Source organism: Sabethes cyaneus, chromosome 2, assembly GCF_943734655.1.
Source record: "Sabethes cyaneus chromosome 2, idSabCyanKW18_F2, whole genome shotgun sequence".
NCBI classification, from domain to species: Eukaryota; Metazoa; Arthropoda; class Insecta; order Diptera; family Culicidae; genus Sabethes; species Sabethes cyaneus.
Window position 1 is genome coordinate 231,416,325 of NC_071354.1, and position 72,089 is coordinate 231,488,413.

At 39.2% G+C, this 72,089-nt stretch overlaps 1 protein-coding gene across 1 annotated transcript; it reads right to left on the bottom strand.

The window, feature by feature from the left end:
* Positions 1 to 4,267: 4,267 nt before the first annotated feature.
* LOC128738311 (protein henna) lies at positions 4,268 to 43,190 on the bottom strand. The gene is made up of 4 exons (XM_053833348.1): positions 42,898 to 43,190; positions 5,611 to 5,917; positions 4,931 to 5,553; positions 4,268 to 4,862 (listed from the first exon to the last, which is right to left on the bottom strand). The coding sequence occupies exons 1-4, from the start codon at positions 42,940 to 42,942 to the stop codon at positions 4,476 to 4,478; spliced, it is 1,362 nt and encodes a 453-aa protein (XP_053689323.1). The 5' UTR covers positions 42,943 to 43,190; the 3' UTR covers positions 4,268 to 4,475.
* Between the last annotated feature and the right edge of the window lie 28,899 nt (positions 43,191 to 72,089).

A 72,089-nucleotide genomic window follows, 5' to 3' on the forward strand; every position in this document is an offset into this window, starting at 1 on the left:
TTTCTAATTACATTTTTCCGTTTCGAAGAAGCTATAAGCTTTATTCGGAGAAATAAGAAGGCGAATAAGTCTATCACGATTTGTATTTTCACACTTATTTTTGCATGTAAAATATTGTCTTACAAATATTGGCAATAACCTTATTTTCGTGAGGGTCAATACTGGTGCAGTGGCTAGCATTCACGCCTCTCACACCGACGACCGTGGTTCAATTCCCAAACCCGAAGTCACGAATGACCCGAGTTGTTAAAATGACTATAATTAAACAAAAAAACTTATTTTTGTGCTTCTTCTGTCATTCGTCCTATCAGCAATATAGTTGTCTAGATTCATTTATGACCGCGAATTCAAATTCTTTGCATTGCAGTGGACGTATTATATGAGGACTATACCCTGACTTAAAGGTTTTTGGTATACAAACAATAAGTTTCGAATTTTTCTGAAATAATGTGTTCAAGAACTTGCTATAAGTAAATTTCTCAACCTTTTAATTAATTTCATATCAATACCCGTGATTTCAGAACTAATACCAGGATTGGCATAAGATCTTCGAGCTGAATTTCCGTCATTACTATCGCTGTATCCTCGAGATTTCCTCCAGCCTCTAAAATCTGGTCAATATGCAATATTGACCATACATTCGAAGCAGCCTATCCAACAATGTAAAGGAGATATCCCATAATTAAGATATCCACCGTTTACTTTGAGTGTTTGCATTTTGTCTATATTGTTGAATTCTGATGTAGTAGCCTTACGAGCGTAACATTTGTGCTCTGCGCTACTCTGCGCTAAATGAGACTATATCCATTTGAAAGCTCATATTTTACGCTAACTTTTACCGGTAGTGTCAATAGTGGCGAACCTTGGCTTCAAAACTTTTAAGCGTGTTTTACGCGAAAATATGGCACTTTTTTAATGAAAATTAAAATTGTGGCATACTATGATAAAATTACTGCATACTCAATTAATGGGCTTTATTCAGCACTATTTTTTGAAGAACTTTTTCTTAGACGCCATTGAAATCCGAGCTACCATTAGACCTCTAGCATGTTTTGAAATATTGGGTTATTTTTCAAAAAAACGCTAAAACATGCTGAGATAGCATACTTTCAAGATTCATAGAAAATTCAAATTTTATCATATTGATCTAAAATTTTGGATTTGAACACTTCAATAGTATAGAATCACAGGAAAAATACAACGGAGAGTCGAAATGAACTTTCATTTTTTGGCTGCTGGCCAGCGATTCCCCACTGTGCGTTGAGCTCTTCCAGCACACCTCCTGCAGCGCTACGACGTCGAACTTGCGGCTCTTCAATACGTCGGAGAGCACTCGAGTGCTCCCTTGGAAGTTGAGAGACCGGCAGTTCCACGTCCCGAGTTTCCAATCCATAGTCCTTTTTCGTCGCGTGGGTCTATTCCGATTGTTCCAGTAAGAATATATTTGTTCTTCGTTCCATGCTTTAATATTTTTCGTGGTGACGGCTTGCAAAGCCTGCTACACCAACCCCCTGTTTCGCCGGAGGGCCAACGAAGCTCGAAAGAGCCCTCCTTTCCTGTCAGCATACGACCTTGGCTTCCACCGGGGTTGGTTACCCGATCTCCACCAAAGTTGCTCGTATCCCGGCTGGTACCACGAGGCGGTAGGAATAGGAGTTGCTGAATAAGAGGCTATGAACCACTGTAGGGTCTATTTTATGCCTACACGTGCACAAGGCACCGACGGTACGCATTATTCAGCCGTTTACCAGCCGAAGGGACGGTAAGGGAAAGTAATGAAGAAGGATTTTTTCAGGAATGAAGGGGAAATAATTTAGTGTAAAAATTTTTTAGTGTGTTCAATTTCAGGTACCAAGTTTCCATTCCATGTTATTATTTCGGTCCCTCTGTCCACTTCGAATGTTCCGAGTCGAATTTTCCTGATTGTTCGTACTACTTTTGTTTAGGTGGGTTGCCTTACTAGAGCCACGCTACCGAGTCTCGTGATGGGGCTGTCATCTTAGCTTTAGTTCTGCGACAACACATTTCTTAATTCAGTGGCCCACTCCAGATCAAGCGCTGTCATGAGCCGCTCTCGATCTGGAGTACAATCGCTTACTTTGTTGAGAAATCGTCAAGTTTTCAAGTGCTGCCTCTGACATGGAAACAGACACTCAAGACTGACAAAGCTCAGTTACTATCTCTTAGCATTCGCATTAAGCACGGAGGGTTTTAGTTACAATATTTTTGGTTTTTGGATCAATATAATTTTTTTTTATCTCTCGAGATACCAAAACCAATGTATTCTGCACATTGCAATAAATGTTTACTAAATTTAGCAACCTACACAATCGTGTGGGTTCGGCCTTATCTTATACCATTGCACTATGGGCAAAAAACGAGCCGAAAAAACGGACGCAATTAAGATATGGCCTGCAGGCTGATAAAATGTAGGTGATCTACTGTAAAATTTTCCGGATAATCGCATGGTGCCCACCGCTTTTCTGTTTGTCATCGGTAAGAGCCCCATTTTGCTCATTTTCCCCTATTTTTAACATTTGGACCCTTTTTGGACTATACCAAGCCAGGCTTTGAAAAAACAAAACATGAAAACCTAACTACTTCAAATCAGGTCTGTGTTTAATTCGCTGGATCGTTCCGTTACTCGTCTTAAATTCCTTAACCGAGAATGGAGCTCTTTTTTAAGTAAAATTCACGACTCAAGAGAAACGAGAAACGATTTGATTGGAAGTTGTTCCGATGCCACCAAACGTGCAGGATACTTTTTGTTGCTGTCCGATTTATATTGTTTTATTTTATTTTTATACGTAATCAAAAAATTCGGGTTGTTAAATCAAGAGAAATGCCAACTTAAACGGAATTACAAAGGGTCCTATTAGGTATAATCATTTTAACTATAACTTTAATTATGTTTTGTGTCAAACAATAGCCGATGTAACATCAGTGCTTCCGACCATCTTGGGGGAACAGAAACTAACCAATTAATCATCCCAATATTCCACCTGTGGAAAAATATTAGCTGCGTGACTTGAACAGGGATTGTATTCGCTTCGAAAAGGAAGGAATTAGTTGCGAGTTAAACCCATACCTATAGATGACAAAATTAACGTAAAAATCTTTTTTGTAAAGGACGAGCTTTCATCGAAATTTTAAACTTTTAGAATCATATACTTTAGTGTTAACCGGTGAATTACTGAATTATGCGTATGATAATAATGATAGGTCAATTAACAGTCAGTCAGAGCCTGAAATTGGCAGATTTCATTGCTACCTAATACCTAATACATGTATGATGCATAGATGTGTATTTATTCCAACTTCCCAACTTGTTGTTGATGTGTGATACATAAATAGGAATCAAACTTGGAGCCAAACAACCAAAACTCATCGACCACGGAACTGTACAGGGATTTTTTTGAATAAAATAAATAGTAAATTTTGTAACTAGTTCTAAGGTAATATTAATAACGATAATAATAATAATAATCAGTGCATATTCAGATACAGATGGAGGATATTTGTAACAGATAAACCGCGGCCAAATCTAAGTGTTTTGTCGGTCATATTCGCTGTCAAATGCACTGTATATTTTGTAAACGAAGAAGGATGTATTTATATGTGAAGCAGATAAAGATAGAGTAATAAATAATAGTCGGAAGATGTTGACTAAATGGTCACTGTGTAGACTGCGGTTGTTGTTTAGTAGAGAAGTTTCCGTTTTAACGACTTTTATAGGACAATTTTTGTTGAAATTTTATGCAAAACGAATCATTAACGTAGATGTTGTTTTTATAGCGTCAAGACAACCTCTTCCGAAGCAACCTACAATGGAGAGATGGAACTTGAAGATCGCTTCAAGAGAAAGAAGATCGTGCTGAGGTAAATACTCTTCTGTTGTTTTATAAACCGATAAAAATAGGAATGGAATTAAGACGATTTTAAAAATCGCGCCAAACGTACCAAACACAGATAGGAACATCCCGCCCGATAGACCCTGTGGCGCTCTTCTTTCGCGCATCAATTGGCTGCAAATTTTTGCACCAAACAACCAAAAACGAAAATATGTTTTACGATTCTGACCTCCCAATCTTAATTATTATCGCACTCTGACTCTGATGACGGTTGTGAATTGCGCCGTACTTAAGCCAGCCGACGAAAGGCTTATCGTCTATTTCGTGGTTCAGAGAGGCTCGCTCGCATGACACGCCTCGTTAGGAGTGTTATCATCACTGGCCATTTGGCTGGCTATTTTGACGTCCGTCCGTTAAAATAATCGTACTTTATTCATTAAAAAAAAGACAATCTTCCTTGAGTACATTGCTTAACAATACAGTCTTGTGCGTTGTTTTTCGCTGTCTTACTGACGAGATAACATTTCTCATGCGTTTGAGTATTCAATCTTCCTCCTTTGTAACATTCTTACTAGAAACAATTCGTCGACTTATGAAACTAGCTTAAAACTATCGATTTTCTCTCTACAACTTCTTGAAGGCATTCTGCAAAATCTCGAACTCGCCGTGAATGTTTCGCAGCATGTCGGCAATCTGTGGCTTTGAGTCGAGGATTTCCACACTCTGTGTGTAGGCGTTGTAGCGAACGCCGAACGGACGCGGGATGGTGTTGGCGAATTGGACCATCTTCTGGATGGCCTCCTCGAAGCTGTTCGACACGAAGTACACCGGCTGGTACTGGGTGATCGGATACTTCTGCTCACCGGTTTTGATCGGTTCGAACTCACGCAGTTCCGGCTTGTCGGTAAGGCAGTACTGCAGCTCACCGAAGGACGACAGTAAACCAGCACCGTACGCCTTCAGTTCGCCATTTTGACGGCACAATCCGTACTCGACCGTGAACCAGAAGCACTGAAAGTGAGAGGAGAACAATTTCGTTTAAACTCTGTTAGACCCTGGATGTACTAAGAGAACATTACCGTAGCTAATTTTTCAACGAACTCATCCGGAGCACCAAGCGAAGCTAATCCAATTTCCTGGGAAAACTGCGCGAAGGAAGGATCGGCAAACAGTGGAGCGTGGCCGAGCAGTTCGTGGCACACGTCCGGTTCCGGAGTGTAGAGCGGTTTGCTCGGGTGACGGATGTACTGTGTTGAGTGGAAAACGCGGAACGCCAGTCCGGCCAGGAAGTCACGGGATGAGAGGAGCCCAGCAACCGGGCGCAGTGTGAATCCGGTGCAATCCCGCAGGAAATTCGATACGTCCTCCAGCTGGGGAATGTTGTCCTCTCTGTAGCCGCAGTTTTCGATCAGCAACGGAAAAACGTGATTGTGTTCGCGGCATGCGTGCGTTGGATAGAGCTTAGTTAAATTGTTAAACACCACCTTCCAGGTGTTGATTTCCTCCTCCGTGTAGTCGACATGCGGAAGTGGTTGACCGTGCTTGTAGTTGAAGGCAATATCGGCAAAATACTTCCTACGTTCACGGTAGGTTGGGTCAGTGAACCCGGGATGGTCGGAATCGAGCTCCGCTCCATACGACAGAATCTGGTTAGCGAACCGATCCAGGTCACGAATTCGGCGAGGAAACCAAGGGACGGCAGCTGAAACAAAATGTGTTTAATTAAAACGAGTGACCGTTAAGAGACAGTCAAACCTACCAGCATTATCCTTATAATCGCGCGAGATAATGTTAAAGTAGTCACTCTTCTTGCGGATCGCCTCGATGGCCGTGCTTAGGTTTGCACTCTTGCTATCGCATTCGACCATAAACTCGTATCCCGGTCCACGGGTGGACGAGCGCGACTCGATGTGCAACAGGTTGACCCGATGTTCGTCGAAGATCTTCAACATCTTGGCCAGCGCTCCGGCTTCCTCCTGCAGCGGGGAAAAAATGATGCTAACATTCTTGGCATCCGCCGATTCGTGTCCTTCCATGATGTAGGATCCTCCTTGCTTCAGGGTTGGCTGTTTTCAAAAACGCACAAAAGAATGCAAACGGATGTTAACTTTCACAATTCCGACTTTGAATGAGAGTTAGTCTAGACTAGTTAAATTTGCCGCTCTTGTTGATCAATCAAGTTGAACTGAATCGGTGCAGCAACTGAAGCAGTTGTTTTATACTGACTCATGTGAGCTGAAAAAAAAACTGATTTCCTGGGAAAAAACGTCGCAATTAAATCGAGCGATCTGACGTGATCTTGTCCGGTCTACATTCACTGCTACCGCTCCTAGTCGTGTGGCCGTAGATGTAACTACAGCTATAAATATGTTTTGCTTTTATTCACCTAATCCGGGGAAGACCTAGCTGACGGTAGGTTCAAACGAACGGACATCTTCCATTCCATCCCATTATCTGAGATAATGATGAAATCCGTCACGAGATTACCGAAGAAGGCTGGTAATTTCGGGTTGTAACGGAACGTTGCTGTGACGACGCTGTATGCAAGAATTTTGTTTATTGGCATCAGTTTTTTGTGCTTCTTTCAATAGAGGAAGTGAATTTCCAAAATTTGTGTTATTTTTTGTGGTATTTTACTCTTTGCTAGGTGAGAAAATATGCTTATTTGCATTTGAACCACTAGAACAATTAGAACGATCTGTCAACAAAGAATCCAAGCTGCTAAAAACTACATATTTTGAATGTCACATGATCGTGTTCTTCAAGAATAACTGAAGGTAGGTATCTATCCAATATATATTAGTGATTTTTTGTCTATAAAATAAAACTAAACATCTGGCGCCTGATTGGAGCGCCGCAGGTTCTTGGAAATTTGATAAGCTGTAATTGCTAGAAAACTACTGACCTATTTACGGTAAGGTATACACACCGGGGGACATGCCGTTCTTGTTTAAATTTTGTTATCAAGGTTAGGTATATAATTCTGATTCATATCAGCATCGTTCTAAATTTAAAATAATCGATGGCCCGGGTTAAATGTTAAGAACACACCAAGCAAAACTCTTGAAAATATTTTTATTTTTTGGAACAAATGTTAGATTTAGCTCAGCGGAATCTAGAAATGATGTCTTTTTGTTAGCAAAGTTAGAGTAGAAAGTCTTTTTTCGGACAAAACATCAAGAATCAGAAAACTTTTCACTTTTCAAGGTTGAATTCCACTATTAAATTAGTAAAAGTCCAATGTTGCAAATCGAGCGAGAAGCCAGTGAAGTCTACTCTCGCGCGAGCGAGTTTGAAAAGCATAGGATTCAACGCTTACGCCACTCACGCAAGCGTGAGACAAACAGCCGCCGTTGGTGTGTGCAGACATTTTGCTACCTAGACACTCGCGAATGCGCATCCTCCTAGCATTTTTCTGCATAGCCCACCTGCGAGTCAAACAACTCGTGAGCAACCAGCTGCCCATGAGAGTTAGTGGCGATTCAGATTATGCATTACTTTTTCTTTTCTTTTCTATCTTCACCCTCGATTCTACTCACAGGAGGGTGTGCGAGACCTCGCGAGCAGTAATGGTTCGATCACTTTGACTTAATTTTGATTCATTTGGCAGTACCGTTTTAACGGGGCCAAATATGACAAAGTATTGTATGGAACATTTGTAGAACAGGTTATTATCTATAATTTTGCTGAAGTAAGTTTTGCCGTATATTTTGTAGTTACGTCGCTACAATGCTAGTATCTTATTAGTGACTAACTGAACGTTCATTTTGTCACTGATGAGTTGCTAGCGCTGTGGCGCCGTAACTACAAAAGATATAGCAAGTCTTTGTTCAGAAAAATGGTAGATTAGAACTAGTTCTACAAATGTTCCATACATTGTCATATTTGGCTCGGCTGAGACGGTACTGTCAAATGAATCAAAACTGACTGAAAGTGATCGAACCATCCCTGCTCGCGAGTGATCGGTATCAGCAGCTCGGGTTGCAACGACGAGCAAGAGCGATGACCGTGGCTGTGGGTTTAATACACACTCGCAAAAGCTCGTCGCAGTGCATGAATAAATAAGAGCGGGAGTCCGAAATGGATACTTGTGCCGGCGTGTTCGTAAGAACCAATACGCGCGTGTGAGAAAATTATACCACACGAGCGTAGGCTTTGCAACACTGAAAAAGACTAGACAGAAAAACAAGGACAACGGAAGAGAAAGGAAGAAAAATGAGAGAAAAGAAGGAAAAACGACAAAGAAACCGAGGAAAATGAGAAAGAAATGAAGTCAAACTAGACAGAAAAGGAGAGTAGACCGAAGAAAAAATGAGAAAAAGAAGAGGAAGAAATACGGGAGCAGGAAAACTGCGAAAAGAGAACAGAAAAAAAGAAAATGAAAATATGTAAAAAATAATAACGAGACAAACGGGATATAACAAATAAAAAACTGAACGTGACAGCAAAGACGAAGGGCAGGAAATAATATGAGGGAGAATGGAACAATCGAAAACGCTAAAATAGAAAAAGAGTCACCGGGGCAGAAAACGAATAAACAAGTCTGGAAAAGTGGAAAAACGGGACTGAAAATGAGGAAAACCGAAAGGAAAAGGGCGAAAAATGGAACAGAAAGGAATTGAAAAAGGCGGAAATAGGGCCAGGAAGTAGGGAAAGACGAAACAGCGGGTAGGAAAGAGGAAACACGAGAAAGAGAACGTAAGGGAAACGAGCCAAATACAGTGGACCCCCGTTCGTTTGAACGATTCCTCATGCAAACCAACGGGGTACTTTTTACTTTTTAATTTGAACAATTGGTAACCCGAAATATGCTGAAACCTGTGTGAACTGGCCGCCCTGCTCTTTGTTACTGTTTTGGTGGTTTGTTTTAGTTGGCAGTTGCAAGTGCGAATATTGCATTTTCCGATCGGATTTCTCTCTTAATCGTTAGGAAAACGAAATGTGAAACTGATTAAACACGCTAGGTCAGTACAAACGAATCGTGTTTATGTGCATTGTCTGCATAAACAAATGATGTGATGTTGAGAATGATATTTGAACCATTTTTAATTTGCACGTCGTGCAAACCAACGGGGTCCAAATTAAAAAGTGTTCAGATTAAAAATGGTCAAACGAACGGGGGTCCACGGTAGAGGGAAGAAAGGACATAACAAGAAAAAGCGGGACAAAAGAGGACAAAATGAGAAAGAAAAAGAATGAAGAGAGACAAGAAAGGGAAACGGAACTGGAAATAGGAGAAACCCAAAGGAAAATAAAACAATAGAGGAAACGAGGAAAACAAGAAAAAGGGATCAAACGGAATATATAGGGAGAAAGATGGAACAAAATGGATATGGGATAGGAAAAAGGGCCAGAAAAATCGGACAGGAAGATGGGAAAATACAAGAAAAACGAACCAAAAAACAGATGAAACTGACTAGAAAATGATTAAAAACTAAAGCGTAAAAAGGTAAACCGAAAGGCAAAGGGAAAAGGAGACCAAAAACATAATAAAAGTGACAGAAAATAGGCATAAATGGTAAATGACCCTAGTTGAGTACAACGGGACAGACGAAGACGAAAAATGAGAAGGAAGGAAGATAAAGAGGTAGAGCAAGACGAAAACTGAAAATAAAAATAAAGAAAAATGGCACAAGAAAGATGGAAAACGGAAAAAAATTCAACAAACTAAGTTACAGCCAAGTGGAAAAACAAGACTGACAATAAGCAAAAAACTAACAGGCAACAAAGAAAAACTGAACAACACAAAAAACACGAAACAGCAAAAAGAAAAACAAAAGAAAGAGGAAAAATGGATGCAAAAAGTGGGAGTCTGTCTGGCTGTCTGTTGATGTTGACAAATTTGATAAAAACTGATAACATCATTCGATTGCGCGGCCAAAAATCCATAGAAAAAGTATATTGCCATGTCTTCATATTAAACTATTTCAGAGATATTTGAACCTGAAAAATGACTTTTTTTGAAAATCTGTAAAAAAGGAAGTAGCGCCACTGCTAGGGGGATTGATCAATCGGCATAATATCTTGGGAAATTGGGTGTGGGGTCGGAATGAACAATTAAGCCAACTTTTGTTGAAATCGCTGATGGTCGAATCCAAACCTTGTGTACGTTTGAGATGGAATGACCCATATACGAGTTATTGGTAAAAACCTAGTGATTATATACAGTTTAAAAAGTAAAACCTAGATGATAAGTAAGTAGCCTTTGCGAGAAGTGAATTCAGTGAATTACAGTCTAAACCACATTCTGATTGAATCAGATAATCTAACCCAAATTACGAAGCCTACACTAAATTGTCCACATTGTTATATTACATACATGCAAATAATGTCTGTCTGTCTGTCTGTCTGTCTGTCTGTCTGTCTGTCTGTCTGTCTGTCTGTCTGTCTGTCTGTCTGTCTGTCTGTCTGTCTGTCTGTCTGTCTGTCTGTCTGTCTGTCTGTCTGTCTGTCTGTCTGTCTGTCTGTCTGTCTGTCTGTCTGTCTGTCTGTCTGTCTGTCTGTCTGTCTGTCTGTCTGTCTGTCTGTCTGTCTGTCTGTCTGTCTGTCTGTCTGTCTGTCTGTCTGTCTGTCTGTCTGTCTGTCTGTCTGTCTGTCTGTCTGTCTGTCTGTCTGTCTGTCTGTCTGTCTGTCTGTCTGTCTGTCTGTCTGTCTGTCTGTCTGTCTGTCTGTCTGTCTGTCTGTCTGTCTGTCTGTCTGTCTGTCTGTCTGTCTGTCTGTCTGTCTGTCTGTCTGTCTGTCTGTCTGTCTGTCTGTCTGTCTGTCTGTCTGTCTGTCTGTCTGTCTGTCTGTCTGTCTGTCTGTCTGTCTGTCTGTCTGTCTGTCTGTCTGTCTGTCTGTCTGTCTGTCTGTCTGTCTGTCTGTCTGTCTGTCTGTCTGTCTGTCTGTCTGTCTGTCTGTCTGTCTGTCTGTCTGTCTGTCTGTCTGTCTGTCTGTCTGTCTGTCTGTCTGTCTGTCTGTCTGTCTGTCTGTCTGTCTGTCTGTCTGTCTGTCTGTCTGTCTGTCTGTCTGTCTGTCTGTCTGTCTGTCTGTCTGTCTGTCTGTCTGTCTGTCTGTCTGTCTGTCTGTCTGTCTGTCTGTCTGTCTGTCTGTCTGTCTGTCTGTCTGTCTGTCTGTCTGTCTGTCTGTCTGTCTGTCTGTCTGTCTGTCTGTCTGTCTGTCTGTCTGTCTGTCTGTCTGTCTGTCTGTCTGTCTGTCTGTCTGTCTGTCTGTCTGTCTGTCTGTCTGTCTGTCTGTCTGTCTGTCTGTCTGTCTGTCTGTCTGTCTGTCTGTCTGTCTGTCTGTCTGTCTGTCTGTCTGTCTGTCTGTCTGTCTGTCTGTCTGTCTGTCTGTCTGTCTGTCTGTCTGTCTGTCTGTCTGTCTGTCTGTCTGTCTGTCTGTCTGTCTGTCTGTCTGTCTGTCTGTCTGTCTGTCTGTCTGTCTGTCTGTCTGTCTGTCTGTCTGTCTGTCTGTCTGTCTGTCTGTCTGTCTGTCTGTCTGTCTGTCTGTCTGTCTGTCTGTCTGTCTGTCTGTCTGTCTGTCTGTCTGTCTGTCTGTCTGTCTGTCTGTCTGTCTGTCTGTCTGTCTGTCTGTCTGTCTGTCTGTCTGTCTGTCTGTCTGTCTGTCTGTCTGTCTGTCTGTCTGTCTGTCTGTCTGTCTGTCTGTCTGTCTGTCTGTCTGTCTGTCTGTCTGTCTGTCTGTCTGTCTGTCTGTCTGTCTGTCTGTCTGTCTGTCTGTCTGTCTGTCTGTCTGTCTGTCTGTCTGTCTGTCTGTCTGTCTGTCTGTCTGTCTGTCTGTCTGTCTGTCTGTCTGTCTGTCTGTCTGTCTGTCTGTCTGTCTGTCTGTCTGTCTGTCTGTCTGTCTGTCTGTCTGTCTGTCTGTCTGTCTGTCTGTCTGTCTGTCTGTCTGTCTGTCTGTCTGTCTGTCTGTCTGTCTGTCTGTCTGTCTGTCTGTCTGTCTGTCTGTCTGTCTGTCTGTCTGTCTGTCTGTCTGTCTGTCTGTCTGTCTGTCTGTCTGTCTGTCTGTCTGTCTGTCTGTCTGTCTGTCTGTCTGTCTGTCTGTCTGTCTGTCTGTCTGTCTGTCTGTCTGTCTGTCTGTCTGTCTGTCTGTCTGTCTGTCTGTCTGTCTGTCTGTCTGTCTGTCTGTCTGTCTGTCTGTCTGTCTGTCTGTCTGTCTGTCTGTCTGTCTGTCTGTCTGTCTGTCTGTCTGTCTGTCTGTCTGTCTGTCTGTCTGTCTGTCTGTCTGTCTGTCTGTCTGTCTGTCTGTCTGTCTGTCTGTCTGTCTGTCTGTCTGTCTGTCTGTCTGTCTGTCTGTCTGTCTGTCTGTCTGTCTGTCTGTCTGTCTGTCTGTCTGTCTGTCTGTCTGTCTGTCTGTCTGTCTGTCTGTCTGTCTGTCTGTCTGTCTGTCTGTCTGTCTGTCTGTCTGTCTGTCTGTCTGTCTGTCTGTCTGTCTGTCTGTCTGTCTGTCTGTCTGTCTGTCTGTCTGTCTGTCTGTCTGTCTGTCTGTCTGTCTGTCTGTCTGTCTGTCTGTCTGTCTGTCTGTCTGTCTGTCTGTCTGTCTGTCTGTCTGTCTGTCTGTCTGTCTGTCTGTCTGTCTGTCTGTCTGTCTGTCTGTCTGTCTGTCTGTCTGTCTGTCTGTCTGTCTGTCTGTCTGTCTGTCTGTCTGTCTGTAACTGCATGTCAAAATTGACAGAAAAGTTTTCAAATATTCAATCAAGTACACTAACAGTTACAAACCAGATTTTGAAACAGAAAAAAATCGTCCTTTATAATGTCGAATATAGCGACCGTTTGCCTCTCACTATAATGTAACCCAGCACAAAGCACTTGATTGCTTGAAAGTAACAGTAATTAACAACCTAACTTGGACCTACTAGACGAGGTGCAATATGCATACTTCATCGGCAGCGCTGAACTCGTCAGACCACTACAGCCCTTTTATCGGCTATTGGCCGATATTATGAGTGATTGCGAAATCGCCCTGCATACCGGCCCCTCCGCCGGCCGACAAACATGTGAGCCCGCTCGCTGCCGGAAACGTTTGATGATAACAGGTGTAGCGATTAGCTTAATTGATTCGTACGCTTACACACACGTATATAACCATAATTATCGTGTTCTGACGGCTCCGGTATTTTACACCGTTTCATTCATAACGCCTGCCATGTCAATATTTACATACTCGTGGTGCGTGATGGCGCGTTAGGTGAATGGACTTACATGACCTGCCGCCGCAGGAGTTCGCAATCGTGACGCATAGATGATCAGGACAAACAAAGCACTGGAATTCAAGCTTGTTGTTTTATAGTGTACGTCTTACTGTAGTAAGTGCGTTTTAAATAGTCGATTAGGAGAGAATAGTACAAATATTGTTATTTTTAGCTGTATTTTGCGGCAGCTTATCTCCAATCCGTCTCATTTTCCAATAGTGTTGATCTACATGGAAACGCAAATAAATGAAACGCTTTTCAAATTGAAGTGCATTAGAGTAGGACAAAGTTCTGCGTTGTTCAATTGAAACCTGGCCCAAAATTTCAATTATGAACTTCCATCGATTCTTCATCTAACGCAGCAAAACTATTTGATTTGAAAAGGAAAAACAGCCATGTAGAAAAACAGCCATGTAGACTGTGATAATTATGAATCTATTAATTTTGAATAAAACAACTGCTTTTGAAATTTGCAAAACTAACAATTTTTCATTTTTCAATTCAACAATTAAAAATTACGCAAACAGCAAAGTACCGGCTTTGATTTTTCATCCGGGATGGCTCAGTGGCTAACTTCGTACACGATCGTGTGGTGCGTAAATGGAATTTGCTGGTTTGCTAGTAACTCTACATTTTGCTAGCAACATACACTGATAAGCTGTTGTTCCACAATCGGTATCGGTATACTTGAACCAGTGGAAATGGCAGAACGAATCACATTGAACTGCCTGACCTGACCCATCAGCAACAAACTAATTCGTAAGAGATTTTCATCGATGCTGTGTCTAGAATCAGCAATTCCATGAAACAAAATTGGGCTTTAAGTAACGTGAATATGGATGTATATACCCCTGGACGGTTCTTCATCGAATTTGGCAATGTTCTTTGATATAAACGAATCAGCGCAGGGGGCCCATGAGGGAACATGGGCGATCTCTTTCAAGCGGGGAGGAAGGTTTAAATGGGTAAACGGGTGCACTTCTCTTGCACTAGGTCCGATAGCAGTTGTACAAGTGGCTTTACGACAAGAGCGGGTATCTGTAAGGAGGAAATAGGGTGGCCATCGACAAGGGGGAGGTTAGAAAACGTGAAAAGGGCTTTTGTAGCAACCCTGTCCGCTATTCAACCTAATTTTGAAATCTCGTCTGGACTCGAAAGATTAAACCTCAGTCAATTCATGCAAAAAAAAACAAGTTGAACAGAAAGTAGAACAAGTTGGTATAAAAACATCAAACCTTTCCAAGTTTCGCGCATTGCAGACTCACACAACGTGATCAGCCGACGCGCCACCACCAGCCGCTTTGGCATTTAAGGGTTGCCTCTCGGTTCGGCGAGAGTGCGCAAGTTAATTGAAAAGAGGCAAGAGACGTTCTCCGGTTAACCAACTTTGTTTAGCAATTTATTTACCACCATGTGTGTAGAAAGAAGAAATAAAGAGAGAGAAAAAATAGAGCCGAAAAAACAAATGAGAGAGATATGTCGAGAAGAAGAGAAAATGGAGATATAAAGAAAGACACAGATAGGCGAGGCGAATAGAGTTTCTCTAGAGACGAAGTGAGAGATAGAAAACAGGACGAAAAAGAGAGGTAAAGAGGAAAAATAAATGAGAAACATAGAGAAATTGAAAAAGAGTCAGGTATTTTGAGGCTAAAGAGAAAGAAAATGGGAAAGAGAGTTAGGGGGGTATAGAGTGGGGTAGAAAGAGGATGGGAGAGAGAGATAGGTGCTGAAAATTGAATGAATGCGCGAATGCGGAAAGAAGATGACAAAAAGTGTTAACAAAAGAATAGAAAAAGAAGATAACATAATTAAAAAACACGAAGGAAAAATAACGGAAAGACACCCCAACAGCGGCTAAAGATTAAATAAAAAGACGAAAAGTGACAAAAAGTCATTTGTAAGATGTTAAAATGGTGACAAAACATGCAACAAGACGATGAAAAGAAAACGAATATACGACAGAAAGACGACGAAAGAATGATGCAAAGATAGCCAAAGAACAATATGTTTGTAGTCCTGATAATAAAAAGAACGATGACAAAGTAGCAAAAAAGTAACAAAGAGACAACAAGAAAAACGATGAAATGACGATTAAAGGTGATGAAAAGATGCCGATAAAAGATGGAGAAAAGATACGAAAAAGACGCCAAAATAGCAACGAAAAAGGCATAAAAAAACATTGCCGGAAAATAGCGACAAAAATCGCCGAAAACAGAGGTAAAAAAACGTCAAACAGACAACGAAAATACGATAAATAGATGGAAAGAAGGTCATTGAAAGATGACAAAAATTTGACGATGTTGTCTTTTCTTTATATTCGTTGACGAAAAGACGCCCAAAAATGACACAAATATCTAAAAAGAATTGAAGAATACGAAAAGGTTACAAATAAATACAAAAGAAAGTGATCTCTTGATGATAACAAGACTGCAAAACAGCAACAAGAAATGTCAAAATAGAATAAAAATGACACCATCATGAGCACCCGAAAAACACCATAATAAAAGACAATAAAAAACAAAAGCAACAAACTGAAAATAGTCAAAAAGACCGTATAAAGATGCCAGAAAGGCAGATGTTAACAAAGGCCAAAAACTACAACACCTAAATGTAACACAGTACACATAATAAGATATTCGACAAGAAATTAAAGACAATAAACGAGAAAAATAGACGACGAAAAATGAATGACGGAATAGTAAAGATGAAAGATCAAGAACTGTCAATCTTCGATCAAGAACTGATATGACTCAAAAGAGTATTAAAAAGCAAAGCCTTGGGTAAAATACGTCTTTCTAAGACTTGACTTGACCGCAAGATTTCTCTACCGCAAGATTTCACAACCAGAGTAATAGGACAGTTACGGGGCTAGAGCAACAATCTTTCTAACTCTATCTAGCAGCACCGCCTAGCCGAGATTCGAACATACGACGACTGGCTTGTTAGACCAGTATCGTCCTTTGAAGCTAACTGGTCGGTTCAAAAAAGTAATTTTTTTTTAAGAACCTTCAAATGAAGCAAACTTTTATTTAATCTAATTTAATTAGCAATTGGGTAAAAAATGCGTATTTTTTCAAACGAGGTATTTTCGGAGAAGTTTTATAATAAAACTAGCTGACCCTACAAACTTCGTATTGCCACAAATTAAACTGTGTTGTACATATATCGTGAATCTCGGATGACCTTTGTCACAATCTTGAGTTTTGCAAGTTTCTGGGGAGTTCATGGGTGTTTTAATATACAAATTTTCCTCACAGTAGAGTAGAAAACAACTCCTCCCATTGCTTAGCCTGCCTGATAAAATAAAGCGGATAGCATTTAAATATTCGCCATCACTACAAATCATTTCACGGAATACCATTTTGCGGAACACCAATTCTCGGTTGACCATAACGCGGAATATAGAGTTTCGCAGAATACCATTTCGCGAAAAACCTTACGCGGGATGCACCGTTTCTCGGAAAATCTTCGTAGAAAGTACCATTTCGCAGGGGTGACCCAACTGAAGGAAAGTAATAGAGATCAGTAGATCTAGGAAAATAAATAAACCTAAATAGAGGTGATCTCTACGGGGGGCTGCCCCCCGCAGCAGCCGGCGCTTCCGACGGCAGGTCGCCGGCAACACTCGCGGCCTATGGTCGACTCGCGCTGAATTATCTAATGTTACTATTGATAGTTTTTGGTGGTCTTGTTATTGATTAATGTTTTATGAGTCTAAAATTTCTCGAGTTTGATTAGTTTTTGAGTTACGCAAAAGTTTTTGTTTTATTTGTAAGAGAGTCCTTATCTCCCTACCACAGGGGTGAGGGGTCTCAAACGATCATTAAAAAAATTCCTGCCTCCAAAACCCCTCACATGCCAAATTTTGTTCCATTTGCTTGATTATATCTAGAGTTATGAGAAAATTTGTATTTCATTTGTATGGGAGCCCCCCCTCCTAAAGCAGGGAGAGGTTTCAATTCACCATAGAAAACATTCTTGTCTCCAATAACACCCGCATATCAAATTTTGTTCCATTTGCTTGATTAGTTCTCGAGTTATAAGGAATTTTGTATTTCTTTTGTATGGGAGCCCCCCTCGTAAAAAGGTAAGGGGTCTCAATTCATCGTAGAAAAAATTCATGCCTCCAAAAACACCCGCATGCCACATATGATTCCATTTGATTAATTAGTTTTCGAGTTATGCGGAAATTTGTATTTCATTTGTATAGGAGCCCCCCTCCTAAAGTGGGGAGGGGTCTCAATTCATCATAGAAAAAATTCTTGTCTCCAAAAACACCCACATGTAAAATTTTGTTCCATTTGCTTGATTAATTCTCGAGTTATGCAGAAATTTGTGTTTCATTGGTATGGGAGCCCCCCCCCTCTTAGTGGGAGGAGGGGTCTCTAACCATCATAAGAACCTTCCTTGGCCCCAGAAACCCCTATATGAAAATTTTCACGCCGATTGGTTCAGTAGTTTTCGATTCTATAAGGAACATTCGGGCAGACAGACAGAAATCCATTTTTATAGGTTTAGATTTGTATGGGAGCCCCCCCCCCCCTTCCTCTTGGTGGGAGGAGGGATCTCTAACCATCATAAGAACCTTCCCTGGCACCAAAAACCCCTACATGCAAATTTTCACGCCGATCGGTTCAGTAGTTTTCGATTCTAAAAGGAAGATAGGTAGAATTCCTTTTTTATAGGTATAGACTAGCTGACCCGACAAACTTCGTATTGCCACAAATTAACCTGTGTTATACATAAATCATTAATCTCGGATGATCTTTGTCACAATCTCGAGTTTTGCAAGCCCCCCAGTGGGCGGCGCTTCCGACGGCGGGTTACCGGCAACACTCGCGACCGTCTCGTCCTGAATGATCTAGTGTTACTATAGATAGTTTATGTGGTCTTGTATTGACTAATGTTTTATGGAAGAGTCTCGAATTTCTCGAGTTGGATTAGTTTTTGAGTTTCGCAAAAATTTCTGTTTTATTTGTATGAGAGTCCATATCCCTCTACCACAGGGGTGAGAGGTCTCTAACTATCGTAAAATAAATTCAAGACTCCAAAATCTCCCACATGCCAATTTTGGTTCCATTTGCTTGATTAGTTCTCAAGTTATAAGGAAATTTGAATTTCATTTGTATGGGAGCTCCCCTCTTAAAAGGGGAAGGGGTCGTAATTCACCATAGAAAAAATTTCTGCCATCTAAAACTCCCACATGCTAAACTTGGTTCCATTTGATTGATTAGTTCTAAAGATAAGAGGAAATTGGCATTTCATTTGTATGGAAGCCCACCCTCTTAAAGGGGAGATGGGCCATAACTCGCTTTCTAAAGAAGAGAGGGGTCTCAATTCACCATAGAAAAAAATCTTGCGTCCAAAACCACTTACATGTCAAATTTGGTTCCATTTGCTTGATTAGTTCTCGAGTTATGAGGAAATTTGTTTTTCATTTGTATAGGAGCCCCCCCCCCCTCTTAAAGTGGGGAAATCCATAGAAAATATACCATAGAAAATATTCTTGCCTACAAAAACACCCACATGATAAATTTGGTTCCATTTGCTTGATTAGTTCTAGAGTTATGAGGAAATTTGTATTTCGTTTGTATGAGAGCCCCCTCTCTTAAAAAGGTAAGGGGTCCTAATTCATCATAGAAAAAATAGTTGCCTCCAAAAACACCCACATGCCTAATATGGTTCCATTTGCTTGATTAGTTCTCGAATTATGAGGAAATTTGTATTTCATTTGTGTAGAAGCACCCCCTCTTAAAGTTGGGAGGGGTCCTAATTCACCATAGAAAATGTTTTTGCCTCCAGAAACCTCCACATGCCAAATTGGTTCTATTTGCTTGATTAGTTCTCGAGTTATGAGGAAATTTGAATTTCATTTGTATAGGAGCCCCCCCTCCTAAAGTGGGTAGGGGTCCCAATTCATCATAGAAAAAATTTTTGTCTCCAAAAACACCCACGTGTCAAATTTTGTTCCATTTGCTTGATTAGTTCTCGAGTTATGAGGAAATTTGTATTTCGTTTGTATAGGAGCCCCCCCTCTTAAAGTGAGGAGGGGTTCTAATTCACCATAGAAAATATTCATGCCCTAGAAAACTTTCACTTGCCAAATTTAGTTCTATTTGCTTGATTAATTCTCGAGTTATGAGGAAATTTGCATTTCATTTGTATAGGAGCCCCCCTTCCTAAAGTGGGGAGAGGTCCCAATTTATCATAGAAAAAAAATTTGTCTCCAAAAACACCCACGTGCCAAATTTTGTTCCATTTGCTTGATTAGTTCTCGAGTTATGAGGAAATTTGTATTTCATGTGTATAGGATCCCCCCCTCCTAAAACAGGGAGGGGTCCCAAATTATCATAGAAAAAATTTTTGTCTCCAAAAACACCCACATGCCAAATTTGGTTCCATTTGCTTAATTACTTCTCGAGTTATGAGGAAAATTGTGTTTCTTTGGTACAGGAGCCCCCCCCCTTAAAGTGGGTAGGGGTCCTAATTTACTACAGAAAATATTCTTGCCCTCGAAAACCTGCACATGCCAAATTTGGTTCCATTTGCTTGATTAGTTCTCGTGTTATGAGGAAATTTGTATGGAAGCCCCCCCCTTTTAAAGAGGAGAGGAGTTATAATTCCCCTTATAAAGAGGGGAGGGGTCTCAACTTACCATAGAATAAATTCTTGTCACCGAAAACACCCACATGCCAAATTTTGTTCTATTTGCTTGATTAGTTGTCGAGTTATGCAGAAATTTGTGTTTCATTTGTATGGGAGCCCCCCCTCTTAGTGGGGGGAGGGGTTTCTAACCATCACTAAAACCTTTCCTGGCCCCAAAAAACCTCTACATACATATTTTCATGCCGATTGGTTCAGTAGTTTTCGATTCTATAAGGAACATACTGACAGACAGACAGACAGACAGACAGACAGAAATCCTTCTTTATAGGTATAGATTAAATATGCGTTCTAATGACAAACAGTCTTCAGAGAAAATGTGTATTTTAGCATACTGAATAAGTTTGTAAAAATCGCGTGTAAAGTTATTGAGCAAAATTGATTTTTAAGTGGTCTTTTTATCATTATACACTGAAGTCGCCTTTTACGCGGTTTGTTTTTTACGCGACTATTTTTACGCGAATTTCGGAATTTACGAGGTTTTTTTACGCGAATTTCGGAATTTACGCGGTTTTTTACGCGAATTTCGAAATTTACCTATTTACCTTCGGTATCCTTCGCGTAAAAAGCTACTTGAGTGTATTTCGCAATCGGTAAGAGACAGATAGTTACATTTTTCAGCAAAGTTGTTTATTTTAGTAGGCTCTACGGCTTTTTGGAGAAAAAATTTTTTTTTTAGATTTATTAAAAAAACAAAAGTTTGTATCACCCTAATAGGTGAATTCACGGTCACCCTAATTGTGCAGAAAGATGGGCTATATCCCTGTAAGAATGGTTGGTCCGATATTGATTCCACATCGATTCCACAACTCTGCTTGTCAATTCAACATCGATCCGACATGTCGGTCCGTTTTGAATCCGTTGTCGGACGATTTTGCAACAAAAATGTCGGAAATGCCGGATTGAAAATTCATCCGCCGAATCCGACCCGAGCACAACGAGTTGGATCGTTGCCGGTCCCACGAGTGGGTCGGTTGTTGGCCCCGAATACGGGACCAGGAAAACGGGAGTGCGTGTTGGTTGTATTTGTTTTGAAGCAAAGCCGCTGCTGCTGGCTGGCGTTCGAAGCGGACTTGATCAAAACAAATACAACTGAAACCCTTTTTCACCTAGCAGCGATGGCGGACCGGTGCCGGTCGCTGGAGATGTTTGTTTATGACGCGCATTACTAGGGCGCATCACTTTCATTAGTGCGGTTCAAAATTAAAAGTATATTTAAATATATTTTAATTTTATATTGATATTTTTTGTTTTACTTTTTATTATTAATAACAAAAAGCGAAATTCAATATAGAAAAGCTTAGTTTTATGCTATTTTCTGTAAAGCTTTATCGTTGTAATTTCAAATGTTTTCTTGTTGTTATGGGCCTAAAGGTAAAATATAATGGTTTAAATTAATACCGGAATGTTCTTCCAATATAATGGGAGCAAATGTTTAGTATGGAATACAATAGTTTTTTTTTATTAAACCCAAAAATATCATTCCGATACAATTATGAGTATACTTATTTTTAAGATAAGAATTGATATAGGTGGGTCGCGTTTAAAAGTTAATTAGTCAATAATTTATTGCGTCAATAGATCAGTGAATCAATAAATCAATAAATCAAAAAATTAATCAATCAATAAATCGATAAATCAATAAATCGATAAATCAATAAATCAATAAATCAAAAATTCAAAAACTCAATAAATCATTGATTCAAAAAATTAATAAATCAATAAATAAATAAATCAGTAAATCAATAAATCTAAAAATCAATAAATCTGTAAATCAATAAATCATCAAATCAGTAAATTAATCGATTAATAAATCAACAAAGCTAAGCTAATAACCATGTTCAGTAAATTAAAATTCGAAGTCAAATCAATTTATTGATTTCATGTCTAAATTAGTCAGTCGATGTACAGGGGTTAGACAAAACGATCGGGGCAGGCAAGATTTTGAAAAAATTCAAACGGCCATCACTTTTACAAAATTGAACATTTTTAGATGAAACCAATTGCATTCCGCGAGGAAATTTTCCTAGTTCCTAACTCCTAAGTTCCTTCCTAACATATTTCAAAATTCGCAATAGTCAGCGGACACCGGAGATATTCCGGGTTGTCCGGAGGTATGTCAAAAACTGATTTTTCAATCGCCTGTATCTTTTTCTGTCATGGAAATTTATTATTATTCATATTTTATCCCAAAACTAGATTTCATTTTCAGTCGATTGGTCGAAAAAGAACGGAAATCCGACGAAAAACAACCGAGAAACGAACGTTTTCGTAAAATCAGTTCTGGAAATGTTGCCAGTAATGTCTTACCTTTAAGACAATTTTAAAACATTACCAAAACCATTCCAACATCGATGTCAAACTTTGTCAAACTTCAAAAATTTACGAAGGTTGAAAATCCTGGTTTGGCACCCATATTGACATGATTTCGAATATTCCCTGAAACGACCACTTCCGCCGGGGTACCTAGAACCTGCTGCAGATTTGCCATGGCACGCTGCGGACCTGGAAATGCTTCCAGTGTCAATAGCTCATAAAACCTCAACGTTTGATGCTCATATTGACATGGTTTGCGTCATGTCCTAAACTGGCCAGAGCAACAGATGTTACTAGGTTGTTTCTCGTCGGATTTCCGTTCTTTTTTCACGATTCGACTGGAAATGAAATCTAGTTTTGAGATAAAATATAAATATGAATAAATTTTCATAACAGAAAAAGATACAAGTGATGAAAAAATTAGTTTATGACATACCCCCAGGTAATCCGGAATATCTCCGGTGTCCGCTGACTATTGCGAATCTTAAAATATTTTAGAAAAACTAAAAAGATTTCTCGGTCGAATGCAATTGATTTCATCTAAAAATGTCCAATTTTGTGGAAGTTATGGCCGTTTGAATTTCATCCAAATTTTGCCTGTTCCGATCATTTTGTCTAACCCCTGTATGTTATTTAATAAGCCACTGAAGTGAATCTAAAAAAATCAGTAAATTAATTTATCAATAGAGTAATAACCGGGTTTTGTACCCCCCCCCCCTTCCCCCCCAATGATGATGAAGTTATGGGTGATAAAAATGGGATAGTGACAAAATCGGGATTTTTTTTTAAATAATATTGATGAACTGCTTAATATTCTACGTTGCCCATGTTTATGGCATTTACAACTCGAATTTTTTCTTTTCGTGTCTATATCTTTAGCTCTTAAAATTAATTTAACTCTTGAATTTTAGGCCATGACTCAAGAACAAAAGCTAAGCAAAGCCTTTATCGACAAACTTCGCAGTCGGATATTAGAGTACAGGATAATTACGGGGCTAGTGCAACAATCCTACTGATTGTGAGCAGCACCGCCTAGCTGAGATTCGAGCCTACGACGACTTTCTTGTTAGATCAGCGTTGTATCTCGAAGCTAATTGATATGGACGGATTCAAGATCAAAAAACTTTGATAGTTTTCCGTAATTTGGAACATTGTTTTTCCGACTTTTCTCCGCCACTATGACAAGCTTTTTCCAGATAATCTGTTTAAACTGCTAAGAAAATTTGCTTACCTTTTCATCCAAAAATTTTAATTGTACGGTACTAGGGTCAAGAGTTATAAAGATTTAAATAAGCGATGTCCGAGAAAAAAACCGGAATATTTCCTTTAGTTTTTTTTCGGAAAACAGAAGACATCGAATATTTTTATAATGTTCTTGTTTAAGGTCCATTGACTGCACGTGATACAAAATATAGAATAAGAAATATGTAGAGACAGTCTGTACGAATTAATCGAAGACTTGAAAACAAAATTAAATTAAATTAAAAGATAAACCCCCTCCCCTCCCCCTCCCTACGATTCCAGTTAACGTTGCGCCACTGCACAAAACACAAATCCGAGCAGAAAAGCAGTTCGAATCGACAAATCTAAATTGGGTGAAAAACATGACATAATCGGGAAAAAACGTGACAAAATCGAGAGAAGACAAAATCTGGAAGTGACAAAATCGGGTTACCACTGTAATTAAGAATTATTGTCTAATAGTCTTAGTAGAATTCCGTATTTAATTTTACTAAAGTAACAGAATTGAATTGCACGGCGTCTTCCTTACACAAAATAAATATTCGAACAAATGCATTTATACTTGATTTCAATATAGACGGCTGGTTTTTCCACACTTTTTCATCCGAAAAATTACGCGCTAATAAATTCAAAACCTATTGAAAGGGCACTACAACTGTTTAAATGGCAGGTACGAAAATTGACTGACAAGATAGTGGAACAGGGAATTTCGAGGAACGAGAAAAACAACGTATCACATAATTCTTGAAAATTTTATTTTTATGACAAATTTTAATTAAAATTTTTTATAATGGGACCCAAATACAACAAAAACTACATATATAACGATATACATATGATATTCAAGGTTGTTTACATATTGCCCCTATTAATTTGAATTCAACTTCGGTATAAAAATATAAAATTATTGATTCTTACATAATATGTTTTTATTGGTACGCAGAGATTTATACTTGAATCAGTAATCATAATTTATAGGTTCTATCATTGTTTTTAATATCAGTTAAATCCACTCTAATTCTACTCTGAAACTATCGACCTGAATGACCAAAAGGTTAAAGGATCGTAAATAAAAATGCACAAACAAACAAACTCTGAAGCTGATTAGAAGAGCGGCTGTATTTAATTTTCAGCAGTTTATTACAATTTTTCTATATTGTCATCTATTTGTTTTATAACGCTGTATTGTGTTGTCTATTTAATACATTTGTCATTTCTTCATTCCGATAGTTTTAATTATCGTGCAAATTTTGACATGATGCTTGGAGATATTTAATGTTTATTTTACCTCAACTTTCTAATTATTTGTATTATATTAACATAACTTTGCAAATCTTATTTCTATGCTTACTTAAGCTTCGTTAGTTTTATTTAAATTAGTTTCTGTTTCAAACTAAACCTGTAAAATTAATATTTCAGTGTTCCGCCTATTTTTTTAAATTATTTGGTCTAATCTTGCCTTATTAATAATATTGTATTTTATTTATTGAAATTTTAAACTATTTTATACCAAACTTTTGTTGTTATCAACAGTTTTTACAGCCTTCCATTATTGGTCGTGAATTAGAAAATAATAAAAAATATATGAGAACAATTTATAAACATAAACAATCTTGCGCCGAAATGTAAAACTTCATACCGAAACTAAAGTGGATAGCCAAAACAAAACAAAATAAACTAGATAAAGATAAAATACAATAAATGTACTGCGAATATTGACATGAAAACCGACATAGTTTAAATTGCATGAAAGGAAATTTTCGACCTTTCTTTCATTCTGTTTCTGTATTTTACTAAGAAACCTAAAAACTTTAGTATAGTTTAGATACAATTTTGTTGTAGTGACACGAACCGTAAACAATAAAATTTTGCACAAAACCGCCTCAGCCTCAGACCCTAATAAAAATAATATAAAATTAACACAGGTATTTTTATTCAAGAAAAACAGTCCAAATTTGTGCATGAAATTGATATGAAATCGAAAATAAAATACTCAATTAAAATTAAGGATCACAATAGGGTTAATCCATTTAGTTTAATCCTTGATTAAGACAAAATATAAATAAAAAATAATAACACCCAATGGACAATACAGTCTTCCTGTGCAAACAAAAACCATCAATGCGGGTGCATAAAATGGTGACGTTTTGATCAATTTTTTTGCAATGTATTTTTCGCCAAGAGTTAAAACGCTCAGGTACAATCACACGTATTTGGTAACGCATGGTAAATGTTTTATTTTTCTAATAGAAAATGCAATATTTTAAAAAAATGGTTATTGTTATGAATAATTTAAGGGGGCATAGTTTTTTTTGTTTATAGGAGACTAGACCACTGCGACCAGCATTTAGATCTATTGTGGTAAAGGGGGCATAGTACCTTTTCAATTTTTGAAAACCGAAATTTTTTTATTGTTTATTTTGATTAGCATTTTCAATATCAAGATATTTTGAGGAATTCCAAATCATCCGTGTCTACAGCTATTTCTACCGCGCATGTCTGGATTCTGGAACGAGTACACAGCGAATAAAAACTTCAGCACCGTTTTTCTCGAAATCAGGTTTTGAAAGTCAGTACCATAGATATCTCAAGAACGGCTCAAGCAATTCTCTTGACTCTCGTTTGTTTTGTTTAAGAGCTTATAAAATTATTTCGTGTTTGCCCCATCCTTTTTTGGATATTGAAATTTTTGTATTTTTTATCCAAGTTTAAAGTCAATTTTTTCAACTAAAAACTGACTATTATGTTTGAATGTCTGCCATTTTATTATGCGTTCGAATTAAAAAAAGGGTGGATCAAACACGAGATAATTTAAGGGGACATAAACGACTAAAAATTTTGGAGAAATCTTTTTTGTTATTTCAATTTTTGATTCTGTAATCTTTTCCGCTTATTTTGATACTAAATTTGTAATGATCTGACCATGGGAAGTGGTCGAAAAACGATCATACACATAAGCATTCCAGTGCGGCGTGGAACAACTTCAGCGGAATAAAATACTGTTCCTAGAAAACCACGATTTTCAAACTTTATGTACCTTTTCCTTAGAAACTACACAACGTATTGGAACAAACTTTTTTTTGTTTTTTTTGGTAGTAGCATGGCAAAGACTTTTATAACTTTTCAGTTTCGTAAACAAAACACAGAAAAACAAGACAAAATTTTATTTTTCATGCATCTATATTTCTTCATTTTCGTTTTTCTCAAGCTGTTTGTTAACGAAACTGATAAGTTATAAAAGTCTTTGTCAAGCTACTACCAACAAAAAAAAACGTTTGTTCCAATACGTTGTGTAGTTTCTAAGAAAAAGATACATAAAGTTTAAAAATCATGGTTTTTTAGGAGCGGCGTTTTATTCCGCCGAAGTTGTTCCACGCCGCTCTGGAATGCTTATGTGTATGATCGTTTTTCCGCCACTTCCCGTGGTCGGATCATTACAAATTTGATATCAAAATAAGCGGAAAAGATTCAAAATCAAAATCTGAAATAAAAAAATTATGAATTTTCAAAATTTTTGGTGGTTTATGTCCCCTTAATATAGTTTCATGGCGTTTTGGAATTTTCTTTTCGGATATGCCCTCCCTTGAGCGCCAATTCATGGTACCGCATTTGATGTTCTGAATGATCACCTTCATGGAGCCGTAGGGAAGGGGGGAGGAGGTTTCCATATGAAATCATAATTTTTAATATTTGTTTAAAGTTAAATGTTTAGAGTGCAAAAAACCTAAATCGATTCGCGTTTCTGGTTATCGAGAAAAATAAAATTTGAAATGGGGCAAAAATATGATGTAAAAGATACTATGCCCCCTTAAGAAATTGCTTAGCAAAATAGTTAAAAAGTTTTGAAAACTGTTGAATGTCTTTACAAGTTTTTGGAATAAATAAAAATTTTAAAGTACGATTGTGAAACTTCTGAAGTGAAGTGCCCAAATTGACCTATTTACTTACCGTTATTTTGACTGGGTTGGAATTTTGGACGTAAACAATCAAGAAGCTGTTTCGACGATAACAGTATTCTCAACAGTTACCCCCCGATGGACTGAAAACATTAGCATCACTCTGGATATGTTAAAAGAAATTAGGTAAGACTACTTGGAGTAATGCAGCCAACAGGCGGCGACACTCCAACCACCCGTGGATGGAAGACATCATACTTCGATCCCGAAGTATTTGTGGAAGCGATCCGAAGAGATTGCGGTGATCGTGGTATGACCGATTCGAACACTGATGATTTGATTGAGGTACTGTCGCGAGCGTGTGACGTCACCATGCCTAGGAAAGGCCGACCTAGGTATGGGAGGTCACCGGCTTACTGGTGAACAGATAAAATTGCGGAACTTCGCGGAGCGTGCTTTCGAGCAAGGAGAATTATGCAAAGAACTCGTTCGGACGAAGGAAGGGTTGAATGTCGAGTAGCACTAGTTGCTGCACACGCAGTGCTTAACCCTCTAACGGGTAAGACTGTGTGTAGAGAGCCTTCGCATTTGGAGCTCCAGAGCTTTATACTTTGAATTGACAAAGGCGGTCCTCCACATTATTAGCCACATATAGCCAACTCGCTTCGGAACGCCCAAGTGCTGGTGTCGCTGTACAGGATTCTAGAAAATTATTTCCAGAATCGTGTGCTATGCTACAATACGGAGGAGGGTCAAAAGTGCGTTCCATACTGGACCCAGTGTTGTGGAACGTCATGTATGACGAGGTGTTGAAGTTAAAGTTCCCACTAGAGGTTGTGATTGTCGGCTCTGCGAACGACGTCGCCTTGGAAGTCCACGATGAATCTATCAGAGGTTGAGTTGACGGCTGCCCACTTTATAAGCATTGTTTAAGATTGAATGCGCTCTAGAAAACTGGAGGTCATCGTGGCGAACAACCGCAAGTCGGTGCAGCAAGCAAATATCAGCGTCGGAGACTGCACTATTCCGTCAACTCCTAAACTATTCCGTTAAAACTCCTGGGAGTCATGGTCGACGACAATCTCAAGTTCGGGATCCACGTCGACTATTATTGAAAGATGGGTTCCACAGCTATTTCGGCATTGTCTTGTGTGATGTCTAATAGTTCTGCGGTGTATGGCATCAAGCGAAGGCTCTTAGCCAATGTGGTCCAGTCCAGTATGGCGAGCCGGTGTGGTCATCGGCGTTAGGAACCAAAAGCTACCTAGGTTAGCTGGAAAGTACCTATCTCTCATGTGCTTGAGAGTGGCGAGTGCGTATCGCACAGTTTCATATGACGCAATCTGCGTCTTAGCGGGTATGATGCCTATTGGCATCATCATCGGTGAGGACATAGAGTGCTTCAACCAACGTGGAACTAGTGGCATACGAAGTACCACAAGATCGGCCTCGATGACCACTTGATCTGATTCCACAAAGGGCTGGTGGACACACCGATTTATTCCGGAATATCGAACAGGCGCCACGGCGAAATCAACTTCCACCTGACATAGATTCTGTCAGGGCATGGTTGTTTTAGACAGTATTTGCACAAGTTCGGGCATGCGGAGTCCCCCGCATGTCCCGAATGCGTGGATATAGAGAAACCGCAGAACATGTTTTCTTTATAGGCCCTCATTTTGTGGGCTCGAGAATCAACATGATGGCAGCGAGCGGACACTGTTCCTGATAACTTATTCCACAAGATGTGTTCTAGGTCGGACGTCTGGGGAGCGACCAATGCGGCTGCTAACAGATTGTACTTGAGCTACAAAACCGCTGGAGAGCCGATCAACGGCGAGTAAACAGCATAACTACCATAGACTAGTTAAGCACAATAGCCCCTCCCTGAAGTAATACCGATAAGGTGTTGCCAGGGAGAATCGATGCTAGAGACTCGAGTAGGGTTTACTGGGTCGGGATCCTCATGCCTTATTAAAGGGGCTCGGGGGGTCGGGATAACCAACCCCACACTACCTGAGTTGTCTTCCCAGGTGTCTGATAGCATCGTATCTCCCCAAATGCTTAGCAGACTTCCCTACTCGTAAAAAAGGGGTCACCCTTCTGCCCCGTGTGTACGGTAGCCGAGGAAACGCCGGAGCACGATATGTTTCTCTTTCCGTGTTTCGATGCCACTCGGCGTGAGATGCTTACAATCGTTGGAGCAGACACCATCACCGAGAACATAGCGAAGAGAATGTGTGCGGAACAGCGCGTGTGGGGCACTGTCGATAGAGCAATGAGGGACGTGATGGCCAAGATGCAACGGCTAGAGCAGCAACAATTACAGGGCTGACATAGCTTAGCTAGGGGGGCCTATTCTCACAGTCACCTCGTCTAAATTTTTAATGCAGTACGTTAGGACGTGACGGGTGCAGTAGTTAGGACATGACAAGTGGTGGTGTTGCTGTATCCTACACGTGCAACGACAAATGATAGGGAAGTGCTTAGCCACGTCCTCTCTCCCGAAGTAATACCTAACGGTGGTCCTGGGAGTAATTGGGAAAAAGTAGAGGATCGGTCAGGATCGGGTAACACTCGGGCCTAGGGTCGACTATATACCAGTCTTCGGTCGTACTCTCCGTTGTATGCTAACAGGGTATTATAGGGTATTTAAACAAATACTTTCCATAGATATTATTTTCTAACTAGTTTTGTGTTACTTGGGTCAGGACTATAAACCAAAAAGTCGCAGGCACATTAGGATTGGTTCCAAGATCCTAATTATGATGTAGTGGAAGCAGGGATACCACATATAATTCTGCGTTTTTTGTTGGACAAATCTGACAATCTGTACGGTGAAGAAAAATATCTGAGCAAAAATCTGTCCAATGCAAAACAATGAGAGTGAAAGAGATAGAGAGTTATTTTGCTGACTATTTCCGTCTCTTTCACTCGCATGTAAAAGCTCAAAAATCTGTTTAATCGGTGTAATTTGGCGAAAATCTGTATTCTATGCATACAGATTCTGTACAGGCGATTTCTATCAAATATCTGTTAAACACAGAATAATATGTGTATGTAACAACCCTGAGTGGAAGAGCTAGATGCGTTTGGTTAAAACGTTTTAGGGCTGGCAGTCGTATTTTACTACTTCACTAATACCTTACACGAAAGCGACTGTATATTACGAGTGGAGACAGCAGTTTAGAGTTGAGACCTAATTGCATGGATAAGTTTACTAAGCTTATCGAGCGGTCGAAGTCGACCGAGGAAGCTACTGTTGGCAAGAAGGACGTCAGCGCGCTCGCCGTCAGGGCCACAGGCCAAGAAGGAAACACCCAAGAAGTTAATTCTGCCAAAATCTAACACTCCTGTTGGATTGTATGTGATTGCCGCTAGTAAGTCCTCCACAAAGGTGGGCAGCAGCGGTTGTGCCACTTCCAGCTAGTAACAAGCTGGAAGAGGCGAAAAGGTTGTTAGACAAGCTGTATTCGTTCATTATTTCGCGATCCAATGTCCATGGACAATCAGAAGCTATCGGTGATCGTCCGCTTCATCATCATAGCTGTCGAGGTGGAAAGGCATGAGCTGCTAAAACCAAGGTCGCAAGTACTGGCTCAACTACGGCCCACCAAGTCAGGTGCGTAAACCGCTCGCTAAGTGAAAAGCAGTAACGCCTGACGAGACGCTAAAGCTAGTTGCAAAGAGGCAGCGGACCGACCGCGTCTCAACCAGCAAGGATTGTATAACATTTCGCCGAATACCATTTCGCGGAAAACCAATTCGCGAATGACCATAACGCGGAATATACTGTTTCGCGGAAACCCATTTCGCGGAAAACATTTTTGCGGAAAGTACTATTTCACGGAAAAAATTTTCGCCGAAAGTACTATTTGGCGGAGAACCCGTGCATTCAGTTTGGAAGCCGCAAAAAGCGGCTTCGCCGCTTTGTATTTAACGAAAGTTAAATCGATGCGAGGACTAGGGAAAACTAACTAGAGGTCAGTAGACCTAGGAAAACGAATAGACCTAGACAGATGTGATCTCTGCGGGGAGACTGCCCCCCGCAGTGGCCGGCGCTTCCGACGGCGGGTCACCGGCGAACACTCGCCGTTGCCTGCGGCCGGCTCGCCCTGAATCATCTAGGAAACGTTTGCTACTAATATGGTTCTCCGCGAAACAATATTTTTCGCCAAATGGTTTTCCGCGAAATGGTTCTTTCCGCCAAAAGGATTTCCGCAGAATAATCCTTTCCGCGGAAGGGTTTTCGGCGTTTTGGTACTTTCCTCGAAAATGTTTTCCGCGAAACGGTATTCCGCGATATGGTCTTCGGCGAAATGTTATACAACCGTTAGTAGAGAAGTAACGGGGTGGGACGGGCCATGTCAAGGCGCTGTCGCAATAACGCTCACTTACAATTATTTGACTATATTGCTTCTATGATAAAAAATGCAAAATTTATAAAGATGTTATATTAAACTGACTGTAACCTGAACACTTTATAAAATATTTTACAAAATGGGTTGAAATAGAAAACACTGTTTAAAAATTTGTATATGTAAGTCGCGATTGCACAGAATCTAGATTGTATTTTGCCTCAAAATCAAATGCAGCTCGCCACAAAAAAGACTTTTCTCTTATTTTTTATCAATTGCTGAATAACGCAAGTTGGAAATAGAATTACATTTGTTGAATTTCACATCAGAACAAAATAACAAACAAGGGTGTGGGCTGATTTTAGTTCCGCGCTTGTCAATGGAAGGGGGAGGGAGGTATTGAAAATAGGTATTTTCTGTCCACGTGGTATCTGAAGCAAATTTTCTCAACGATTCGAAAATATTATATCCGAAACCGGTTAGCGGAAAAGGTATTTATATTTTCTTGTAAGAACCATAAGTGATGTTTCTTGTTTTTCCGATTTCTAAACAAAATGCTAGTTAATATTGGCAATACGATAAAACCTTATACTTATCGCGTAAAAAATATTTTAACAAACACGACAGTGTATAATGAGCTTAAGATTATATTCTATTAGCAGAATTACGAGCATTTTAATGCCAAGTGTTCGAGTTTTGAATCTGTTCAAAGTTTGAGTCAAAACAGTAACTAGTAAAATAATTTTACTAAATTTTCCACATTAGTGAAAAACTACCAAGAAAAGCTGAAAAAATTATGTTCTGAATCATGGAAAATCTTTAAAATAGTTTTATTCTCTGCCGATTATTCAAATTTCCATACAGAAAATTTTACGAAAGAGTTATTTTTTGTTCCTGAGTTTTACTACTAATAACTACCAGTCATTGAGATCCAAAAAGTCATTAGTATTTTGACGCTAATTCCGTAACAAAAGATAACGCTATCGTTAATTTTTGACTATTGCAATAAGTCTGAAATTAAAGAAAAGAAGAAAACTTTTTTTTTTAAATTAAATTTTACTATATATATATTGTTTGCTTCTTGTGATCGGCGGTTTTCGCCGAAAACCGCCGATCACAAGAAGCAAACAATTTGAATTGCGGCGATCAACTCAATGGAACTATATATATATATATGTGTTCCCGACAGATACATATTGCGCTTACGACTTGCAGGCTTCACCAGTGTCTGTTTTCGAACTGATTTTCTTTAATTTCAGGTTTTGTATTCTACTTTTAAGACGCTCCAAAATTGAAAGAATTAAAATCGACAAACAAGAAAGCAATATTTTAAAAAAATTCCATTTTATTGAGAACATACTTTTCCAATTTTTCTCAGATGGTTTCACCATCGTTTAAAATTTTATAAAAAGTTTTCTTGATGTTGCTAGATTGTTGATAAATTTCCTGAAATTTTCATCAAATCAATTTGTTTCACCAATGAATGTTTAAAATAAGCCAAGAAAAACGAAATATTTCATTAGAGATTTTCTTTAAAAAAAAAATATTATTTTTGTTCTTAATTATGCTATAGGGGAAGGGCAGTAAAGACGGACACTGCGGGAAAGACGGACACTTATCATATTTCATAAACAATAATTTTTTGAAGCAAACCAATGATGGGAAATGTTTCTATCGACTGAATAAACACTTTTGAATTAAACTGCCGATTTCTAGCAGCGCAGCTGTCAAATTTATAAGCAAAACAAAGAATAAATGCCTAAATACGCTAACCGATGTAATTTTGTGTGTGAAGAAAATAGCTGGTAAATCGTTAAAAAGCAATACTTTCGTGCTATATCGACGACATTACGTTAGTTTGACCCTTCACTGAATGTCCATTGGAAATCTAGTGAATTTTTGAATATTCAGTAAAAAGTTATTAAAGTATGAAAAAATGGTATCCAAGTCGGGCAAGACGGACACCCAACGGTAGGGAAAGACGGACACAAAGATTCCGTATTCATTTTGCCTAACAACGATTTCAATTACAAATACTTGCATATTATACATGTAAAAGTATCCAGAAGTCATTTAACAGTTGGAATAGGCCAACTTTTAGAAACGATTAATTCATCACCAATTAAAATATTGAAGATTATAAAAGGGAACCATTTTATTTCCTGGCTCAAAGGGGGAATTGGGTAGGGGGTTTTCCCAAGCCAATTCTTTCCTAAATACATGATGAAATATGTTAATCTTTCTTAATACTGATAATTCGTCGGCGCGTGACACCTTTTCGCGAGTGTCCGTCTTTCCCATATCAAGTGTCCGTCTTTCCCGCCCATGCGCAGAAACTCTGATTTATACATAATGTTTATAATATTAAAAAAAGTATAAATTTTGGAAGAAATTTTCTAGTTCACGCTGTAACTTTATTAGACAGAGACTTAAAGTTTCAGTTTGTATGAAAATTGCAATCAATACAGTTATATTTGAGTAGATATTGACTCTTGACCTTAAGGTGTCCGTCTTTACCGCCCTTCCCCTACATGACAAAATTTCAAACAAACAAATTTGTGGAACCATTCGGCCTAAACTTGTATGATGATTTAAAAATTGTGCTTCAATTAGTCAATATAGACAAACGAAAGTATTAAAATTTTGCGGCAATTCATCTTTCGCATTACAAAAGAATATCTAGGACTAAGTGCATACAAGCAGTCAGCTTAAATATTATGCCAGCTTGAATTAATTAAAAAAAAACATTTGATATGTATTATCAATTGATCATTTCTACGAGTGTGATACAAAAAGGATACTTTTTCTAAATTACGAAGTGAGAAAACAATAGTGTTTTTGCATTCTGTTTGCAAATACTAATTGATAAAAGTTGTACCTTTGAAATACAGAAGAAAAAATCACCTTAGGCGCGAGGGGCTTCAAACTCGAAAACGACAACCAAAACTTTTATTATAATTGCTCACTTATTATTGAACATGTTTTAATTATTTTTTTGTTTTGTTTTCAATAGCTGTGATTATTTATTATTAGTTAATTGTTATTCATTATTTTGTATTATTATTATGTATTATTATTTAAAACTTATTTTGTAAGTTTCTGTCACAACTCCTTTTCAGACATGAAACAAACTGTTATAGAAAATCAATTGTCTGAGAAATGCAAACTTATGAAATTCTTTCCCACAACCAGAAGGTCTCCACCTACTGATTAACCTTACTAAAACAGTAATATACAGTCAGATAGTTCTAAATAGCCATGATTCCAAGTTTTTTATTGATTGAAAAAAAAACAAAGAGAATTTTTTAAACGAGCACAAAAAATAAGGATTTTATTTTAGGCATTTTTACTTAAAGTTTAAACGTGAAAACCAAATCTATTCTTAATAAATACGTTGTTATTTTTCATGCAAAAATCTACGAACAAAAAGACAAAAACGAAAGAAATTTTTTTTTCCGAGTTTCGGAAATTCCACTGTTTGAACTTCCATTTCTATTTCGTGCTAGAAGCGCTAACTCAACTCGTACACTCATTTTTCGAGTTTTTCAGTTTTTGTAGATCCCACAGATAATTGATTTTATAAAAAAAATTTAACTACATTTAACTACAAATTATTTCTTTGCCCCCCGATTTTTCAAGTCAATTTCCAAGGGGGGGGGTGACAAAAACTTTGAAAATGATTTGCAATTGCCTTATTTAAAAGAGTTCTGTGATTCATCATCTTGTTTTATAAATAAACTGGGCCTGACTGCTTGAAATGATCAATCGTATCATTTCGTAAAAGCTCACCCTCAATCTTCATTGATTCACCCCTGCTAGAAGACGAGTTGTCAGCATGCCATAACAACTAGCGCTAGGTAAAATAAAGTAAAATGTTTATTTAATATTTATGTTAAAACTGGTACAAGGAGCTAATGGATATTGTACCTTAAGCGAGGCACATATTACATTTAAATAGAAATATTAAAAAACATAATAATCAGCGGAATGTTTGTTATGCCTACCAATTTATCTATTTGATTACACATGCTCAAAGATAAAAATAAATAAATAATACAGTAATATCTCGATCTATTTTTATACGTTAAATCGAAGTTACGTTATATTGAAACAAACAAGAAATTTATTTGTATTCTCTTATCTTATCTCACACTAACGCAGCCAATACTTGAAAGCATCCTGGAAAATGACGATTGCTTGAATCGATCATTTTTCTTGTCAACGGCCAGGCCAACTGCGCAGCATGTACCGCAGAGAGAATTCCAAAGAATCAAGTGGAATTAAAAATGATACTTAATTCCATTCAACTCATAACAAGAAATTTATTTATATTTGCACGAAATTGATTGCAAATGAAAGGAGGGCTTTTCAAAAAGATAACTTCCAAATTGAAGGATGATTGGACTTGTGCTGTAAAGAGTGTAAAGATTTGGTTAAGTTAAATTTTGAAAAGGAAATAACTGAATTATACATATACATTATGTGTTAAACGATTTTAAAAATAGCAATGGTTTTTGCCCAATAGAAAGGCAAAGTCACACAAGGAGGATAAATTCAGATTTTTTAATAATTTGACTTTTTAAAAATTTACTTTTATAGTTATGTTATATCGAGTTACGTTATATCGAAATTGCTTTAAATTGAGGTGTTCTTATATCGAGGTATTATTGTAATTAGTAATTTATAATAAATAACAATAAAAAGCAATATTCATGAGTTTTCTAAAAAGAGATAATATGCTGTTGACTTATCTGTATTTCCGCATAATACGTCATGTATCCCATGGTTCTGCCACAAAAGACGATCATTAAGACTGTCGCAGTGGCCTTTTAACCCAATGCCCCTCTGGCATTCAAAAAAAATCCCATATGTGGTGTAATGAAAATTTCGTGGTCAATAATGCATCAATATTTCCTATAATCACTATTTAAAAAAAACCCACTAACACTGAGATTTCCTCCACTACACTTATTCACAAAACAACACTTGCCATCAGCAAGCAGATTTTTTTTTAACTCTGAGCCAGAACATTAGCATTTTTCAGGCTTTTCTTGTGCTGCGTCGCCTATTTATTAAAAAAAACACACACGCACAATTCTTTTTGACACTAGAATTTTTAAATTAAAAGCTTTGCCTTTTTGGCCACTCTTAAAGCCGCGACGAACAAACACTCCGACTAAACGCGAAAATATCCTGACAAACAACTCAATTTAGCCAAATTTCCGAACATGCCACCGGCCGCGTATAAAAACAGTCGTCGAGCTAGTTCATTTAACGTGTGTGCTGCTAGCTCTGATTTGCCGAATTTCATTTCTCTTTGCTTCGCACCGCGCACACACAGGATAGCTCGAGCGCGGTCATGTGTTAGTACGTGTAAACATTCGTTCGAGTTGCGTTTCGTGCTCAAACCAGATGAATCTTCAAGAATTCGAACACGACATAGAAAATATGAGAGAGAGTGTCGGACGATTTTCGGTCTGGGATTTTATTAATAAACTTCTCCGAAGACACCACCCTTGCAAAATTATGCATTTTTTACCCAATTACTAATCTACGCACTTTTTCGAAAGCGTGCCACTGTGCAGTAGGCAGACCGGAAGAAGAAGTATAAAGAAAAGTGTGGAGAGACGAAAAAGATGTGGAAGGGGAGAGAGAGGGAGAGCGAGATGAAGGGAGAGAGAGAAATGGTGAATTTGCAAGAAGAAGAGAATTTCTGAGAGGAGAGAAGAAGAGATTGTGAGAGGAGAGAGAGTGTGATAGGAGAGAGCGTGGAGAGATAGTGAAAGAGGAAGTGGGATAGAAATGATACTTACATTATACAAATTGAGCTGAAAATTATACTCTACGTTGGATTTGAGTTAGGGCTTAAGGCTTAGGGTTTAGCAGAACTGGAAATGGGATTTCAATTGGACTTATATTGGAATCAAATTAGATTTGAAATTGGACTGTGGCAGTTTGATGACATTTTCATTAAACTATATTTCTGGCCTGGATTTTGAATAGGTCATAACTGCAAATGAGAGATTCTCTTTGCGTCTCCTCTCTTACGTCTTTTACGGGTGCATGAAAGCATTTCAGTGCAATTTTTCTTAAAGATTAGCTAGCATATGACGCCAAGAATCATATCGTGCGAAAAAGATGTCGTCAAATGTATTTGTAGCGTCGTGATAGACGTAATACAGGAGACGCAAAGAAAATCTCTCATTTGCAGTTATGACCTATTCAAAATTCAAGTCAGATTTGTTCTGCTTGGTTCAAGAGTTGGGAATTTGGGCCCTATTTTCACAGTCACCTCACCTAAATTTTTCAGGTGAGGTACAAATCAATCGGGGAGCCGTTAGGTGAGGTGAGGTGACTGTGAGAATAGGGCGCTTGAGAGAAGTTAGGGGAGGTGAGGTGACTGTGAGAATAGGGCCCTTCATTTCATCAGCGCAAAAAAAAGACTTCGATTTTTTCTTGGTGTAGTTTTCGTTTATAAGTGCATGAACCATATCTACGTATAAAATTTCATAAAACTCTGTGAACTGTCGGCTCCATTGGCATAATAATTTCAAACAATATCCAAATGTTCAGTGGCTCAATTGTATGCTCAATTATTGAAGTCAACATCTCTTCAAACCCATGGATGTTGCCTTGGTGAACAATCTACATATTATGAATCGATCGAAATCAATTCGTGTCTGATTTTTAAAATGGGTTCTATCCTCAACAGAAAGACTCTTTTCGTGTTTTTTATCTTTACGCTTATCACGATGATGCAAGCGCACTTGAACGCATCTTTTTTGCAATGAATGGTTGCTCATATCACAAGCCAATTAATCGTTAAGAAAAATCGCATTGAAATGTTTTCATGGTGCCGTGATAAGCGTAAGAGAGAACACATGAAGGGAATCACTCATTTGCAAATGGGACCTATTCAAAAATCTGGCTAGCATTTGGATTAAAATTAATATCCTATTAAGAGAATACAACGTTTAAACAACAAATCCCGGTTGGTGGGGTTTTATTTACATTGCAAGGTCTTGCTATTTTTATTTTGTTCAGATCGCTTCATGTAGTAGTTGAAAAATGTTGATAAGCAGAGAAAGGTTAGGTAACATACTGCACGCCATTAGTGCCATTAATGCCCAACATTGTCGTTAATAGCTTCATAAAGTGACGATTTACATCCTGAAAACCATTTCGGCTTACTTGCTCAGATAAGATTAAAGGTTATTCATTTGATACTGGCTATCGTTTATCTACCTCCCGAAATGAGAGAATTCGCAGTCGTAATCAAGCAATAATTTTTACGATAAGCGAAACATTTAAACTGCAATCGTACTGGAATCGTCTCCCAACGAAGCAATTAGGTATCGATACTGCCCTTGCTCATAGCGGTGGCATAGCTGATGATAACTGATGTCACCAATGGGCACGTGGCTTTGATTCAGGACCACACGGGTACAAATTTAATCTCCATAATGCGAAAAATGACTCATGATTTCGAGAATTTAGTGTATTTTCATGTTATGAATATACACCATGAATAATGTTCATGATTTCATACTTTTCTTTACCGTAACGCCGCCTAAGCGTTACTATTTTGCACGCGAAATACTGAAACCATGAATCTTTCAACTTGGAACCATGAATTAAATTCCCGATTTTTCGACTAAAATCATGAAATCATGATCTGTAAACCATTTTATGGGAGCTCCTAACCTCACTCTTTTGACAGCAATTGGTAGTTTGTTTACATGGTGTTAGAGTTTGAATTGAAATTTCGCCCGGCAGAAAATGATCAAATTGTTTAGTTTTTATTGAGGGAAAAGTGCTTTACGTGCGTTTTGAAGTAATCGATACAGTCATCTTTCACGAAAACTTATATCGAAACCGCTGGATTTTACAAAGTATTAGTGGTGCGAGTTGCAGTAGCAGCAGTGGAACTCCAGTGGTAACAACATCACTACTAACAGCAATAGCATGACCGGTGGTGATTGATTGGTACGAGCGGAGTTGGATTAGGTGACGCTGGCAGTAGAAGTGCTCACAAGTTCCGAGCGAGAAAATACTACAGAAGCTAGCTAAATTTTTTACTTATGTAAGTAAGTGATATTTGCTGCTAGTTCTAATACATCACTGCAAATTCCATTTTTCAGAAGCTGATCAGGCAATTTGTCCCGTATTTTCTGTAAGGTAAAGAAAACTTCCGCTATTACCTTTTGTCAACACCGAAGTACATCCAAGTGCATCAGCACTTGACCAATGTTATCCAGCATTCAGGAGGGTTGGTAGTAATGTAAGTCATTTTGATAGTTAATGTAAGATTTAATAATTGCCTTTATTTCTCCTATAGAAAAACACACTAAGGGATACCGATGGACACCGTCACAGTGTCGATTACAGTGTTACATCTTACCTAGCTGCGAGAAAAAAGGATACTCATGTTTGTTTTTATTGAGAATCAGACGCTGCACACAACCAATCGTCGGTATCTATTGATATAACAGATATCTGTTATATCTGGAAGAACGGCCGGCATAGCAGCTGAATGCATCGCCAAAATAGGACAAGCTCAGTCGTCATTTGGTGACGGTTGAGTCACTAACTTTTAGCGGTCGACTCAGTCGAGTTACGCGACAAAATCGTGTCGCATGTTACTTAGAGGGAAGTCCTGTATGACCGGACAGCCTCTATGCCAGGACACTAGCGATTTCTCAAAAACAAAGAGTAGTAAAGATATTTGGTGCTTTAATGGTACTAATGTTCTAATTTTTCAAAATAATTTTATCATTCTTTGTTTCGCTAGTGTCCGAGCATGGAGGCTGTCCGGCCATACAGGACCCTACATAATACCAGTAGTAGACCAGTCGAGTAAAGTGACACTCGACGTGACTTATAAAATAGGGCCCTATACCAGGAAACAGTTTGGATACGGTAACCAGAACCATTTCAAAAGTGGTTCTAGATAAGAGGACACGTGATAATATTTACGGTTAAAGTATGGTTCAAATTAATGCGGTATGTTACCAGAGTTACCTGGATCGAACGACGGATGGATTGGCAATTGCTTGAAAGGTGCTCGGAGTCGGATCAATCCTCGTTATTTTTATGTTCGGTAGGAGTCGGTACTACTGCACAGGTTCATCTCTGAGTATACCTAAACCATCAAACAATATTTAGACCGGATTGAGCTCTGGTGCATTAGGTATTACCGGTTCTTTACGAGATTCCCTGGTACTAGATGTAGTCATTTCGCCAAGAGCTATTGCTACGCCAATGAAGGCGTATCTGTTTCTGCCTTCTCGGCTGTGCCGATGATGTATGATGCAGATTCTTCTTTCACCACAACACTTGTTGCGTCGGGTAAAACAGCCATCATTGTTGTCTCAACGGAACTGCCGTCATTAAAACGGATCGATACTTTAATTTACATATCCAGAATATAAAATCCTTTCAACTTTTATCGTCTTCCCTCACTTTCACGGCAGCGGATTTTTCTATTTCGCTATTTTTCATTATAATAGCACTTTTAAAACACAACTTACGCCAACGATACTGAAAATTACTAATCTATCCACATTTTTTGCTTATCTGCGACGGAAACCTTCACACAAACCTGTACTTCTTTATTTAATAGAATCATCACATACTGCTTAATCACTGCTGCTGTAAATTCAAAGACCCGATTTGACAGTTCGTGTAACGCTTGAAGCAATTATGAAGAATATTCAGAAAAATGCTTATTATAGTTCATAATATTGGTCGGTACAGTCATGAAATCATGGATCATGGTAATGATTTCATGAAATTTCAAGCTTTTTGTTTTCATGATTTTTTATTTATGAAAACAGAAACAGATTTCTTTCCGTGCACAATTCTAGGAAATTTACTGAATATGGGTTTGGGATAAAGGTGATTCTCCGCATTTAGGCGATTTTGATAGCCAATATCTCTTCCGATAACACAATGGACTGTTGGCTTCCATAAAAAAATAATCGTTTCGATAATTCAGTCTTAGTCAAACAATCGAAACGAAATGAAGTCATTGCTGGTACTGTTTGCGCTCGCAGCCGCGAGTGCACTTGAAATTGATTGGACCAAAGTGCAACCGATCGAATATTTTAATCACAGCTGGTACCACCCAACGGAAAGGTTGCAACCGAGGATCCTCGATGGAATACAAGCTAACGTCGGTCAATTTCCGTACCAAGTGGTACTGTTAATCGAATTCGAACTGAATGCAGCGTTTTGTGGTGGTTCTGTGCTGACTGAAAACTATATACTAACGGCGGCACATTGTGTTGTGGGCGCTAAGGGTGGTGTGGCCGCGATGGGAGTACATAGTCTTCAAGCTAGTGATCCAGCGGTACAGTACGGCTATTTCACGGCTGACGCCATTGTTGCTCATGCTGAGTACGACCAGAAGAATTCCCGGAATGATATTGCTACTATTCGATTGACCGAACCAATTGAGTACACCGATCGTGTTCAGCCAGTGCGGCTACCAGCTTCCGGGGATCACAGCTCCTTTGCAGGAATGGACGGAACCGTATCCGGTTTCGGAAGGTTTTCAACCAGCAGCCAAGACAGGTCCGGTGTGCTACTGTACATGAAGGATGTGATCATAACGACGCAAAAATGTTTGGAATTGTGGGAAAACGATGAGGAGCTAGTTTCGGGCCAGAATATTTGCATATCCGGCGAGGTGCGGCAAGCACCCTGCAATGGTGACTCCGGCGGTCCGCTGACGGTCACCGAAAACGGTGAAACACTGCAAGTAGGGATTGCATCGTTCGCAGGGTATAACTGCATTGGTCGTCCAACGGTGTTTGCTCGCATTACTCACTATTTATCGTGGATCGAGGCACATTCCGATTACTCCGGAGGAGTTCAGTCGACGAGAATCAGCTTAGTGGTGCTAGCGTTAGTTTGGTGTTTTCATTTTATACATAAGTTTGGGTTTAGACAGTAGATGAGAATTTTGGAATTTTGTACAACTGCAGAAAGAATGCTTCCTTATTAAGACTTCAGAAGGTGTTATCGAAATACAATTCCCTCTCAGATACTTTCTGTGACTCGTAAACTTAGAGGACAGTCTGCATGCGGAAAGAAAGATGTAAATTTTCCTTTATCTATCCACTCATTATATAGTTGAACGGATAAAGTAAATTCACATCTTTCTTTTTAATCTTATCATGCTAGTACAGTCGATTGTCACTCGTTTAAAAATGCAACATTCAACATGTATTATTTTACTGTATTGCTTTCTAAATATTGAATGATAACAATTAAGTGTAAGTTCCAATAAAGAAAGAAAACAAAATGACGTTCCACACGAGTGACAATGCGCCTTGTTTCTGTTGTTTCCAGTCTAAGAAAACTAGCCTAGCCTGACATACCCCGTCTGACTCTTGGTGTTGTTGTTGTTGTTGCGGTCCGTACATGTTGTTGATGCACGCGGGTGATAACTTACGATCTGTTGAGTAGCAAAACTGCACAAATATTTTCCGTCTACAACCAGTACCGCCTCCGGCAAGGGTTCTCAGGTCAGAGTGCAATCAATCACACTTTTCACACAAAAAAAAGTAACAAATAACACTTGGTAACAACAGCACAGACACAATTCAGGCGGAAACAAAAGCACAAATGCCGGTCTCACGGGCAGCTCTTTTCCACTTCTTGGTACGATCACGATTGAATTCAGCACCGAACTGATCCCGGACCGGCGGGTACGATCGCTTAAGTAAGTTTGTCATTCTCTCAATCAGATTCATCATGTAAGCTCAGCTTAACTCTGGAACTGACCACAGCACAACAGTCAGTCAGTGGTTGAAATATTTCAAATACACAAACGGAACACACTCCAGGTTATCAGCCGGCGTGACTGTGCTATGGCAGTCAGAGATTATATTTAATTTTCTAAATTTCGTTCTGATCAATTAGAATTTAATCCACGCAAAAAAAGCTGTGAATAAATACTATCATCAATCTTACAACTAGGTACTGCAGTTCGTCTATTACTATGCGGCGGCGGTGTACTAAAGATTGCTTGGTAGGAGACCGAGTGGAACTTTTCTCTCCGTCTTATTGGTTCACTCGGTCATCGCATCGTCGTCATGCTGATAAGCCGACATTTACAAGAGTTAAAAGACTGTTTACTGATCGAATGGTTCTGTTTGTAAAATATAAATAATGGGCACGTTTCATCCAATAAACAAACATATTGAATGAAGTTTAAATGCAATTGGATTTTGATGTTTAGTTTATCAAAATATAAAATATAAATAATACTGTTTTGCAGTTGCAACCGTGATAATGCATATATTACATATAGGGTTTATTTCTAATTCCCGTTTTAGTAAGTAAAACCATTCTAATTTTTATCAATTGTTAGATGGATTTAATGAATACTCCAAAAGTTCCTGTGCTGATTTGACTCAAACACACTTACCTTCCGATCCGTGCACTTTGAAATTACTGAAAAGCGATTATCAAAGCATATTGGAATGATGCAACTGATTTTATTTCTTAAATTCGTCGTACCGTTATAAAATCCGTCCATCAAAATTTTTCATCGTCCGAACTAAAAATCACAACTGTGTTTACAAAATTAGCACGCATGTATTTGTGAAGGACGGCTTGAAAAATGTTATTTTGCAAAAATTTCTGCTGGTTATGCAAGTTTTCCCGGCTGTAGAATAACGACATTGCGTTGCGTGAGTAAATTCCATTTATGAATGAAGGAATTCCAAACGATTAGTCGACATTTTCTTCTTCGTCGCACGAAAAAACTTAGAAAATTTGGCTGATAGGAATTCTTTAATGAAAAAAAAAAAGCATTTAATAAATCCCAGCACACTTCGATTGATCGCGTATAATCAACGATCCTGTACAAGACGCGTATTAGATCGGTTGTTCTTTACGGGCATGAAACATGGACAATGCTCGGGGAGGACCTGCGAGTGCTCGGAGTTTTCGAACGACGAGTGCTAAGAACGATCTTCGGCGGCATACAGGGGAACGGAGTATGGAGGCGGAGGATGAACCATGAACTCGCACAGCTCTATGGCGAACCCAGTATCCAGAAGGTGGCTAAAGCTGGACGGATACGATGGGCAGGGCATGTTGCAAGAATGCCGGACAACTACCCTGCAAATATGGAACAAGAAACAACAAGGAACAAGACGACCAGGAACGCAGCGAGCAAGATGGTTAGACCAGGTGGAGCGAGATCTGGCGGAGAGTACTCGGTGGCCGAGGAATTGTAGAGCGGTAGCCCTCTACCGAGTTACATGGAGAAACTTTGTTCAACAGGCTTTGTCTTAGGACGACAAGCCACCTAAGTAAGTAAGTAAGTAAGTATGATAGTCAACGAACTAAAATATTAGGTAATAACTAATTTTGCATTGTGTGTCATAAAAAAGCTGATATTTTAAATAATTTGTGTTAGATAGGACGGGAATAGGCAATTACGACGAAGCAGCAACATCCCCTATTACGGGTTGATATGATGAAGCCAAGAGATGGCAATTGAACCCAAGGTTAGTCAAGAGAGGTTTTCTGATGTTCAAATTTGTTTTTCACCCCCGCTGGGTTACCCTTGACGATCACCGAAATTTTCAAAGCGGCAACTATTGAATGTATAAACAATGTCGATGGTTGCTAACCAATCGTTCCGCGCACTTCTGTTCTACAAACTGTGAAAACTAGATCACCTATTTTAACTCACCTTGATTGAACCGTTAGCTATAACAGCTGAGTAATTATCGTTGAAAGGTTGAAACGGGGTAACTACTGACAAGAGGTCTTCAAATATTGGAAGTTTTGTGCTTGATTGGTTTAAAAATGAGAATTACACTTTTACTACCTGGAAACAGTGAGCCCCTCGTTCACCTAGGGGCTGCATATTTTCAAAATCAAGTTGAATTTTTAGCAAGCCTTAGAATGAAACAAACATGAAACGACTAACAAATGGAATGGTGCTGTAAAGAATCAGAACAGGGTTTTCAAACGGAGTATAATTTTTTTTGGTGGCCATCTTGAATTTGGTAGCCATGATGGATTTTATAAAAAGAGCTCCTTTTTTGCCATGAGCCCCTCAACCGATTTTCATTATAAGACCACTGCTGGAACCAATTATCTGTAGCAAGGTTCATAATTTTCACATAATTATTGTGATGTTTCTAAAATTTCCTATGACATAAACTACAAACGACACGGTTTTGTATAGAGGAAGGATAGGGTTTTCAAATGAAGTGAAAATAAATTGGCGACCATCTTGAATTTGGCCGCCTTGTTGGATTTTATCATCTTCTTGTTAACTTTAATTCTCTAAACTGTTAGTCACTGAAAGTCACTATAATTAACCTAAGCTTCTGCTTGTTTGCATTGAAAATAGAGGCACTGGAACTAATTTTAATCAGCCCGAACGCATTTTAATCACCAAGGTGCTCTCTTAAGCGGTCTTGAAATTTTACTGAATTGAGCTTGCCGACGTTTACCGTACGCAAACATCGACGTGCGATTTGTTGTTGCTGTTGTTAGATTTTACATTGCTTTTACACGTTTGTTTCTGTTTTCCCCCAGTTATACCCCGGTAAAAAAACATACGTTTGAGTGAAAAACGATAAGCTTTTGTAGCCTTTTGCACTGGGCTTAGCAAGCTCTATTGCCCCAAAATATTACTGTTATAAGCTTGTGACCATGCCGTCAAAGGACGCAAGCACTTACATGTCTACTAGAGTACGGGAGGGTATTTCCAGCCCATTAAGCGGTAGCCTGAACAATATTCAGGAATTACGTTGAAACTATATTTATTCGAGACAAGATTTTTATACCAGTTGATAGAATATTATTTACTGAATATCGACGTGTATTTTGGTTTTAATGAAACGCTACTGAATTTGAGTTATAATCGCCAAAAATTATGAAGTCGCAGCGGCTAAATTGAGCCCATCTTCTATAGTGGTGTCTGTGTTTTTTAAATCCGACCGGCCGAAATAGCCTGCATAGGGATTAGATGCTTTGCAAAAACAGATCAAAAGAGACCGATGGATAACGTGTCGGTATTGCCATTCCGGGCTTATTGAAGATAATTAGTTTTGCAGTGACAACAGCTTGCTGCTGGCGCTAGTGTATCATTGAATCGTGCATATACATTAGCGCCAGAAGCAAGTGGTAGTCACTTACATACTAGCCATGTCAACACGATAGAAGCTTTTCAGGCGTTTCAGGCCTCACATATCGGCAGTAGTGTAAATAACGCACCATATGCTGGAATTAAAAACAAAATTCTGCTAATGGCTAGTGAATGAAAATTGATTTATATTTTCATATCAGAGGAGAATTTTTGTGTTCTTCCGTGATAAAAAGAAGTAGAATTGTTCTGTGCTGTTTAGTTTCTAGAATAAGTAAACGTGATCATAATTGTGTGTTTTCCAAACCATCATCGCGGATACGCGTAAGCGATTGCTGCTGATTTTTTCACCCTGGTTACGTGCTAATGGAAAAACAATGGTTTTGATGTTTATTGAATAAAATTTAGCAAATTACTTACATTTTTATGAAAATAGTTATAACACATTAAAGCCTATGAGTGCTACATTCGTGTCAGTATTGTTATATAGCGGCAAAGTTTTTATTTGGGAAAGTGTAGCCAAAAAAGGTAATCTATGCCGAAATTAGTAGCGTGCTGGGAATACTCTCCCGTACCCTACAATAGGAAATGTTAAAAGTGAGTGCTTGACTTTTAGAAATGCTGTAATCAGTGCTCAAAGTATCGAGCTGGAGGTCCTTTTCAGTAGCAATGTGCCGATTCGCTGCAACAGCTGCAAAACCGCAAGTTTTTTGAAAACAATTTTTAACTCATATTTCTTGTCGAAGACACAGGAAATTGTGTTTGTATGAATGACATCAACAGACATCAACAGTCATACCTAATACTCACTGTTCACATCTACGCTGTAGCAGCAATTTCAAAATTGGGTTTGGTTCGTTAAAGTGGAGTTTTTTTTTTAACGAGAGGAGGGGTAGGCCATTTGAAAAATACTTGCTTATCCGATGGATACTCCTGTTGTTAAATAAATATTTGGGAATGATGATAGATGGTGCTAGTGTTTAGAAGAAATGTGCGTGGCGATATTTCTTAAGAAATTTTCTACACACAGTTATGCCTGTCTGTCTGTCTGTCTGTGTTACATCTATGTTTAAGTGTTTCAAAATAATATTCTCATCAAAAGATTCTGAAAATATGAACAAAATGTTGCATTTAAAGCTCATTTATGTTCAACTGATTAAAATAGGCGACCTCTGATTAATCCATTCATTATCCTATATATAGCCTCCCAGTTGTCCTCGAGGTATGACGCTGGCCTAGTATGCCAATAGGATCGTATCGTAGTAACTGGCCCTGCAATTGGGTCCTAAAGTCCTATCTCATTTTTAGTCAGTATCGATGAAGTTAGGGCTAAAAACACATATTTCGATAATAAATTTTATATTTTTGGCTTATTTTCGTCAAAAAACGTTTTTTTTTGTTTTCTTAAATTTTAAACAAAAATAAATTTTCTAGGCAACCTTATATAGGGCAACCAACTATCAATAGTGCGCTGCGTGGGCGTGCCAAGACAACACGCATTATAAAAAGAAACCATAGTTTATTGTGGAGTTTCCACCTATTTAGAGTCCCACGCGAAAATTATTAGCGTGGTTATTTTCTGCGTTTACCACGCATGTTTGCAATTTAGCAATTTGAACTGTCAGTTTTTCGTTTTTGCCTCCCCACTGCACCCCTCCTTGCTTGATAAGCATATTTTCAATGTATTTGGTAAGTACATGATAATTATTATTAAAAAAAGAATTTGCGTAGGACTCGATAAATTGCTGCCAGGTGCAATACCTCTAACTGTCATGAAAACCGTTTTGTTTACGTCTTGTGTTTATTACATTTAAATTGCAAGCGTCCATCATAAATCCTTTTCAAAACCAATAAAACAATTTCTGTAGAATTTCTGGATATAAACTCTAGCATTTATTCTTTTGGCACCAGCTACAACACACTTCCTTATATCAATGTTGTCCACATTTTCATCAACCTGTCGCTAGTTGTGGAACTTTCCATTAACTACTAGTATCAGTTGGTGAGGGTGATGAAAATTTCTCGTTATTTCTTTTGATAATAAGTGTCGAGGAGTAAGCAGCAGCAGCAGAAGATAACCACCAGTTGCCGGAACAACTAGCAGCAGTGGATACAAACCAGCACCGGAAGCAACCAACTGCAGTGGAGACAAATCGGTTGCAGCGGCAGCGGAATACAATCGGTGACGTGAAGCTAGAAATAGATGGGGAGTAAGGAAAGCGAGCCGCTCTGGTCCATTGATCGCTGCATTAGGCGTAAAACCCCGCGATTGCTAGCCAAAAGCAGCCAACTGGCAGTTTCGTGAAGCCATTACCGTCAGATCGTGACAAATAAGCAGCAAAGTTCACTTTTTCACGAGCAAAACTAACCGAGACAAGCTAAACTGTCAAAATGATCAGCTGTTTCACTGCTGTCAAAGTTAATGTCAAACCAGGGTTGCCAGTGGAAAAATAGTTATTCTTGTTGCCAGAAACATATTCTTTCCTTAATGTCAAAATAGATCTGTAATGTCATGGTAGAAATTGTAGGTTTTTTTTGTTTTCTAATTTTTGATTGTACGGTGTGTTTTAAAAAGCAAAAGCTGTGCACTCGTAGTCACAACGTGGAGCTTTATCGTTCTTTAGAAAAAAAATCTTATTTTTATTAATTTTAGGACTCAATTGTCCTGCACTCAGTGCACCTATTTTGATTATTTAACTGCAACACCTCTGCCATGAAAAATTCGAAAATGTTATGTATGGGGCATTTATAGAGTTAATTATTGTACATAAGATGCATCAACCACCAACCACCATGTCCGCATGTTCGCGATGGTTGCGGCGGTCCACAAAATTTCCCGTAATGGAGCTCTGCTCCAATAGATCATTTTGCGATGACGTCATTTTTCCGTCAAATGACACCACTTGGTGGTTTGTTTACATGTTTTTTGTCACATCCAGCAGTTTCGATTTGAAATTTCGTGAAGGATTACTGCATAAGTTTTTGTAAAATGCATGTACGGCACTTTCTCTTAAATAAAAACTATAAATTTTTATCATTATCTGTCGGACAAAGATAGAAAACTCAATTCAAAATTTAACACCATGTAAACAAACCAGCAAGTGCTGTCAAAAAAGTGTGGTTAGGAGCTCCCGTGTAATGATCTATAGACCAAATCACCATACCGTCAATTAACAGATACTGGCGCCCTTGTTTACATTTTGGAAAATTTTCCTTTTCGTTTATGGCGAATGTAGCGTGTGTTTTAACATTTTACAGGCATGATGGCTTTTTGAATTTAGTCCAAATGCAATTTAAACAACAGCTTGGCGTTTAAACAGCTGAAACTTTTTTGGACTCTGCGGTCTGTTTGTAAACAAGGGCGCCAGTATCTGCCAGACGACGTCACCTTGATTTGGTCTATTATTAACCACTTGCACAACGCAGAATCCACCGAAAAGCGCCGGTCGTGACTCAGTCGCCAGTCGAGTGCGGCCGCAAAAACCCTCTGATGTAGGGAAGCAGGCTAGCCAACAAAGTGTTCACACCACTGGCCGCCGTCCGCCTCACCAAATCTCTCACCAAACTCAACGCAGAGTTTTGCAAAGCCAAAAGGAAGTCCAGAGTCAAGTTTTGCGAAAGCATCCAGACTCTGTCTGAAGCCGCGCAACTTCAAAAAGCGTTAGCCAAGGGCCATAATATTGGCCTAGGGCAATTGAAAAAAAAGGATGGAAGTCTTACTGTTATTACTAGGGAAACGTTGAAGATATTCTTATGAACACGCATTTCCCTGGTTCGACCGTGACTACTGGAAGCGAAGTCGCATTGTGTCATACTACTTGGTTCTACTTGCAGGCCGATTGTTTACAGAGGCTTCAATCAATGGGGCACTCAGCTCCTTGGAACCAATGAGATCTCCAGGTCCAGATGGAATACAACCCATCTTACAAAAAGCGGACGAGATTATAATATCCGAGCTCATCAGCCTCTTTCGTGTCAGTTTTACGTTGGGACATGTCCCGGCAAGCTGGCGGAAAGTCAGGGTGGTGTTCATACCTAAGGCAGGCAAAAAAGATAAAACCATGCCAAAAGCTTTCAGACCATTCAGTCTGACATCAACGCTTCTCAAGCTGATGGAGAAAATCACGGATAATCACATCCGTAATGAGTTCTTAAAGAACTCTCCTCTGCATGACAATCAACATGCTTATCAACGCGGTTTAATCTACGGAAACCGCACTTTATTTCCTAGTGAAACCGAATAAAAAGTCGCTCCAATACCAAGAGTTGGCACTCTGTGCTTTTCTTGATATTGAAAGCGCTTTCGACAACATGTCCCGGGTAAAGAGAAAAACCTGATTTAATCCACCTAGTGGTGAAAGGAACCTTTGTTATACGATCTTACTTGCTATTTAAGATAGAAATCGACACGTTTGGCTTACATGAAATTTTTGGAAATTGAATAAGTTTACAAAATTTGAACCAAATAGAAGCACTTATAAATTTTGATAGTTCCTTTTCTCATGAAATTGCTGAGAAAGTTGTTACTAATGAGGGTAAGTCCAAGTAAAAGTAAGTTGTAAGATGAAATATTATTCTTTAACATATGCATTGCGTAGTAAAGGTCTAGTTTATAATTTTTTGAACTATGCATAATTTCCTGTAATGCCATTCTATTTGGTTCACAACAATAAAGTTTTCTTGAATAAATTTCATCAGTTTTTATTAACTTTCGGTTACTCACGCTGTTGTATTTTGTACAACATGTGTAGGTTTTGGAATGCCATATTGTTATAAAGTTACAAATCGTATATTACGTATATACTAACGTATATTCTTCAGTAAACTTGTTATGAGCAAAATGTCAGAATTATTCAATGCATTAATACTTTAAATTGTTAGGAAACAAGATTAGCATAAACCGACATCACAGAAACGAAGCAAGTAGCATGTGAGGTGCACCGCAATTGACCCCAACTGGAATTTTCTCTGGTTTCTTCATATGGAAAAATGGTGTCTGTATGCAGCAAAACTACCAGCAAATGTAAAATGTTTAAGATGTATCCGTCTGTTGGTAATCAAGTAATTCGGGGTCAAAATCAGGTTATTTTTTACAATTAAAGTTCTACAGTTCCTAAACAAGCAAACATAGAGGTATACTAAATTCAGCAAAGTTGTGTATTTTTATTAGTACAACTTTGTAATACATGAAAAAGTCATACAACAATTACAAGAAGAGTTAGAATAGAAAAACTGATTTTTCAAATTCATATACTATAAATAAGATTTTTCTACTTTCACTGAAGAGATAGAAGGTTACTGTTTTCAGCAAAATTTCTTGTAATAATATGCTCTAAAAGTTTGCAGAACACATCAATGTGTTGTATTGAAACTGAAGGAAAATAATTTTTTTATTTCACTTTTAGGGGGATTAATCAAAATTCAAATTCTACCAGACGATGGAGCTTTCAATTTTAAGAAACTCTTCCAAAGGTTCGATAAACTTAAAAACAAGTTTTCCTAGTCAAAACTCTAGTGCGCACGTTTTCTTTGGTTTTGGGCTATTGTGCGCGCAAGTGTTGGTTTTGGGCTATTGTGCGCGCAAGTTGGCGCGAGTGTTCGAGGGTTAATATCTTTTGACCGGTAAAACCAATTCTTATGTAATTTTGCATATATATTCGTAGTGTGAAAACCTCTCGTTTGATATTAAAATAATTGAAATTAGGTAAATTATCTTGGTTAAAATCATTATAAATTATTGTTAATTTTGGTGTGGTGTATTCGATTGCTCATAACTTTCAAATTAAACGTCCAATTAGAAAACCATTCAATAGTGATCTATCCGGCTATATTAACTGCCAGACGAAACTAATAGCGTGTAAATCGGTTTGGACATCTCTGAGAAACAGGCGTTCATTTGTACCTAGTCAAAACAAGTTTTTTAAGGCTAACTTTTAAACTGCTTGTCCGTTTTCAATAAAACTTAGCAAAATGTTTAGTAATAGTAAGAGCTTTCGTTTGGTACTAATATCGTTAAAATTGGTTGCGTGGTTCCGGAGAAAACCGTATCACGTAGTTTTTACATTTTTGCTTATAACTTTCAAACGAAAAGTCAGACCACGAAACCATTTAATAGTGATATACTAGGCAATAATAGCTTTCAAACAAAAGTAATAGCGGTCGAATCGGTGCAGCCATCTCCGAGTAACAGGCGATAGAAAAATCGGAACGAACACACATACACACATACACACATACATACATACATACACACACACACAGACATTGCTCAGTTCGTCGAACCCTATCGATTGGTACATGTGACTCGGCCCTCCGGGCCTTGGATCAATTTCGTGTTTTTCGACCAATTTCTAAACCTTTGTTATATAGTATAACAAAGGTAAAAAGCCGTAGGTAAGGTAAGAGAGCAACACTTCTTAAGTTTGTATACCGTTCCTCTTTTCCCAACCTAGCAATAATGGAAGCCAATTGAGCTTGGATTGATCCACGTATGACGTATCCCTGGCCGATCGGTTTCGCCTAGCCTACTAAATTTGACTTCCACTTGCATTGTGCAACTTGTTGACACTAGAGGCCGGATGCGCACTTATCTATGCTGATAATCTTAAATTGTTTCTCATCGTTCGCTCTAGCGGTAACTGTCATCAGCGTCACCTAGATTCTAAGAAACACGTCCAGGGATAATTTATCCGCGTGGCCCTCTAGGGGTTCCGCTTTATCGGGAATGTTGTATTTTACTTGGTTTCAACACACTGGAACGGTGCTGGAAAATTCAGCAACCAACGCTTGTGACAAAAATTCTGTACAATGGCATTGAATCACTGTCGTCGTTTTAGAAAGTAAATTACCGTGCATTACAGAAATCAATTCATCTTGATCATCACTGTTATCGTCTCGTTTAAATTAACGGGTGGCAACTAAAATTTTGGAATTATCTCGCGGCCCCTATACTCAACAACAAACAAGCTCAGAGAGAAATGAGAGCATGTATGTGTCAATTTTTTGTCAATATTTTTTGTTTTGTTTATGGCTCACCCAGTTTAGTTTAAAATGGCGTCGAAACAAGAGGCATGTCGGGAGCACGTTGTACATTTCTACAAACTGACACAGAAATCTCGGCAAAAAGCATACGGTACAACATTTAAAAAGCGAATATGTTGCGGCTTCGACTGTTTTCCACATCCTAAGATGACCAATAATTACTAGCAAGCAAGGTAGTGGAAGACCAGCCAAAATTATAGACGCAGAAGCACACCGTTCTCTTTCTCGTGCCTTCAACAACAAGCCTTCTGGTTTGGCTATCAATAAGATGTGCACCAGATAAATGTTTTTTTTGTTTTGTTTTTTGTTTAGATTATAGTCACTTTAACCAGCTTTGGGTCATTCATGACTTCTGCGGGGTTGGGATTTGAACTCGGATCTTCGGCGTGAGAGGCGTGAATGCTAACCACTAAGCCGAGACTGACCTCTCCGACGAATTTTTGAAGAAAATATCATACAGATGGACAATACGTGTTTTGGCCGGATAGAGCATCATCGCATAAGGCCAAAAAACACAATCGTTCCTGAATACCCATTCGATCCCATTTATACCCAAAAACCACGACCCGACAAATCTGTCTCAGTGCGCCCAATCGAAGATTTCTTCAGGATTTTGAGTTCCTGGGGTACAAAAATAATTAAAGAGCCACGAATTGCAAACAGTTGATTGATAGACTCAAGAGCTGCATTCGCAAAGTTGACCTGACGGCCGTTTTCATCAAACGGAAGCTTCGCTGAACAGCCGATTACAGACCGGTTTCAAATGCACACTAATTTTTTCTCAACAATGGATAATGTATGTTTAATTTCGGCAAATCAGATCTTCTTCATTTTTCTTCGTCTTTTTTTGACAGGAAAAAAGTTCCAAAATTTTAGTTGCCACCCGTTAGGATTAAAGGGGCATTTAGATAAATCATAACTGATTTCAATTTCGGCACAGTTCAAGCAATCGGCAGCATTATTTAACGCTTACTCAAAAGGTTCAGTTACAGACAAAAGTCTTTGAAAAAGAATCTCGCAAAAAACATCGTAACGCATTTCTTGAACCCTAGCACCATCTACTTCCAAACTAATAACTCCCAAATAATGACTTACAATAGGAGTATCCCTTGGACAAGCAAGCATTTTATAAGTGGTATTCCTCTCTTTTCGTCGAAAAGTGACACTTTGACAAACACAGAAGAATGTCCAACCAACACTAAATTTGAAATGACTTTTAGGGCGCTTGTGGTTTGTCTGTGGTTCAGTTCTTAAAGTTAAACAAATCTAGTAACTAACCAATGTATGTAAAAAATCGAGATCACTGGCACCTAATGACAGTTATCATAGCGCAGCAAAAGCAAACAGCAAGATTTACTTTTAAGCCTGTCGTACATTAGGTCACTAAATAATCTTAGTGTACATTTTAGGCAATTATTTACTTAAACAGAGGCAATTAGAAGCTCAAATAGTCAAAACCAACCTCTATGTGCGGCCTAATCCAGAGGTAGCACGATGAGTTGTTCGCAGCGTTGACAGCTTAGAACTCACTACACTTATGTGTTAACTTCACTGAGGCTATACAGCTTTACAAACAGTACGTGAATTTTAAATTTTAATTTATCTCAAGGTTTATTTTGTTGGACATATAAAATATGTAATTGATGTATCACCGAGCCGACGATCCGAATCGTCTTTTCCGCCTGGCGCTAAAACGAGTACTAAATACTGGTTGCTGCTGGTGAACCTGCTGCTGTTAACATACCAGCGAACGTTCCACTGCACTAGCAGTGCAATCGTATGACCAGTAAGCCTAAACGAGCGGACTGGTTTGAGAAGAGTCAAGGCACAAGTTGTATTGGACCGTAAACGCGAAACAAAATCCGGAGGCAAAGAAATCTTAAAGGAAGTTTTGCGAAAATTGGCTGACGATATTCGTTTGTGTCGTTGTGGAGGATAAAACATACCGCAATGCCAATTGGTTTACAATGAGATTGCAGTTTATTTTCTAAAAACATTACAAATGATAAAAACTAGTTAAGTCTATAAATTAGCTGGAAAAAAGAAAGTTACACTATACAGGTCCAACGAGTTCATTACGCGTGCGCACATTCTGTTTAAGTCATTTTCCTTTGACGGTTCTTTCTACGAATAACGACAGGTACTTTTCGATTTATCGACTCGTCATCCCTAACTACGATAAACAAGTTTATGCGAAGTTATGTTGTTTAGCAAATACCTCATGCGACATTTAGCAGATGATAAAATTGAAGTTCTATTAAAATATTTCTCTTAGTGAATTATTGGTTTGCTGTTGAAACTTCAGATCATAGAATAATTGGAAGGGAATTGGATAAGTAATTGTTATAATCAGATGCTCTATCTTGAATTCTGATGATGCTGATTGGAAATCTATAATCGTGGGGAAACATTCCCCTTCTTAAATTGTCACTAAAAGTATGATTCACAGATTCATTTTGAGTAGTAACCGAATTACTTATTTACAGATTTTGTTAAGTCGAATTTTAGTCAACCAAGTTACCCCAAAGTGACTCAACTGGCAATATAAACCGTTGAACGAAATTTGCTTGATTAAACTTTTGCACGACTTGCATGAAACCTTCCACACAAGTCCCGGTTCGAAACTCTGCTAGCCGATGCATGGATTCGAGCAGCTTTTTACCACCCCCTAGTCGGGTCTGGTCAGTCAGTCAGTCAGTCAGCCAGCGATGGGTGAGAGGGTGGATTTGCCACCCACGAAGCTACCGGTCTGGAGCAACGCGGTGCTTTCGCTTACGCTCTCTCTTTCTCTGTCTCTCTGGCACGACACGGGGTGGCTAAATCATTCTGGTAGCCGGAAGGGAGCAAACTGAACTGAATGGAACGAAGAAGCACACCGTTTTAAACGGCTTACAGCATCAATCTGCAGTCAGTCGTCGGTTGGAGTTCGCACGGGAAATTTCACGCGGAAACTTGTACCAGATGCGGTGTCCGGATTGATTGTTTCAGGAAGCGTTTGCTCCTCATTTTCAGTGGTTTTGTAATGTGATGTGAGGAGGAGCGGATAGGTAGGATTGGGAAAGGAATTGCTTTCAGCTGTTCAACGTTGCTTGGCGAAGAGCTGCTCGGACGGAAGTGAGATTGGTTTTTCCACACGAGGATCGATGCTGTGGATTTCCTTAGCTCGGGACGTCTTTCAAGTGAGAGAGTTGGAGAGAAAGGAATAAGTGATTCGCGGTGAAAGAGTTACTCTTGTCCGAGTGATAAATAATAAAACGTAAACATAAATAAAGTGAAAAGCGATTCCTCGACAGTCGACAGTTGCATGTGGGACGTGATAGTGGCAGGATAATTGATGTTACCAGTTTCAGCAGGCTCGCAGCGCGGGACGCGCCAAGCCTCAGTTCAGTTGAATTAAATCACCTTGCGGCACCGATGTGATATATGTAATCGGATTTGGAAAGTGTTGTAAATTAGCAAATTCTACATTTTTGTGCACAACGTTTGTCGGGGCGGAGGAAATTCAAAACCTTTTAGTGCCAATGCGCTCGAGCGCAGGAAAAGTTCAGTTATGGCTATGTTGGCAGGAAGATAAATTATGACTGCTGCTGGCATACGAGCGAGCCCTGATATTACCACCCGAAATGTGCAAAGTTTTCGACCGACACAGTGTTTTTACTGTTCAGCCATCGCCGTCGCGAAACGAGATGGCAAACGAGGAAAATGTTTAATTAAAGGGAAAAGTGAAGGCAGAAATATGGATGTTTGCGTTACAAATTTTCCACTTTCGCAGAGTGGATGCAAACCGTAAAGAGTTAGTGGGAAGCGCCATAAAGTGTGCGGTATTTTCCCTCCGGATGGGCAACGGATGGTGACGGTGACGGCACGGCGGTGTGGTGAAACAGTGGAAAAGTTTAAATAATAATAAAAACAGTCACTGTCGTCTGTTTGGCAGTCGAATCGATTGCGGAGTTTATTAGTGAGTGACGTACCTATATCGTATACCGGAAAACCGTGACTGATGGATCTTGTCGTCATTTAATCTACCCAGCAAAATGTCGAGGATAATAATTGGAATTTTGCTAACGAGCCTGCTGCTTTGGAACCCGGGTGAGTTCAGTTAATGTGATTTGTTAGCTCTAATGCGGCGCTTGCCTGAATATTAATATTCAGGTCAGCGTGAGCACAATTTATGCCAGTTTCCATTGTTTGAGCACGGTTGGTTTTGTTTTGTGTTAGAATTGTACTACAACGATACATTCTTCAAAAAGAAAATTATTATTGATCAAGAGACACAATTATCTAAATATATTGATTCATATTGGTCATGGATGGTATTTCGCACAATTTGTCTAATCCATAAATAGGCTGGATTTAGCCAAACCCCGGTAAAAACTATTAAAAGTATATAAAATCTGATTCTGAGTGAATATATATAGAGAAAATATAAACAAACAATACTGTCGAGGACCAACCAAATAACCAATCAAAATTCCAACCGAAAAACCAGACAGTGAGGAATGGCAACTCCTTTTTGAGTTCGGGAAGGCAAAACGCAAACAGGGATGTAAAACTGCGGATAATGCAGTTATGGGAGATATTAGTTTCAATCTGAGTTACAATTTTATTCTTCCCCCTCCGCGGTCTAGGCTATTTGCGATTATTAGAGTTGCCTTTTTTTAGTTCCTTTGGTCAATGTAGGACCGGTGTTCTCTCCGGTTGCTTTGTGTACCTCTATTGGCGAGTATTGTATTTTATTATCTTCACAATAACCTAAACAATGAGCTTTTAATTTATATTTCTCTAACAATATCTTCTTCAACAATTACGTTTTAACTATTTTCTATTAAACACACATTATAATCATTTTACATCACTTTACACAAAAATTCAAAAAAAATGTATATAATTATCATCAGTGCGTGCCCTTCTAATTTCGTCTTTCGATATCGAATTAAGTTTGATTATTTGCGTTGAGCCTTTTTAAAGTTTCTGTCGGTTTGAAATCGGGCTTTCAGAAGCTTTCTGATTCCAAACAATAGACTGTTTTTGGTAATAATTCCCTCGGCAATCACACCTTATGGTATTGAAAAGCTTGGTTGTATTTTCTCCGTATGAGTGACCCCACCGTCCGCAGGCTCGGAGTGTTATTACCCCTATACAGTTATCGTTTGCCATTTTGATAAAACCATCTCGCTTGAGTGACCTCTCCGCCCGAAAGCTTGAAGAGCTATTACTCCTACTATCAACAGTTTGCTCAGAAATGCGACGCCAGCGTAGGTGTCGCAGAGCAAACCTAATAAATTTTCGCTGAACTGCTTCCATCCGATGAATTTCATTTTGGTAAAAAGGTGACCAAACAATGGCGGAGTATTCCAGCATAGGACGAACCAGTGAGCAATATAGAGATTTTAAGCAATATACATCTTTGAAGCTTTTCGCAAAGCGAAACAGAAATCCTAGTTGCGAGGAAGCCCTGGATACAACGAAAGAAATGTGGTTCTTGAACGTTAGTTTCGAGTCAAGCAAGACTCCCAAGTCTTTAACAATTGTTTCGCGCTTTAGGGCCGTCTCACGAAGGGCGTAAACGTGCAAATACATGTTACGTTTGCGACCGAAGGAGATGACTGAGCACACATTTAGTGACATCTTGTTAATCCGGCACCATTCGTCAAAAGTCTCCAAATCCTGTTGCAAGAGATTGGGCGTCATTAGGGCTTTTTATTGTACAGTACATTTTCAAATCGTCAGCATAAGATAATCTCGAACATTTGAGGATAATGTTCACGTCATTCATGTACAGCAGAAACAAGAACGGTCCCAAATAACTTCCTTGGGGAACGCCGGAAGTTGCTACGAAGGGTGACGATACGTAATCGCCGATTTTGACTGACATAGTTCTGTCGATGAGATAGGAGCGAAGCCAAGTCAGCAGATTGTCGTGAATGCCCAATTCGTGGTATTTAGAGATGGCTAACTCATGGTTTATACGGTCGAAAGCTGCAGAAAGGTCCGTCTATATAGCGTCAACTTGATTCCCTTCTTGCATTGCACGGATGATGAACGATGTAAAGGCGATTAAATTGGTTGTCGTTGAGCGCTTTGGCATAAATCCATGCTGGTCAGCATGAATGCAGTGTGAGCAATCATGTATAAACTTTTTCAGAACGATTAGCTCAAATAGCTTTAGAATAGTATTTAGACAGCGTTTCAAAACTATGGAAGGAATGCCATCTGGGCCGCATCCAGTTGAGGATTTCAAATGTTTCCCAGCAGAGATCACCACATCGCTAGTTACGTTAAACGGAAAACTGGAAACGGTTAAGCGAGTAATGTTACTTGTGGCTGCCATAATGTCATGAGCATGGACGATCTCATCAGAAAAAAACGCTACTAAATTGCGTGCGAAACAAGTCGGCAAAATCTGCGACTGAATCCGCTACTTTAACGCCGTCAGTCATACTGGAATGTAGTCCAGATTCTCTCCGTTGTTCGTTTACAAAAGTCCAAAATTTGTTGGGATTTGCTCTAAGAGAGCTTTGCAGATGCGAATTATGGGCAATAAACAAACTGTTATTTAGGCGCTTGTAGTTGGAGTTAGCACGTGCATAGTCAACTTAGGTACGGTCCGAGCGATATTTGCAGTATTTCCTAAGGGCAGCTCTTTTCAGTCGTTTCAGGCGTTTAAGTTCCGAGTTAGACCATGCGGGCTTAGAAGGATTGCGTTTGAGTTTTTTGGGTGTAAACTGATCGATCGCGTAAAGTATGATGCCACAAACGGTGGAAGCAGCAAAGTTAACGTCGTGACTAGTGAGTAACGAATTCCGGTCCAAGTTAGCCAAAAAACTGTTCATCGCCTCGAAGTCTGCTCTGTGAAAGTCGTAATTGACGGTTTCAGCATGGTCTAAGAAACGATATTCGGGTTTCAAATCCAGTGTCAACAATAGAGGTGGATGATGCCTGCAATCAAGTAAACGGTTATTTGCATTCAAAGTGCCATTCAGCTGTCTCAGTCCGGCTGTTGAATATGAATCAAGCAAGGACAGTGAAGCTGGACGAAACAAGGAATGAGTAAAGTCAGGAAAGCGGAAATTATTCGTATCGCTGACCCACGAAACTGTACTGAGGGTGGAATCGCCTACAATAATAATGCTATCATTAGCTTCCATTTGAGAGACAACCCATTCGAAAGAGATAGTGCATGTTTGTCGATTATGCTGCTGTCATTGATGCGGTCAGGTGGAAAATATACGACACAGATTGAGCCGTTCCAGATTGAGTCGATATCGCTACCCACAGATGCTTGACCGTCGTTATTTCGGGAGGTTTCAATTGCCAGGATTTGATGCAGGAGTGCACGGCCAAAAGAACTCCGCCACCAGAGCTTTTATTACTATTTAAGACTGTCCGATCGTGCCGATAAACCGAGTACGTGTCGTCAAACAGTTGCTTCGATAGTGTGCTGTTCTTCAGCCAAGTTTCCGTGAAAGCGTAGATATCGTAGCATGCGTCACTGTAAGCTAGCTGGTGCTCAGCAAGAGAACTATTAATACCGCCAATATTCTGGTAGTATAGAAAAACTTGCGTTGTGGTGGGTGATAGAACTACTGACGTCGAGCTGGAAGTGGAGGCGATAAAGTAGACATAGAGTAGAAGTAGAGTGTTAAAGTACACATGAATTTGTATTTGAAATAGGATTTAATTTTGTTTTGTTCACACGGCTATAGTTTTGTTATATTATATGCAGCATCTTAGTTTTGTGCAAAAACAGGTCGATCGGATTTTATCCAATCTTGGTTTGTTTCGAAGGATTTAAGTTAATACCTCAAATCTAGACCTCCCTAGAATTTAGTGCGTGAGAAGAGTGGAAAGAAATGGGTTAATCTGTGCGTGTTGTGAAATAATTGTAACCAGACAGCAAAGAAATAATACTTTTTACTTTTGTGATATGATGGAAGCATACTGACGACTATATGCATTTATCAATGACGCAGTATGTGCCGCAGAATGAGTACAATGAATCAAGTGAAATCAGAAATGAATTTCCATTCATTCCATTTCTTGCAAGCAAGTGGAGGAATATAAGTGTCTGTCGATAAAGAAGGGTCAAGTCTGGCTTTCTAAAAGTTGATCACGAAAAAAATATTCGAAAAACGAAAATCTTGATACAGTCAAATTATGCGTTTATGATTTCGTCATTCAATATTTTGAATAAACATTATCAGTTTTTATACTTCTCGTATGTGAAATTTTTCCCCAAAACAAGTTTGTTGTTGGCAGTTATTCCTTTACAGTATAGTATTCGGCTTTAACTCCATACTATTGGCTTCCACGTGTTCCATTCTTCGGGAATAATAGTGACGCCGTTGTCGTTGTACCACTATTTAATAGTATTTGAACAGTGACAGCTTGCTAAGTTGGGTCAGAAAGGAAAATCAACCTCAAACTGGTGTGGTGTTTCGTAGCTCAAAGTTACCGAGTCTGCTTTGACAAGTGGGTGATCGTGGATTCGAGTCTGAGTAGAATCAGGCTATTAGATGTGAGGTGACTTTAGCATAGGTTTATTCACAGGTCTCTTGATATCCTTTCTTGATACTGAAATTTGCATTCACTAACAAATTCCGATTCGAAGAACATCGAACATAACAGCTACTCCCAAGAGCATATCTACTGGTTGACTCAAGTTGAATTCTGGATCGGCAAGAGTAAGCTCAGCAAAATCCCATTCATTAATTGCCACATTCTTATCTGGTATGACTCCTGTGATTTAATCTATCACTAGTACTGAAATTGTTTTGCGATAGTTTCCTGATTGAGCTATAATCGTCATTGTAGGTTTTTCTTGAATTTTCTGCACATTTTCCCCAACTCTGCATATTTTAATATTTGTTTTCTGGGTGTTTATACTCAAACGACGGGTAAATTCTGTAGTCACAAAATTGGATTGTGACCCAGAATCCAGTAACGCTCGACATTTCGTTGGTGGTCCACAATTTGAGCATACAAATATTGATGCGGTTGGCAGGAATGATTCTTGGTGTTGATTATAAAGATGGTTACATTGAACTAGTTTTATTTTAACATAGAAGAAACAAATAAAGAAAGAATACAGTGGTAGGTTTGCATTTTTGCTTTTATGTTTACTCACGCTCCGGTGTTTTAGAACCTTGCTCTCGTCTTTTATTAAACTCTAACTCGCGATGAATGGATGTGTGGTGCTTTCTACCACATCTGGTGCAACATCTACTGCGACATTTATCTGCGGTATGATTGGCCTTCAGGCAGTTATAGCACAGATTATGTCGTTTAATTAGCTTGATCTTTTCCTCTAGAGTGCTTGTTCCGCCCAACCGACCAATTAAATGATCCCGATCACAGATCACACAACGTTTTCCGCTGACTGTAAACACTTTTAGTTCCGGTTTGTAGCGTTTCACCTGTCCGCCGAATTCTGCAACTATTTTGTGTTTTTTTTTGGAATCGCGTCCAGCATTTGACATCGGTCAGAAACGAAAGTTTCTAGCTGTTCGTACGTTGGTGGTGCTGTTCCCTGCGCTGTCGTTTCCCACTCTCTACGTGTAACGGCATCGAGCTTATTGGCCATCACATGTATTAACATTGCGTCCCACGACTCTACCGGTTGCTTCAATATCTGCAAACACCGAAGATGTTTCCTTGCTCCATCAAACAGGTTCGTCAAATCTGTAGCTGATTCTGATTCCAGCCCTGGTAGATTGAACAGTTCGCGCGTGTGTTTCTGTACCAGCAGTTTTGGATTATTGTAGCGGCGCTCCAATAACTCATATGCCACTGCGTAATTAGCCTCCGTGGTTGGCAGTGAATCTATGATACCTAAAGCTATACCTCTAAGTTTGAGTTATTCGAACTACTGAACCGTTTGAAGCGAGCTCCTTTGATGGATTAGTGTGTTGAATTTGTCGTACCACTCTAGCCAATCTTCGTTGCTACCAGAAAATATTGACAGATCAATTGAGGGCAATCGAACCAACTCTTGACCAGAGCCCTTTCCGTTGTGCGCTCTTTTGGCTGCTATTGCTCTGTCGAATTGGGCCAATCCTGTTATATATTGCATTTCCACATTTTCACGCACTTGGAATTCATTTCCATTCCATTGTTCGAGGCGGTTTTGTGCTTCATCTAATGTTTTGTATGCTTCTCGAAGCATATCTCGCCTAGCTTTCAACATCAGAGCATCATTTTGAAATTTTTCTGCGGTGTTAATAATTTGATCGATACGCGCAACAGAATGATTTCTTTGTACCGATACCCTTTCAAACTCCGTTTGAAGGATGTATACCGGTTCTGAGATAACTTCCGTTGCCATCTCAGCTATGTCTCCCACGCCTTGTACTCCACATTCATTGCTGCTGTCGTTTTCCATTTTACCTAAGGGGCAAAGTTTGAAATAATGCATTATTATCTCATCGAACAATCCGTAAAATATTGTTTGGTAGCTCACATCTACCATAACCGGTTTCCCAGTTGTCAATGCACTTATATTTATTTCGATAACCTTGCATTAGCCCCCCTTTTTTTTTTTTTATATGTGATGGCCCTAGACCCTATATGGTCTTTGCCTCCACCCCATACGCATCTTTGGAGTGGGAGGGACGTTTATCTCTTGGATATTTAAATATAGTTATTTCACATATTGTTGCTTATCTATTTATCAGCCATACTACTTGTTGCATCACTCTCCCGCGTATGTCCATCACAATACTATTAAATTCTGATAATCGTATTTTCTATGATTTCATATAGATTGGGCTACCATTACTTTTCACCTGTCTCACCTTCGCAAGCAACAGGACCATTACAATTTCACCTGTCTCGCCTTCGCAAGCAACAGGATATTCCCTAGTAAAAAACGGTTCTGCCTTAGCAGACTATAGAGTGAACGACTCGATAAGTTCACAATAATCGTTGATTTAAAATTGGCTTTTCACTGTTTCAATAGCCATGCGTTTGAACTGGGTCAAATTCGTTGAACATTTGGCTTCCTGTGGCAAACTATTGTATATTTGAAGTCCTTTATAGAAAAGCGATCTCTGAGTCGTCTGTTTCAAAAAACGGGGCAGTCTAAAGTCAGAAGCACCTCTAGTGTTGTGTCTGTGTATATCTCTACCAAACTGTATTTCTTGTGTAAGATATTCAGGCAATATACCAATTTTCATTTTATGTATAAACATCAAGCTGTTATATATTATTCTTTGTTTCACTGACATCCATTGGAGCATATCTAACATAAGATTCGTTGATGTTAACCGTCCACATCTGAGCAATAGTCTCATTATCTTATTTTGCAACCTTTGAAGCCTTTGCACTTGCGTATCTGACGCCAGCAACAGCACCGTTGCGCAGTAATCAAAATGCGGCAATATAACTGATCTTACATATGTTAGCTTGGACCAAAACGTTAGATATCTATTTATCCGACACAGTACTCCATACTTTATGGCAATCTTTTTTATAACGTAATCCACGTGTTCAGAGAAATTAAGCTTTTCGTCCACTTGTACTCCTAGATACTTAGAAACAGTCACTCTTTATATTACCTCTTCGTCTATTTTGAGTTCAACATTCTGAGCAAATTTTTTATTTCCTATAATCATCCACTTTGTTTTCGATACATTCAAGCTTAGTTTTTTCCGTTTCAACTACTCTGCGATCTGCTTGAGGTCAATTTCAGCTTCTCGAATTGCCGTGTCTAAGTTGTCACTGGCCCAATAAATTGTGGCATCATCTGCAAAGAGTTTCAGGTTTCCATGTCTCAAGCAAGTTTTTAGGTCATTGATGTATAAAATAAAAAGTAAGGGTCCTAATACGCTTCCCTGTGGTACTCCCAAATCATTCCTACGCGAATTCGAAACAGCGTTTCCGTATTTAGTCCTTTGACTTCTATTAGAAAGATAACTGTTAAACCATTTCCTAACAGTTCCCCGTATCCCTACGTTATGTAAAAGATCTAACAACTGCGATCTATCAATTGTTTCAAATGCTCTTTTGAAATCCAAAAAAACAGCTACAGTGAATTTTCCTTTTTCAATATTAGTCTTCCAATTATGCAAAATCAGATTTATAGCCGTTTCTGAGGAATGACTTTTTCTAAATCCTGACTGCTCAGGTATTATAATATCCTGAGAATTGATAAAACTCATTAATTGTCCTTTGACAACTTTTGTGTGTGTGTCAAGACCAACCCGTATGTTATATCACAATATATATCGCATATCCTTGCATTAGCGCCATTTTGTTTGTGTCGTAGCCAACCCACATGTTGGATCACAATATATATCACTATACTTTCGGTAATCCTTGTATTAGTGCCATTTTGTTAATGTCGTAGCCAACCCCTATGTCGCAATCCCTTGCGATAGTTTGTTCATACATGTACAGTTCGACCCGCATGTCGGCACTGGCACAAAATCTCACTTAGTCTTTACTTGCCCGTTTTGAATCTCCAATTTGATAACAATTGGTTCCCGAATCATAAGGCACGTCAAATGCCCAAGTGCATCGTTTAGCGCTACGCCCTGTATCGCATCGCTCCATCACACACTAACCCGAATCCGGTTCGAAGGACCACTTTATGTTCTGTATTAAAGCAATCACGTCTGCATTCAATGATGGTCGAAGAAGAAAAGAAAAGAGCAAATCAAGTGATGCAAGCAGCTGCCTCCTGCTGTCAGTTCTGTCAGTCATATAATTTACACGCTTCGCTCAACCAATACAAGTCTAGAGTAAAATGTACCTTAAGTGGTTGGGTGACTATACACTCAACAGTGGGGAAGGGTTCTTATTCATCATAGAAAAATTTCATGCCTCCAAAAACACCCACATGCCAAATATGGTTCCATTTGATTAATTAATTCTCGGGGATGGGTCCTAATTCACCATAGAATTTTTATTCTTGCTTCCAAAAACCTTCACATGCCAAATTTGGTTCCATTTGTTTGATTAGTTCTCGAGTTATGAAGAAATTTGTATTTCATTTATATGGAAGCCCCCCTCTTAGTGGGGGAGGCATCTCTAACCATCATAAGAACCTTCCCTGGTCCCAAAAACTCCTACATGCAAATTTTCACGCCGATCGGTTCAGTAGTTTTCGATTCTACAAGGAACATACGGACAGACAGACAGACAGAAATCCTTTTTCATAGGTATCGTATAGATCATAGTAGTCTATGTACATTGGTATGAATAAATCGCATATGTTGACAAAAGCTGGAATTTTTTATGTATTGTCATGTCGAATCACTTTATACCCTGCACATTAGACCACTTGGTTTGGAGAAAATAGTTGAATAGAATTTTTTATGGTTTTTTAGGCAATTGCGTCTCCTGTAAAATTTACCAAATGCTCAATAAACCACTATAATTTGGAACGGCGCAATTATAACTAGTCACCTCACTTCCTGGCGCTAGAGACTGTGATTGGTTGAAAAGTAGTAAAACAGGAAGGCGAAAACGGTGGACATACCGACATTCAAGCACGAATAATATTCAGTTCGCTCACTTAATTGCGATACTGCAAAAGTACGAAGTGCGGAATACAGAAAAAAAGACACCTGGATGATATCAAAATAGATCAAAATACTGATCGCAGTGGTAAATTCCATACACAAATACAACTCATGCTGGTCTATAGGACGTCGGCCTCTGTCGGGTTCTTTCTTGAATATTGTGTTCGCCTTTATCCATCTGGCATCCTTGCTACGTGGCCAGGCCGTTGTAGCCTGCGGTGTTTTGACCGCTTCACAATATCCGCATCTCTGTACACTTTTGTTGAGCTTGCGCCACACTCTTTCTAATTTGCCATCAAGAATTGATTGTATGATCTTACGCTTGAAAACTCCTAGAGCTCCCTGGTTGCTCTCTTTCAACGTGCTCCCGAGTTTCGTTGGAGCCCGAATTTCGTACGAAGTTGCAGGGCACGGGACCTCAGCTGGTTACGTAATCCATAAAAAGCCCTGCTGGCAGCTATTATCTGCCTCTTTACTTCATGGTTCACATCGGTGTCACATATCACTAGCGTACCAAGGTAAAAAAATTCGTCGAATCCTTCAAAAGTACCTCAATCTATCACTACCGCAGTTCCAATACCCGAAGGGCTTCAACGCTCTCTACCAGCCACTATATACTTTGTTAAAATAAAATGGTAAAATTTATGATAAACGCTATTCTCATAGTTTCCTCCTTAAGAGGCGTGTACGCTCCTTCCACAGCAATACGGTTAACTCGGTTTACATCGATGTAAAACCTAAGAGCTTGTGAAATTTCGTGATGATGGCACCGCTTCTCTGCACGCTTGCCCAACGAAAAGCACCTTCCAATGCAATGTTGAACAGCAAATTTAATAGTCCGTCAACTTGCTTCAAACAATCTAACGTCACAGTAACGAGTCCGAAGTGTCATTCGCTGTTCTGATGCTTCATTTTCAACCGTCAAGGGTAGACTAATCAGTTTTGTTGGAAACCCATGTTCAAGCATAATCCAAAATTGCTCATTTCGTTTTACTGAATCGTGCGCCGCCTTGAAGTTTGTAAACAAATTAATCAGTCTGCAAGTTGAGTTTTTGGAATTAATCAAGAATTTGTCGCAAGGTACTTATTTGATACGTCGCGGAACGTCCCTCTTGACAACCGCACTGGTATTCGCCAGCAAAGGTTTTCTGAAACGACCTCAGTCAGGATGAAACAGACTGTGAGAGAGTATTTTATATGCAGAATTAAGGAGAGTAATGCTCTGATAATTGCAACATTCGAGTCGCTTTTATAAGTAGACTATATAAGATCTTCCATTCAGTCCCTAGGTAGTACCTACTCAGTCCACACTTTTAGCATAACTTGATGGATTGCACAATATAGCTGTTCGCTACCGACTCCCAAATTTCGGTGGAGATGCCGTTCTTTGAAGTAGGATCTGCAGCTTGTACAACATCGTTAATCTTTATCTTGTTTCTGTTGACAGCTTCATTTTGTTCACTATTCAACAGCTCAGCGAAATGTTGTTTAAACGCCTGGTCACCTCCGATCTTTCCGTGATTAGTTTCCCCTCCTTGGCGTTACAAATAACTAGACTTGGTACGGTCCGGTTCCTGACTCTGTTGATCGTTTTAATGAATAATCATTTTTTTTCTCATATCGTGCCTTTCGAAGCAATTCTTCACCTCCGCAAGAACGCGACCCAGTGTTCTGGCGAAAATGAAAAATAAAATCAAAAATTATCAAAAATGTCAAAACAAAATTTACAAGAGACAAACTTACATAAGATGACCCTAAAAATTATATTAGAGCCTCAATGAGACAATACAAAGATAGAATTTAAATAAAATCGAATCACAGTTAATCAAAACTTTTTCCGCATTTCCTCAAATTCTCATTTATTTTAGAATTATTTTACTCATGTATTGAGCATTGTTAATAAAACAAGTTTTTCAATATATCGGCAAAAATAGAATGTTGAAGAAAGTTCAAAAACCAACGATGTTTGGAAAATTTTCGTAATTTGAAGAAACAAAAAAACTTTGCTTTATTCTACTGAATGTAAATTCTCGACTTACACAGGAAATTTTCCTACTATAAGATAGTTTCAAATTTTGGACTTTGTTTTTGCGGGAAAATCGCGCATCTGGCGCATCGGACACATATGGAGCGATTTGCTGTGCGACCAGTTAATTAGGTAACAAGTAAAGACTTCGCTTGACCTCTTTTGTGCACGTGCCAGCTAATTAGGTAAAAAAAGGTTCTTTCTGCAAACATCCTACGCTTGCCCGAATGCTCAAAACCATTCCAAGAAGTAGCAATTCATTCTGGTCTTCGTGAATAGTAATGTGCGCGACAGCAGAGATGTCTGTAATAGCAGCCCAGGGAAAATATATTCAGGAAAAGTGGTCATCAAGACGTATGTACAATAACTCGATTGTTGATGTCCTAGACTATTTCGCAATGTCTGATGGTTTCGACGAGCAGTAGAATCGATTTTCAAACCATGTGACTATTTCTTATCAAATTATCCGTCGAATTCGGGGCGGTCTCGTTCGAGTTATATCAACGAATATATCCAAAAACAGCCTTACAGTACCTTCATTCTACCACCCGAGAGCCGGTCCTCTCCACTTCACTTGGTCCTGAGCTACTCGCCGCCAATTCCTTGATTGTGTCTCGGCACACGCAAGTCACCTTCAACCTGATCAATCCATCAAGATTGTCTAAGTATACGTTGCCCCTCTCTGTATTTCTGGTGCCGGTGGGGCTCTTAAAGACAACAGATTTCGCTGCACTGTTGCCCAACCCCTTATTGCCAGGTGACGATGGTAAAGATGCTGTCGCCACATACTCCCCCTCAAACCGGAAGTTTTTATTATGATGTACTGGACGAGTTCTGATGTATATAGTTATTCTAGTGAACGACACAGATGATGATTGCTCGCTAAACAAACCTAAGGCTGATTGTATGCAACGTCCGAGGCCTGCACTCTCAGGCCAAGCGTGTGCCAAGTATTGCGAAGCCCGCAATCGTGTGGTCTAATTTTCTCACATTCGTGTTCTAATTCCAACGAACACATTGGAAGGAGCATCTCTCTCGGACTCCTTTTCTTATTTTTTCATGCCCTGCTACGAGTTTGTGCGAGTGAGTATTTAGCTATCAGAAACGATCGTCCCTTTTGCACGTTGTTGCAACCCAAGCAGTTGATACCGAGCACTTAAGCGAGTGTTGAGCGAGAGCGTAAGATGAAGAAGATGTAAAGTAAAATCTGCAACCATACATGATACTTACGTTGGCGGGATGCAGACTGCTTATGAGCTATTTTTTCCGTTTTGGGGACTTACCACCGCGACCATTATTTTGATCTATTGTGGTGTGTCCTCTTTTAATTTATGCCATGTCGTGTCAGTGAGCTATCAAAGTTTGATGAGCCACCTCAACTACTGTCGGCATTTATCCCAATCAGGTGATGCATTTCGTATGAAATTTATCACCTGATTAGGAGCAGCTAGCTATTAGTTTCGTGAGCGGGCTGCACTGAACAATGCTACGAGACTGTGTGCTCGCAAGTGTGTCGGTAGCAGAAAGTAAGCACACGGCATCAGTGGTTGTTGATCGTACGCTTGCGCTTGGGTACGCTGTGGTTCATTTTCCTGCATTATTTTTGTAAGGGGGAGAAAAGACAGTGAATCTGCCTGATGACAGGTCAATGGTTATTTTGGGTGTATTCGATTCTTCCGGAAAACCATATAATTCGGCGAACGTGGTTACCTTACAACATAAAAAAAGAAATGAAAAACAAAATTCAAAACTTCCGGGTTTTTCTCTGTTCACATACGACCTCGTCCTCCAATCTTTTTTTTTCTATCCAGAATATTACTTCAAGGCCAAACTACCTCATCAGTGCAAAGTTTTTGTTGACTTTGCACCCCATCAGGTCTGTTGAGAATATATTTTTTCTCTAAAGTTACCGTACACTGCCAGCAAACAAAACTCCTAAAAACTTGATCTTCTCAGCAATCGGTCCCTAAAATGAGGAAAGAAATGAGAAGTTGCCATTTCCGCCCCCACCGCCGGTGGGTCGAAGCGGAAAACGAAGCACAATAGCACCGCAGCGATTGAACTTTTCTATTCCTCGAACCGACGAAACTTCGAGAGGTTCTTCCCGAATTCAATTTATGTTCCAACAAATCCGAACAATTCAATTTACCTAAATCAAGCTCTCATCCCACTCGGCTGCTTGCCTGCAGTGGCGGCTGCTGGCTGCTGCAGCAGCACCGAGCACACATGCATCACCTGTTTGATGATAGCAACGAAGCATATAAAAAACGCGTCATGCTCCGTTTGGGGGTTTACCGTCTCGATCGATCTTTGCCCTTTGCCGGATTCCGCTCCGCGGAACCAGCACGATAACCCGGGGAGGAAAAGATAAATGAAAACCATAAGGTATCGCATATCATGACGGGGCAGAAAGCTCTTTCGGATCGGTTTTTGCTAAAGGAAAAGTTTTTCAATCTATATGTACTGTTCAGCAGCAGCAGCATCAGCACCGGGCTGTGAGATGAAACGGTGTGTTGCTTGCAGCGAACAAAAAAAAATGAAAGGCCAACGGGTTCCAATCTCCTTTTCCTAGGAAAAAGGAGAAGTAGGAGGCGGAGGCAAACTTTCTCTGATACTGGTACTCACTGGTTGCGAATCCGAAGACATCCACCGGGTAGTTTATTAAGCTCAAGCAGTGTTGTCAGAGAGGAAGCAGGAAAATAAACAATTCCGAACGAATGTTGAGCTAAGGAAGAGAGCTGAATTTAATTAGCAGCCTCCCAAGATCCCATGATCCCAAGAGCAATGTACAGGTAGACGAAATTAAGGACTTTCGAAGCAACTTCAGAGAACAATATATTTTTCTTTTTTGTTTTTTCGTGTGTA

Excerpts from the sequence above, each read along its gene's own strand:
- LOC128738311 (XM_053833348.1), bottom strand. The coding sequence starts at position 42,942 with ATGTACGGACCGCAACAACAACAACAACACCAAGAGTCAGACGGG. Across the intron at positions 5,918-42,897 it reads AACACCAAGAGTCAGACGGG|CCAACCCTGAAGCAAGGAGG; the intron begins GTATGTCAGGCT and ends TTTTGAAAACAG. Across the intron at positions 4,863-4,930 it reads TCGTTGAAAAATTAGCTACG|TGCTTCTGGTTCACGGTCGA; the intron begins GTAATGTTCTCT and ends TCTCACTTTCAG.